This window comes from Sciurus carolinensis, chromosome 12 (genome assembly GCF_902686445.1).
Source record: "Sciurus carolinensis chromosome 12, mSciCar1.2, whole genome shotgun sequence".
In the NCBI taxonomy this organism is placed as follows: domain Eukaryota; kingdom Metazoa; phylum Chordata; class Mammalia; order Rodentia; family Sciuridae; genus Sciurus; species Sciurus carolinensis.
The window spans coordinates 114879400-114949898 of record NC_062224.1 but is presented as its reverse complement, the minus strand read 5'-3'; the positions used below and the strand labels follow the sequence as shown (position 1 = coordinate 114949898).

Below are 70499 nucleotides of genomic sequence, written 5' to 3'. Positions count from 1 at the left end.
AAAAAAAAAAAAATTTACAAATAGTGAGATTTTTTTTTCCTTTTTTTTTTTTTTTTTTTTTTTTTTTTTTGTAGTTCCTAACCTCCTTAGCACCATCTTGACTTTGTGTGAATTACCTATATGAAGTATGCTTTTAATATTTCTGCAGTGTTTTAAAAGAACTCTTCATCTTTGAGACTACTGCCAGTGTGTTACTTCTAAATTTAAAGGGATAGATAAGTTGACTTTCATTCTGAAGAAATTTTTAAGAGATTTTTGCTTCTTAAGAACTTGAGGATTATTATTTAGCAGCTTGTAATTAGGCATATGGTTTTGGTGAGTTTCTGTATCTGAAGAGGCTAAGGATCATAACATTTGACTCTGATTTTAAAATCACATGTGGAAGAAATGACCACCTAAAAGTATGCATATTTTAGAGGTCTCTCATTGCTGCCATTTGAAAAGCCCAGTCCATATTAGTTTAGGGTAGAACAGTGGTCCCAAAAGTAAGTGTGGTAAAAGTGCATAATTAATTAAACCTGCATCTTAATTCATATGAATAACTCCATAATGGAGCTCGTATTTTTTGTCCCAAATTTAATTTTTACTTCAATTTTATTTTTCCAAATTTAATTTTTAAAATGAAACTTAAAAGGCTTATAGATAAATCATTTTGGACATATATTTATTTAAAAATATCACAGCAGTTCCTTGCATAGCAGAGTAATGTGTTTTTTTTTTTTTTTAATTTGCATTCTTATAATTTGATTAATTAGAAGTGACCCAGGTTTTCACTTTTGGACTGAGATCAAGCATGAAAAGGATATGTCTTAGAAAAAAAGGCCTTAACAACTAACATAGGTATTTTTAAATGGAATGCTCTTCTCATTAACTATAGCAAGTCTATATGAATTTAACTGGGACTCTCTATAGCAGAGGTCAGCAGAGTTTTTCCTCAAAGATTAGATAATAAATATTTTAGGCTTTGCTGGCCTAGAGGCAAAGTGGAAACTATTATTAGTTACTTATATAACCATTTAAAATGTAACCATTTTAAGATGTAAAAATTGTTCTTAGTCTAAACATCATTACAAAAAACAGCTGGCTAACATTTAGCCTAAGAGCCACAGTTTGCTGATCTCTGCCCTGTATCATAAATCAGTCATATAAAGAGAAACCAAACTATAGTCTGTGGTAAAATCCCTTTACTGGCAGAATTTCAAAGTTTAAGACAACGGACTGTATAAATCACCACATATTTTGGTTCCTTTAACTTTGTCTAGGGCAGGAACATAGAACATTAAATGGAAAAGAAATCAAAAATGAAAAAAATACATATATGCTCTGTAATTCTGATGTTAGAAAGCAGTACATAAAAGTAGCATGTGTATCTCTTACTGCCTATGGGATGCATTCAGAAGGTTGAGTGTGTGCCCTCGGAATGGAATGAGAGATGGAGTTTTCATTGGAGTGATCTTCATATGCCAGATCCACTGTGGAACAGTAGTTGGAATGATGACCTGACTGGTAGCTTTTCTCTTGCTGAATTTAAAAGGAAAATGAAACTGATGTGAAAAATAAACAAATGAACAAAACTTCCTGATGAAGTCTTCACTTGGTGTTGAATGGTTTTAGTTGTAGCCTCAGTTAAGAAACTCTTAACAATTCTTCCCCTAAAAATTAAAAATATTTATCCCCTGTTGCCTGTTAATCACTTTTTTAAAGTATATATTATTTGCATAGAATTGTGGGTCCATCCACCCACTCTGGTCTCTCTGGAAGGTGGCTATTGTTTTGTTTTGTTTTGTTTTGTTTTGTTTTGTTTTGTGGCTATTGTTTTTAAAGCCAGAGTTCTTTGTACTGTGAATTTACCAAAGTGTATTCAGTCATTATTATAACCACTCATTCCATGGTTTTGGTGATTCCAGTTTACTCTTTGTTAAAGAAAATTGCAGAAGGAAAAAAGAATAGAAAAAGAAATGGGTTCCTAGGGAGTTAAAAGCTCTGTTACTCTTTGCTTGCTCTATATACTCTTGTGCTTAGGCCAAATGAGTCAGCTCCAGGCTTAATGATTTATTTCCCAAAGCGCAGCTCAGCCCTGAGGAGCAAAATGTAGATGTTCCAGGGAATGGTACTCATGAGTCAGCAGTACTGGTTCCCTACATTCTGTGACAGGATTCAGTTCTATTTATTTGAAAGACAAAAGGGATTGAGAGCAGTGTCTTCCTTCTAATCTTTCTTCAGTGTGTCTATTTGCTTAATATCATTGTACACATTTAGTTGAACGACATATTTTTCTTTAATGTCCTATGTAACAAAGGAAAGCAGTTCTTAGATTGAGCTGATTGATGATAAAAGTGGTAACCTTAATGCTTTACATATTTGGTTCTTCGGAGTCTTTGTAAGTGACTTCAGTTATTGTGTTCCCTTCACTAGATTTAATATCAGAGGAACAACAATAGGTGATAGAATAATGAGGTAATTCAGAATGTTCCTTCGTTATTTTTTCTTTATGATGGATTTGCCAGGTCCTCTCTTTCCACAGCTAACCACCTTTCCTATTAACAGTTAATACTCCTTTGAACTTACTGAACTCTGCTAAGCATTGTAAAACAGGTTGCTTTTCACAAATTTTATTGAGCTGCATGCACTGCATGGGAATAAAATGAAAAGAAATCTGTGTGCAGATATATCTGGTGTTCTCTTCAAGTGTGTCATGACAAAATAACTGCAATCCAAAATGGTATCCTGTGAATTTTGGGTACTCTTTGAGTATTTTGTTGAAGAATGCAACTTACATTTTTTAAAAATTTGGTATAGTAATTAGCAATTTTTTGTTACTCAAATATACTCTTTTCTTGAAATCAACTAAAAATAAACTGGCTTCTAATTATGTTGCATAGGTTTTAAGATTTGGATTTCTCAAAGAAAGCTGTTTTCTTGTAATTTAATACTTCAGAATGTCGCAAATCGAAGGGCTGGAGTTGTGGCTCAGTGGTAGAGCATCTACCTGGCCTGTGTGAGGCACTGGGTTTGATCCTCAGCACCACAGAAAAATAAATAAATAAAATAAAGGTATTGTGTGCATCTACAACTAAAAAAATTTTTTAATTAAAAAAAAAAAAAAAAAGTATCACAGATGGAGATGATGTATGACCCTCAAACGCACCTCTGATTTGAAGTCTGATGGAGGAGTATGTTTTGAGTAGAACTATAAAGTGAGTCTCAGTCCCATCAGTCATGTAGCCAAAACCTGGTTACTGACAAAATCAACTTTTTTCCTAATTCTTATTGGTATATATATGTTATTTACCACCAGTTTTAAAAACAAAGTAGAATATAAAATATGAAGCAACAATCAGAAATGTAAAATTAATAAAGTTGTCCATAGGTACTACATAAATAATAAAGTAAGCCAAAAATTATTATAGATAAATAGCAGTTCCTCGTTAAACCTGTCCACAGGATTCCCATGTAGAAGTCTCTATTTTTGCTCTTGTGCTGATGTTTCTAGGCTGTTTGAACATTAAGGTATATTTGAGATTACTTTTTGCAAATTAGCTTATTATTAGTTTACCTACTGGTTTTTAATTTAATAACAGTAAAGGAATTTGTTTCAAGACTGATTTTCTTGATTTATATTTTTTTAGCTTAAAAACTCAATTCTGTTTTCTTCTTTTACTATGAAAATTGTACTTTAAAAGTGCTATGTTCCTCTAAACAAATTTTTAGAAAAAATTGCAGTGGTGATTATTTTGAATTAATAGACAATGGTTAAACAGAAAATGTGACGACAACCTCCCTGTGGAGTTATTGATATTACACTTATTCTTCTCTACCTTGCTTAATTTTTACATAGAGATTATCTGTGGAAACTTATAATTAGAATTTTCCCACACAATACACACATTAATTCTGCTTCCCCTTTTAGCAATTAGGAATATTCAAAGAGTGTAAATTTCTGTTAAGATAAACTAATAAAAATAAAACGATCGCAGATTCTCTTTACAGCCCATGCAGCTCTTCTTCACTGGGGATCTTCTTGCAGTACCCTGTGAATGCGTCTCGCTGTAAGGTGCTGGCATTCTGAGTGATTGCTGCCCTTGCCAGTCATCCTCTACCTTCATCCTGCTGTTCCCTGGTCACCGCCAACGCTTGGTCTCTTAAAGTAGTCATCTCATCCCCTGCAGGCCTTCCCTGTGGCCCTGCCTCCAGAGACTACCCGTGGCCCTTGTCCGGGAGAGTGAGAATCTCTGCCTGGTGTGCAGCCTCCCCATTATCTGAGACGATATCACTTACTGCTTTCTTCCTCCACTTTCTAAAACTTTAAATCAATGAGAGGCTTATGAATTGTTGTTTTAGAGGCTCTGTGACCTCTCACACATTTAATGACGTGGTACAAGAATACAGAACTCAGAGGCCCTTGGAACACAGCAATTGTTTATTACGCCAAGGGCACAAGCTACCAGAGTGGAAGAATCCAGGTGCAGCCTTCCAACCGTCATTCAGGAGGCCTCATGCAGGATGTGTTCCTTCATACAGCAGTGACATGCAGTAACACTTGTGTCATGTTCTACCCAGGGAACCCTGCTGGACTCAAAGTCCAGCTGTTCCCTGGGGGCTGGTCTTCTAGATACCCTCTCTGCCTCTGTAACCAACCACAGCAGCTTAAATTCCAGACCCTGAAGAAAAGTAAGTGTTCACCATAAATCAAGTCGGTTACACACAATGTACGCATTGGTGCAGCGGGGCTCATTGTCCCAGGCAGGAAAGTAAAGTGGGGACCTTTCCAAAAGTCAGATGTCAGGACCAGCAAGAGACAGCTTGTAAGCAGACGTTGTGAAGTCCTGGGCCACAGGCTGCTCTTCCCTTGTCTACTAATAACACTGTAAGGCAAGATTCCAGCTCCCCACTCCCCACGCCTCCAAGAGGAGCAGGAACCGCAAGGTGCTCTAGCCACCCATCCACCTCATACACTTCAGGTACTGGTAAAGTTGCATGCCACAATGGCAGAAATCCCCATGTGGAAAAACCTTCCTTGGTAAAGTGAAATGGCAACACTAACATGACTTTTGCTATAAAACAAGTGCTTTAAAGCACTTAAAGATTGCTTTTTTTTTTTTTTTTTTTTTTTTGTGGTGCTGGGGATCGAACCCAGAGCCCTATGCTCGCAAGGCAAGGCACTTTACCAACTGAGCTATCTCCCCAGCCCAAGAATTGCTTTTGAAAAAGGAAATACCTCCTCTAAACTCATAAATTTATTTGTACTGTAAACACTTTTTAAATTTATAATTTCATGATAAATTTTAGCTAAACCCTGTCTGAATAGACAGATTCTAAATTAGGTTTTCTTCTCCAAAACCACTAAGTCAATAAAAGAAAAATGTATACACAATATAAACAAAAAGAACTTGTGGTTTTAAACCTGAATACTGAAAAAGTGTTATTCATAATTATAATAAGTGCTTACAATGAGACATAAATAAATGGAATTTATTCTTTGCTTTTAAAAATCTTTCTCTTTCTTACTCATACTCGGGGGTGCTTCTTTGACACATACCCCTAACAGCTTTGATTCTGATATCAAAGATTCATAGCTGTTATAAAACTAGAAGGGCACAGAAATGTGATAATGACTGCAGAGGCTCACCTGTGGAAGTATTTGGTGGTATGAGAATAGCTTAAGTTTATAAGAACCTAATTCTACATTCTTTGAGTTGAACAATTAGGCTCAAGTTTTGTAAAATAAACAACTCTAATTTTGGGTAGAAGAATTCGACTAAAAAATTAGGAAGATGGAGATTACTGTTGTCTAAAGGTTCTGATCACAAAATATGGGAATTATTACATTGTATATACTTCTTTTTGAGATTCACGGTGCTTGATAGCATAATAAAAACCTCTAAGACTGGGCAGGATGTCACACGCATGTAATCCCAGCAACTCTGTAGGCTGAGATAGGAGGATGGAGAGTTCAAAGCCAGCCTCAGCAAAAAGCGAGGCACTAAGCAACTCAGTGAGAACCTGTCTCTAAATAAAATAGGGCTAGGAATGTGGCTCAGTTGTTGAGTGCCCCTGAGTTCAATCCCTGGTTTAAAAAAAAAAAAAACTAAGAAAACTTTCAGCAAAGAAACCTGCTTTGTTTAATTCATCGCTGACTACACTTAATTGATCATAAATCTATTTTGTGGAACACCTTTGAAAATCCCACAATTTGAGAAATACTGTCCTTCCAGATCATTCTCACTGCATTCTAGGCATTAGAAACCTAGACAAGGAGGCTCTACCGCCTCACTCTAGAGTTTCACACCTGCATAGAAAAGAATGTCTACATATCAGTGCAGAATCCACCTGCTGTCATTCAAGTGTCCTCAACTGAATTACCCCCTTACAGCATTTTATTCCAGTTTGAACAAATCAGTCCTTTCCTAATCTTTAGTGTTTTTTTACCCCAAAGATAAGCTGTTTTAACAACACCTAAAATACCAACACTTTGTGCTTGTCTAGCTATCTGTAGAGTTCTATAAAATGGTTCACTATGTTGAAAACAGCAGGCAAAGTAATCAATGATTCATATTTTTAAAATGCTGCCTATTGGCTTTCTGCTTATAGTTAGCCTAGTTCTTTACTAAATGTGACAAGTATTTTTTAAAATGGAATTTATGTCTATTTCTGGTTCATGTGACTTCTTAATTTAACCTTGGAGTTGTAAAATTTTGCTGAAACTTTAGAAACAGGATTTTCTGGATTGTGCAGTTTTAAAAATAAATGTAAGTCAGGAATCTGAGTTTCATTTCCTTTTGTCGGTTGTATGTCCTTTAGGCTCACTCAGTCTTTCTCTAGAACATCTTTTAAATGTTTCTCCCAAATAGAATAACTGATACCTTGTGCTGTTTGTTGGCACTTTGAAATTCCTGAATGAATTAATTTTGATTTGTTGTTTTATCCACTCAAGAACCTATTATCACATGGTGGTGGGTACAGGTGATGGTGACGATATGTCTCCTGTCCTCTGTGAGCTCTCAGTTCAGCTGGATTTACAGACATAGCACAACCTGGGGGGAGGCAGTGACCGAGCTTTGCCTGGGCTTTGCAGTCTAATCTGAGGAGGGAGTGTTGCACTTCTTTAAGTCTTGGTTTGTGTCGCTGTTGTCCACGTGTGGCTCCTTCTCTCTACTTTCTAATGTAACTAGTGTCCATGCGTTCCCAGCCTAACAACTAGAGAGCTGTCACCTAAGTCTGCCTGCTCACCTTTCCAGTATCACCACTCCTTGAACGGCCTGCCTATCATGCCTTTGCCTTAAAAACCAAATCACTGTCTTATAAATATAAGTGTCAAAACATTGTTTTAACCACTTTTGAACTTTACAAAAGATTGCTGTCATATTGTATACAGGGCTGGGGCTGCTATCCCTCGTGCTATGACATGATCTTACCAAGATTCATCCATGTTGTTCTGTGTAGCTGTTGCTCATTTTCACATCTAATAATCCATGTGTGTCTATACCATAATTTATCTATTTTCCTTTTAACAGGCTTTTTAGTCTTCGTTTCCAGTTTTTGCTGTTATTCACAGTGCTGCTCTGGATTTTTTTTTTTTTGGTACCGGGGATTGAACCAGGGGCACTCTACCATTGAGCTACATTCCCAGCCCTTTTTTAAAAAATTGTATTGCTGCGTTGCTGAGGGTGGACTTGAATTTATAATTCTCTCCCCTCAGCCTTCCTAGTGCAAGGATTATGGGATTATAGTGCCACCGGCCCAAGTACTAGCAGTATTTTTTAAAAATACTTTTTTCCATGTCTTTCCCCTCCAGCACCAAAACAGTTTTTCTGTTTGTTGGTGCTTCAGAAGCACACATGCAGCCGGGTCCTTGTGACATTCATGAACGCAGGCAGCGCAGCAGAGCAGTTGGGTGGGTTTCGTTCCCAGCACCTCTTCCTCCACAGCTCTCAGACTTACCGTTGTCGATTTTCTCAGTTTCACTTAACCATTGGGCGAACAGCCGAATCTCATGGTCTTGATTCGCCTTTCCCTGGACACAAGTGAGATTTTGCAGTTCATGTTTTTTTTAGCAGTATGAGGTTTTCGATTAGGTTGTTTTTCTTTTAACGATTTATAGGAATTCTTAATATACTTTTATACTAGTCTACTATGATGTTCAACAAATGCACAGATTTTTTTCCCCAGTTTGTAACTTTCGTTTTTTATTTTTTCGTTTTCTTTGTTCTTGGGATCAGACCGAGGATCCCACCCGTGCTAGGCAGGCACCTTCGCTGAGCTGCGCTCTGGCCCTGTTAGTGCTTTCTTCTTGCTCTCTTTTGATGAACCATTCTTAGTCTTAATGTAATTAATCTTTTATGTGTATCACTTGAGTCTGAAAAAAACCTTACCTACCCTGGAATTTTAAAATTTCACCTATATTTTTCTTTCAAGTTTTACTTTGACGTTTAAGTTACTAATCTGCTTGGACTTGATTTTTATGATGTGTATCTGTACCCTCTCCCATCCTATTTATGTAGTCTTATCTTCCCCCTGTACATTTATTAACTGTTGAATTTCCCCAGTGATCTACCATCCCACCTGTGTCTTGTTAACAGAGTTTCATGTGAACAAGTATCTGTTTCCGGACTCTCTTTTATCCCATTGGATAATTTATCTATTGCTATATCAATACCATATTCCATACTCTTACAATTACTGTAGCTTTATAATAAGAGTTAATGTCTGCTAAGGTAAGAACTTTTTTCTTCTTCTTTAGACGGGTCTTGGCTAATATTTTTTTTAAAAAAACCAAGTCTCACTATGTTGCCAGGCTGGAATACAACAGCTGTCCACAGGCGCAGTACTACTGATGCAGCCTAGTTGTCTGTGATTCTTGGAGGGTCACCGTTGTTGATGCCAAACCTATTGCAGACACCTGATCAGCATAGTGTACTCAATAGGCTAGGAGCACATTCCCCAGATAATGAGACCACTTTATTTTCATGATCGGTTTTTGGGAAAATGTTGTAACAGTCTCAAAAAAGGAGTAGGAATTTTTTTTTTTTTTAATCTGGCAGAGTTCATGTATTTTCAGTTTCTACCGTGACTTCAGTGATAGCTATTGTTTCATTGAAAGTGTTGTTTATTTGAAACCTCTTTATTTTTTTCTTTATGACTCATGTCAATACTATATAAGATTACTCTTTTCAAAGAAACAACTTTTGGCTTTGTTGATCATCTCATGCATTAACCTCTTCATAGTCTATTTTTTTTTCTTTATTATCTACCTCCTTGTTTTCTTTAAGGTTATTTATTAGATTTGAGATCATATCCTAGATTGAGCACATTCAACTTTTTTTGTCATGATCATCCAACTTGTGGTCAGAGAACACAGTTGGTGTGAGACCTGTTTTCGGTTTTTGTTTTGTTTGTTAGTTAGTTTTTTGGGGGTTGTTTTGTTTGTTTAGTACCTGGGATTGAACCCAGAGGTGCTTAACCACTGACCCTCATCTTCAACCCTTTTTATTTATTAATTTTATTAGAGACAGAGTCTCAGTGAGTTGATTATTAGCATCTCACTTTTGCTGAGGCTGGCTTTGAACCCGAGATCCTCCTGCCTCAGCCTCCTGAGCCACTGGGATTATCACGCCTGGCCTGCCTTTCCTTTGATTGGTATTTGCACAGTATCTTTTGTATGAAGCCCTTTCTCATCCTTGTACTTTAGATGTGTTCTGAACTCTTTTTCTCCATAGGTCAGTTTAGTCTATTGGAGTTTATGATGATTATGGCTATTTTTAGTTTGGCTTCAAACTTCTTACTTCTCATTGTCCTTTCTTTTCTTTGTTTTTTGTTTGTTTGTTTGTTTGTTTGTTTTTGCTCCCAGGAAATAAACCCAGGAGCACTTACCACTGAGAGACATCCCCAGCCCTTTTTAGTTTTTATTTTGAGACAGGGTCTTGCTAAGTTGCTTAGGACCTTACTGAGTTGCTGATGCTGGTTTTGAACTTGTGATCCTCCTACCTCAGACTCCCAAGCCACTGGTATTACAAGTGTGAGCCACCACATCCAGCTGTTTTGTTATTCTTTTTCATTAATATTTTTTTCCTCCATTAGGTTGCAATGTATACTTTGTTACTTACTACTTTATTGTTCACTTCTGAACTTTACCTTTTTTATTTAGCCATGTAATGTCCTTTATGAATTTAAGTTGTATGCCCATTGAACATAACGTCATAAAAGTAATAACTAGGACTGGGGATATAGCTTGGTGTTAGAGCACTTGCCTAACATGTATGAGGCATGAACCCTAACCCTGGGTTCAATTGCTAGCATGTTTTTAGTACTTTTTAAATTTGTTCCAGTCAGTTATCCATGACAGCAGAATGCATTTAGACACAATGTGCACAAATGGAGCACAACTTCTTCTGTCTGAACACAGTGCAGTCACTCCAGCAGTGTAATCATACATGTATACAGGGTAATAATGTCCGTCTCATTCCACCGTCCTTCCCATCCCAATACCCTCTCTCCCTTCCTCTCACTCCTCTCTGCACAATCCAAAGTTCCTTCATTCTTCCCCACCCCACCCCCCATTATGGATTAGCACCTGCTTATCAAAGAAAATATTTGGCCTTTGGTTTTGGGGATTTGGTTTATTTTACTTAGCATGATATTCTCCAGCTCCATCCATTTACCAGCAAAAGCCATACTTTTATTCTATAAGGCTGAGTGATATTCCATTGTGTGTATGTACCACGTTTTCTCTATCCACTCATCTGTTGCAGGGTATCTAGATTGGTTCCATAGTTTAGCTATTGTGAAATGAGCTCCTTGCACCATTTAAAACAAAAAAAAAAAAAAAAAAAAAAAAAAAACAGGTTATAACTATTCTTTGAGCAATTTTGCAAATAATAGGTTTTAATAAATTTTTGCTAATTGGTGTTCTCCATATGTGTACATCATTTAATTTTTTTTTTCAATGAACTTTCAAATGTTTTCCAGTGTTTCTTATGAAGTATTCTTTAGGAAAGTTGTTTGAATGCATCTAACTGTATCATTTCTTTACAACTGTTAGCTGAGTGGATTATTTACATGACTGTGCGTAGTTATAATACCTGCTGTCACTTTTTATCTTCTGCTTCGAAATTTTTGCCCTCTAAGCTTTTTTCCCACTTTAATAATTTTCCTACATTGGGATCGTGGTAGGTGACCTAATTTTTAAAACTATATTACAAGCTGTATAATTTGCAGGTTTTAAAATAGTGTTTGATGGGACAGTTAAACCAAACAAATGTTAAGTAGCAACTTAGACCAATTTATACAGTAAAACTTTCAAATGAACATTTATGATTTGGTATAGTTCTCACTAATTCTAAATTATTATCACTTCATTAATAACATAACCTTAATTTTGTCTACATTTCTTGTTTAAAATTATGTGAGATGCCATTTATAAATTCTTAACCTGTCCCCACATAATTTCTTTTTCCATTTACAGCTTCTAAAACCTTTGGCTTATCAGCAAGGTTATTTCCTCTGCTGCCTACCCTACTTTCTTACTGAAAGGGGTTTTCCTTTATTAATTTCTTGCTAATTACCTTTGTTGTTTTGTGCTGGGAATTGAAACCAGGACTTGTGAACATGCTAAGCACATACTCTACCCTGAAGGTATATCCACTGCCCCCTCTAATCACTTATTTTTAACTAATTCATCTTGTTCTTTTCTAATTTCTTCCACTTCAGGAAAAAAGGGATAGATCCAGCCGTTTTAATTTTGTCTCTTTTGAGAACATTGTCCTCTCAACCCTTCCCACTCTTTCCTCCCAATCAGAAAGAGATAATCAAGAGTAAACTAAAACAAGTTAGCTTTCTGTCTGGGTGTTTCTAACTATATCTAATTTGAACCTTCTGCATACGCTTCCTTCTTTCTGGATATACTTAACAGAGGAAAAAGTTTGATTTGTGCCTTTTAAATTTTTTATTGTTTCTTCTTTATTCCCCATCTCCACCCCTGCCCCCGTGATGCTGGGGGTCAGACTCGGGGTTGCCTTCATGCCAGACGGTATTTACCACTGAGCTACACCCCAACCCAGAGAAAGTTTTAAACACTTTCCTAATTAGCCTGATTAGCTTATATTGTGCCATTTTATTTTATGTAAAAGAAAGTGTCTTACAAAAATGGGAGTACAGCCAGGTGTGATGGCCATGCCTGCAATCCCACCAACTCGGAATGCTGAAGCAGGAAGATGGCGAGTCCAAGGCCAGCTTCAGCAACTTAGTGAGACCCTGTCTCAAAATAAAAAATAAGCAAATTCTGGGCATGTAGCCCAGTAGTTAAAGTGCCCCTGACTTCAATCCCTAGTACAAAAAAAAATATATATATATATATATATATTTATATATATATATTTATATATATATATTTATATATTTATATATATATTTATAATATATATATATATATATGGATATGAGAGAATATATCTTGTATGGTTCCATTTAATTAAAGATCACCAACAAGCAAAATCAACACATGGTTTAAAGGATAGGAAAAAACCAAAGGTCAGTACATTGATTTTCTTAAAGGGAAGAGACATTTTTCCCCTCAAAGGAATGGGGTACTGAGGAGATGTGGACTCAAGCACGCTCTTTCTGCCAGTGCTGGTTCTGGTAGGTAGGGCTGTCCTGTTTGGGGACTTCTCGGCCTCTCTGATTTGGGGCCCTCCTGTGCATGTGTTGTGCTCCAGGGAAGTCCTTCTGGTAGGTCAGTGCCCGTTCTTCCTGATGGAGGGACACTTGAAACTCCGCGGTGCTGCATGGTTCCCACGCTCTTGACTGCCGGGAAACCTCAAAAACAGAAAAATTTGTTGCTAATTTTATCATCAGTGAAACTGAGCATCTTTTTTATGTCTCTTAACTGTGATGTTCTTTCTGATTTGTAGACTTTAAAAATAAATAGACTTTTGATCTGTTATGTCAGAATGAAACATTTTTAAGTAACGAATTCAAAACCACAAAATTATTATTAAGTAATATCATGAGTCAGGAGAAGTTTCTTCTACTAGTGAATCACTTTTAAAGAGTTGAATCCTCAATTCTGTCGTCACCTTATTTCCTATAAGGGTAAATGTGTGTTCGTAGCTTCACATTTCTTCTCCTGTGTGGAGTTCATGTAGAATGATACTATTTGAAAGTCTTGTTGTATTCCTTATGTACTGATATTTATTCTCTTTTTCTCTTGGAACATCTTTAAATAGTGTTTAAATCTCAAACCATTAGTTTATCCACTGCTATTATATCTGACTGTAGTTTCTTTTGGTTTCTCTGTATGCTTTTACTTTTCCTAATATGAAGAGGATAGAGAATTGTTGACTAGGAAATATTTTATTTGTAGTAAAATTGCCATGAATTTTGTGTGTATTCTGATTTTTTAAGATAGCTTAAAAAAAAAAAAAAAGTGTGCCGCATGCTATTTCCTTTACTTTTTCAGTGAGTACCAAATTTCTAAGTGGTCTCTTAACTAAAATATTTTGTTATAGTAACTCAACTAGTCTGATGTAGTCTCACTGTTGTGTCTGCCGTTTTATGCTTTTGGTTGGGGGGTGCATTCTTGAAATAATATATTTAAGTATGTCTTGGACTTACTGTATTACAAAGTTCCTCACTGTCATTCTGAAGTGCCCTGTGAATGTTTTTTTATTTATTTTTCTGTTTTGTTTTAATATGTAATAATACACAGGCGCTCTGCTGTTGCCCGCATTCAAGAGTTCTTCAGGCGGAGAAAAGAAAGGAAAGAAATGGAAGAATTGGATACTTTGAACATTAGAAGGCCTCTAGTAAAGATGGTTTACAAGGGTCATCGCAACTCCAGGACAATGGTACCAAATCCTCCTGGCAGTCTTGAGTGAAATTGCAGTTTCATTATATAAATGTTTTCCCCAAAATGAGGATCTTCCTAGCTTGCCAGCGTGATTTCAGTATAATACTGAACCTTCAGTTACCTCTTTTTTTCAAACATGGTTCCTTTAATCCTGTGATATATTATGAAAGAGCATTATTTTTTTTATAAGAAAACTCTACCCTACTGAATAAATGTATAGTTTTTTTTGTTTGTTTGTTTTTTTTAATGTATACAGGTTTCTGTGGCTTTCCTTTTCTGTTTGCTCTTTCAGTTCTACCTGGAAACCTGTTGCTGTAGTTTTGTTTTGTTTTGTTTTGTTTAGCTCATATTAGCACCTTTGGTAGATTTGGAAAGAAGAATTTAGATTTATGAAATCCAGGTTGATCATAGAATATAAACAAAACTACCTTAATCATGACCCTCCTAAGTTGACAGTTGAATAAAAAAAAGATTGACAAGTTTAAATTGGTTTTAGTTTCTCTTTCTAGACTTTAACTTTTTCATCTATGAAGTAAGAATAGATCAGATGATCTCTAAGATGTCTTTGTTTTGTTTTGTTTTGTTTTGGGGGGGGTACCCAGGATTGAACTCAGGGGCACTCCACCACTGAGCCACATCCCCAGCTCTATTTTATATTTTATTTAGAGGCAGGGTCTCACTAAGTTGCTTAGCACCCACTTTTGCTGAGGCTGACTTTGAACCCACAATCCACCTGCCTCAGCCTCCTGAGCCGCTGGGATGACAGATGTGGCCACTGTACTCAGATTGTTTTAGTTTCTGAAATCCACAGATCTGTGCACCTAATGCAAGGCTAATCACTTAGTAATGGAATCCTTCAGGATTTTGGATATATCACAAAATGTCTACAGAGTCTGTTTTAACCAGATTTCTTTAGGTTGTAGGTAGAAACTAACTTTGAGGTGAGAGAAGAATGAGCTGGTCGTCTCTGTGGTATCAGCTGTGCTAACAGTTGACTCACTTTGTGAAAGGGTACTCATTAATAGCAGTAACCAATTTATTTTTTGTTCATTTTTCTGGTTAAAATTTTAGATGAAAATAATTAGGGGAAGGGATTTAAAGAAGAAGACAAGTAAATGCAGCAGTGGCTCCAAGTACCAGCAAAGCTGGCTCCCCCTTCTGTGCAGGCACCAAAGTCGACACAGTAGCAGCTGCAGAAAGGATAGTTTTTAAAATCCCGATCTGAAGTTCAGAGATCTGAAGTTCAGAGATTGAGACGGTTCATTCATGTGTCATTAAAAGATGTCATCATATTCCTTCTAGTATTTGTTCATATTTGTTCTAGAATCTCATATCCCTTTTATCATGGCTTCATTAATGTAATTAGGTTTATATTTTCCAAGATCTTGATTGTATAAGCTTCTATTTGCTAATTGAAAAAGATTGATATTTTTTGTTCTTTTTGACAAAATACAATTTCTCTTGTCTGTTCTTTTGTACCAGGGATTAAACCCAGGGGCACATAACCACTGAGTCACATCCCTAGCCCTTTTCATATTTTATTTTGAAACAGAGTCCCAGTAAGTTGCTTAGGGCCTCAATAAACTGCTGAGGCTGGCTTCAAACTTTGATTTCTCCTGCCTCTGCCTCCCGAGCTGCTGGGATTGCAGGCATGTGCCACTGTGCCCAAATACAATTTCTTTTTTGTTTGAATTTTTGGATTGTCTTACAAAGCAAAATATGGGACAATTTTGAAAGCTCAACATACATGAATAAGTTTCTATTATACTGTCAAAACCATAAATCCCATACATTCATTTAGCAATTATTAAGAAAGTGTCTGCTCCATGCCAAATAAGTGTCCAGGTGCCGTCAATACAGCACCAGACAGCGGAACTGTGGTCGGGGCGCCTCAGTCCTCACCACTGCCTTGCCCCTGCTGATGCTGGAAGACAAAGGCACTCTTCGGGGTTTTGATTTTTTTATTTTTCCAAGCCAGTTTTTTTTTTTATTTTTAACATAAGAATAGAATAGAATGTAGTTTTATATATATATATATATCTTCGATTTGTATTTTCTTATGATTTACTTTTTTAAACCCTTAGATAAAAGAAGCCAACTTCTGGGGTGCTAACTTTGTGATGAGTGGTTCTGACTGTGGCCATATCTTCATCTGGGATCGGCACACAGCTGAGCACTTGATGCTTTTGGAAGCTGATAACCACGTGGTGAACTGCTTGCAGCCACATCCGTTTGACCCGAGTAAGGCACCGTTCCTCATCACTGTGCTTTCCTAGTTGTGGATGTCAGGAGCGTGACCAAAGTATTCCGCTGAGTGCTGCTAGAGTTGAGTGTGTTCTGCCTGAGTTGAAATCAGTCTGCTGTTAGCAGAATGTCTAAGCAAACAGGTTAAGAGTGTCTTCTAGTAGTTCTAAGTTTTATCAGCCGTAAGACTTTGGGAATGACTAAAATTGGCATTATCCAAACGAACCTGGAAGCTGGTTAAGTCTTCACGGATCTGAATTAATTTACCAGAACAAAAGAGCATTGACTTGCTCTTCTGTTTGAAATTGTCATGTGCCTCATAACACAACAGTGAATGAGCAAAAATTTAAGTGACTTCTAAATGATCTTAAAGTTTTATTCATGGGTTACTTTTTAGAAGTCTTCAAAAACATATTACTTTATATTCTTAATTAATAGGCAGAGGAATAGGTTTGATTTCTATTCAAGCTGGATTTTGCTATTTGTGTGTGTATATGCTTAATATGTTCATGTCTTGAATTAGTGCCATGTTTCTAAGCTTTATATTAATATGTACATTTTATTTCTAGTTCTAGCCTCATCTGGCATAGATTATGACATAAAAATCTGGTCACCACTAGAAGAGTCAAGGATTTTTAACCGAAAACTTGCTGATGAAGTAAGATTTTTATTATACTTATGGTAGTACCTATTTCAATTTTTCAGTTTCAATACTATTCTGAGGAAAAGCAGTTTTATTAGTCAGCAACACAAAACAAGTAAAGGCAGCTAATGAGGTCAACTCTTAAAAAGAAAAATTAAGATAAAACATGCTTATTAAGACTAGAGAGTTAAAACCAAATGGTATCTTGCTAATCATATTATTGAAATTTAGCGCTATCAGATTAAGTGTCTTGTGGTTTATGACAAATAGGTTTGGCTGTTATGCTGATCATGATAAAAATCATTAAGAAGTTCTGTCCTTTTAAAAAGAATTGTGCATTGTAAGCCACCTTCTCTAATCATAAGCATTTTCTACTTTGTTTTTCTTAAAAGCAAATGAACTCCTCCAGAATCAGTTGGTAGCAGAACAAATGACTGGAGAAACTTTTCCTTAATTACTGTATTTTAAATTTTCCTTAATCTTCTTGTTGAAGCAGGAGTTTCCAAACTAAGTTCTGTGAAGCTCTCAGTTTCTTTTGGAATTGAGAGAAAAGGCGGGTGATAGAAAGACTAAACCTCCTTCCTGACTTTAATGAGGGTTTTTATTTGTGGGTTTCTGTATAAGATTTCTTAGGAAAATAAGGGTCTGTTGTTCAGAGTGTAAGCTGGAAAGCCCTCCTCTACCCAGGTGGACAGCACAGCACAAGCCCCCACCTCTGCTGTTATTCTTTGTACAGAGATTTATAAAGTATATATTTGTCAAGCATAGTGCTGACTTTAAAAAGATAAAACTTATCATCTATTCGGAAAGGCATATAAACAAATGATTAGACTGTAGTGGGATCGGTAGCAGTCAGACACACACAGGTGTGCTTTGAGGCCAGAACCGTTATGCTGGTAAGTGTGGTGGACGGAGGGGGACGTCTCCCCAGAGGCGCTGGGAACGAGATTGAAGTTTGAGAAGTACGGCCCACCAGGCAGAGGAGCTTGGAGCACAAGGATCCGCATGTGCCGAGGGACTGTAGGTGGATGAGCCTCAGAGTATGTGAAGAGAAGCACCTCAGCTGGGCCAAAATGGTAGGCAGGGCAAGTCTGAAGGGTCTGGGGGGCCAGGCTGATGAGCTTGGGGATAGGGTTACATCATAGGGAACTTTCGAGATTAGCATTTTCTTTCCCTCTGACACGTTCTTCCTTTTCTTCTACTACCACATGCTCTGCTGCTCCTCCTCTTCCCTTTGCTCCTGATTACACAGTCAGTCGTAGCTATTCGTGAATATCATGCATTTGGCACTATTCTTGGTACTAAATTCATTGCCAAATCTTGTCTTGCCCAAAAGTCTGGGGTCTTTTTGTTTGTTTTTTTGTTTTTTTCAAGATTACTTTGGCTCAAAGTAGCATCTTCTCAAGGAATCCACATGACCAGGGATAATGGTTTAACTAGGTGGTGTTAAGGAAGAAACCAGCACAGAGCAGACTCTTGAAAGTCAACTGTTTCGCTGCTGTGACTCAAAGACCCAACCAGAACAACTTTAGAGGAGGAAAAGTTTATTTTGAAGGCCCAGGGTTTCAGAGGTCTTAGTCCATTGACAGTGACTTTATTCCTGAATTCTCCAGGTGAGGGAGAACATCATGGTGGAAGAATGTGGCAGAGGGAAGTGGCTCACATGGCAGTCAGGAAGCAGAGAACTCCACTTGCCAGATACAAATATATACCCAAAGCCACGCCCAGTGCCCACCTCCCCCAGCCACATGCTACCACTTCAGTGACCACTCATTAATCCCTATTGGGGATTAATTCACGAATTGGGTGAAGACTCTCACAACACAATCATTTCTCTTCTGAACCTTCTTGCACTGTCTCTGTCACACATGAGCTTTTGGGGGACACTTCACATCCAAACCATAACACAGACTGATCTGGAAACAAGCCAGTTACCATAGAGCTCATTTGAACTCTGTGAACATTTTAAGTGGTCAAAAAATTTCCTCTTTGTCTTTGCCAATTGAAAGAGTAATGGTGTTCTCTGATCTTCCTCCTTGAAATGCAAGGTAAAACTAATTATTTGCCATTGAGTAGCTGAGAGACAAATGAAGTCATTCCTGCTGGGATCTTCTCATTTCTTCAGAGTGTCCATCTCCTGGGAGCAGACAGCTACTATCTCTGACATGGTGTTTGCCTTGTCTGTAGGTCATAACTCGAAACGAGCTGATGCTGGAGGAGACTAGGAACACCATCACGGTCCCAGCCTCCTTCATGCTGAGGATGTTGGCCTCACTGAATCACATCCGAGCTGGTAAGAATGTCCAGTGTTCCATTATCATCGTCATATTTGCACAACATCTTACTAAAAAGTCTACTTTAAAGGGATTCGTATGATTTCTTTAATATCACAAAATGAAAGCAACTTAAGTAGGATTTCTGTGAACTCTTGACCTTTTAGCAGTGACATTAAAAAAAATGGTCAAAATAAAACTTTTATCAGCCCTTCTTCCCCCCACCTCGAGAGTACAGACCATATCAGTACCATAAACCCTAAAATGTTATAGTACATACTTCTTTTCTTTTTTTTTTTTTTTTTTTTTTTTTTTTTTTTTTTTTTTTGTACCAGGGATTGAACCCAGGGGCACTTACCACTGAGCTACATCCCCAGCCCTTTTTATTTTTTATCTTGAGACAGGTTCTTGCTAAGTTGATTAGGGCCTGAATTGCTAAGTCTGGCTTTGAACTTGAAATCCTCTTGCCTCAGCCTCCTGAGCTGTTGGGATTATAGGCATGTGCCACTGCCCAGCAGTATGTATACTTTAATAGGTATATTCAAAATCAGTAACAGTCCAGATAAAAACATACGTAATATGCTAAGATTTAAAACAGATACCTTAGTGGGTTTTTGTTTTGTTTTGTTTTGTTTTTTGCAGTGCTGGGGATTGAACCCAGGGCCTTGTGCTTGCGAGGCAAACACTCTACCAACTGAGCTATGTCCCCAGCTCGCCTTAGTGGTTTTTTTCCATTATTTTTTGTTTTAGATTCGAAAACTGGGGTTCAGTGCCACAGATAGACAAAAATCCATATATTATGACTAATATTTAAGAGGAAATTGAATAATCTGTATTCACAACAACAGAAAAAGTTCAGTATTCATTATAAACAAAATGTTTATCAAAGGAGAGTGCTTATCACTTTTCACTGGTTTCATGATTTCATGTTAGATACTAATTACCATTTAATAATAATAGCTACCATTTATAGAGTACATATGTTAAATATTATGTAATCATTTCACAGATTTCTTTCTTTCAGCTCCAGCCCTTTACAAAGTAGGTTATTTTTAATAACTTGCCCCAGTTCATACATTTGATAAATGTCAAAGCCTGAATTTGAAACTAGCTCCAAGCCCTTACTTCCCTTCCACCCATTCGTTTGATCCATGTAACATATTCAGTCACTAATAGGGCATGCAGGCCTCTGGGGTGATCGATCCCAGACCAGATTTCTTGCTTTGCTTATTTAATTCTTCTTTTACTTCAGAAGGCTTCCTGAGAGGTCCAAGGAATTAAACAATGGCTTCGTCCTGCTAGAACTGTGATGTTCACTTACTAATTTTCCACGTTTTTTATTGGTGCATTCTAGCTGTGCGTACAATGGGATTTGCTGTTACACACTCGTACGTGTACACAATATGGTAGTGTGAGTTGGTCAGCATTCATTCATTCCCCAGCACTCCTCTGCAGCTGTGATCCTTAATGAAGGACCCTCATCAGATCACCTCTGCAGCTTTTTAGAACTCCAAATAATGTGATTCTATCCCCTAAAGATTCTGATTCATGTTACCTGAGTAGGGTTTGATTTGGTTTGGTTTGGTTTGGTTTTTGGTGCTGGGAATTGAACAACCCTTTTCATTTTTAATTTTGAGACATGGTCCTGCTAAGTTGCTTGGGGCTGACCTTAAACTTGAGATACTTCTGTCTCAGCCTCCCAAGTTGCTGGGATTATACATGTGCACCACCAAATCTGACTTTTAGGCAGTTCCAGCATCCCTAAGAGCTTTGAGAAGCTTTGGAAAGATGAAATGGTGTCTATGGATCATTCTAGACTCTTAAAATATTTAAGAATCCAGATGAATTCTCCCCTGCTTAAAATTCTTCTTTGCCGCCCCGTGTTCTTAAGATCGAGTCCGAATATGTTAACATGTTTTGTCCAGTTTTACATTAGCTCTTGATATTTCTCCTTTATACCTGTGGGCCTTGGAGATCTAGATAGTCAGAGTTCCTGTGGTAGGTTTTCAGCGCCTGTCATCAGATGCAGCTCCTAGTTAGTGAACTGACAGATCACACACAGTTCACTGCATCAGCAAATGATGTCAGCTCTCTTCCAGGAGACACCCGCCTTTGCAGTCATTGACCTACCTGTGGTCTTGCTTCTACTGTTACCCTCAGACCATAAGATTTTCACACAGCTGCCAAATAGGTCGTTAAACTCTCTTTTTTTCTTTTTTGGTACTGGCAACATCAGAGGCAATCACATGCTATCAAGCAGTATCAGCCCATCTCAAAGTCTGTGGGCTGCTTCATCAAGTGTCTTCTGGTTGCCACACTACAAATAAAGATGGGGAAACAGGGTAAAGAGGAAATGCCACAGCCTTCAAGTTAGGGAGTCCACGTAGAGGTTAGAAGCTACCCTAAGGAGACAGGCAAGGGCTGAGAGCCTTACACAACTGTGGTGGTTTTCAATAATGTCAAAATCTGTACAAGCTTTTTTTTTTTTTACATTTATGTTTTATATATGTAAAACGTAGCCTTTATTATGCATATTCAAGCCATGGCACATGCCTGTAATCCCAGCGACTTAGGAGGCTGAAGCAGGAGGATCCCAAGTTTGAGGCCAGCCTCAGCAACTTAAGGAGACCCTGTCTCAGTATAAAAAGTAAAAAGGACTGGGGATGTAGTTCAGGGTTAGAGTACCCCTGGGTTTAATCTCCAGTACCAAAAAAAAAAAAAAAAAAGGAGGAGGGAGGGAGGGAGACAGAGAAGCAGAGAAGAGTATATGCATATCCTAGCCTAACAGTGCCATGTCTTACTCTGTTTACCTCCAGAGGCAAAATAAAAAACTTACCTACCTACAGTTTTTCATGTTTTCTCAAGCATGTAGAAAAATATTTGTAATTTTAATATTAAAAGCATTTCTTTATGTGATTATCTTGTCCATTTTTTCCCAGACCGGTCAGAGGGTGACAGATCAGAAGGCTCTGGTCAGGAGAATGAAAACGAAGACGAGGAGTGATCACCTCTGTTTGGCAAGCACTTGGATGCTCTGGAATTTGTATAAGACATTCATTATATTTTTTTTCTTTACAGAACTTTAGTGCAGTTTTAAGGTTATGGTTTTTGGAGTTGTTTCCCTTTTGGGGAGACAGCCTAACATTGGTTTGGAATGAGTGTGCATGGATCTGGGAGAGTGCATAAGCAAGACACAGATGTCTGCACAGCTTCCGCCGCGTGTGAGGAGTGCTGGAAACGTGGAGTGCAATACGCCCTGGCCTGCAGACGCGGGAGCGTGGGCCGGGCTGAAGGGCCCTTTTCCTCGTAGGGAGGGTGCGGTCAAATAAATTTCTACACTTGCCCTTTGCATGTTGTCGCTTTGTAATTAAAGAAGTTGGTTGTTTTAAGACATCCTAAAATGGAGTTTTTATTGAATGCCTTGGTATTACCTGCATTTCCAATCTTTTTTGTGATGAAAAAGGACTTTCTCTACTTTTTTGTAAATTTATCAACCTTTTCCATTTTTTCTTCTGTGAGATGATAGAATCACATTGAAAGACTTCTCTCATCTCTCTTTTCAGAGCCCTTGATCTTTACCTTTAGACACCCTCTCGCGGTTAGTTGCACCTCAGTCACTGAACATCACGGATGGCCCCTGTTAGTGCAAGCTACTTCCGAAGGTGCTGGTTTCTGGTCTACCACTCTCTCCAAATTCTAGATTTCACTATGACTTGTGGACCACCCAGGGTTCTTTGTTTTGTTTTTTTAGAGTGGGACGGTGGTGCTGGGGGTAAAACCCAGGAGAACTTTACCACTGAGCTGTATCCCTAGCACTTTTTATTTTTTAAGATAGGGTTTTGCTAATAAGGCTGGCCTCAAACTTGCAATACTCCTGCCTCAGCCTCCAAGTCACTGGGATTACGGGTGTGCACCACTGCACCCAGCTGACCATCCAGTATTCTTAACTCTAGTGTCCACTTCCCCTCTAGCAGGGCCAACGTAGTTCATGCCCAGGCCTTTGTACGTCATCGGTTATACCCTGAAACTTCCCTGTAGGCTTGACCCTTCAGACGCCCTCCCTCCCCATTTCTAAATTTTCAATCTGCTGGTCTTTCCCTCAGTCTAGTGTATGCTCACATCTCTTCAATCCATTTACAAAATAAGTAAAATCTTTTCTCAATACCAAATTATTCTCTATTTATATACTTTCTAATTTCTCTCCTCCTGTTATTATCTAAATAAGCAGAGTATATATATATCCATGACTTCTTTGTGCTGCTTTCTTGATGTCTAAAGCTTCTCAGAAGCCAGACTTGCTGGGTGGGGAGAGGGGCAGTTAATCTGTTATCTCCTTGGGGGCAGAAAATCAAATATGATAAAGTAGTGTGTCCACTATTTAGTGGTTTAACAAGTCAGTTTCAGAATTAGTCTCTCTCTCTCTCTCTCTCTCTCTCTCTCTCTCTCTCTCTCACACACACACACACACACACACACACGCGCGCGCGCGCGCACACACACACAGCATTTGCTGTTACAGATTTCTGGGAAAGCATGTTGATTCTTCCTTTTCAAGAGGTCGCTTTGAGGCTCCAGGCAGTGAGCTCTTGGGAACTGTCCCCCTTGTAAAGGAGAGCCGCTAACCTTCGCAGCCTCTCTGTGACTGCTATCTTTACCATACCTCCTTGCCATCCAGCAGTTGGAGAAGAAATAAAATTATATTCTTGGACTGATTATTGCTCATTGGGAAACGGACATCCAATGCTGCCAAATTATAGCACTGACGTAGGAAGAAAATATGGAGTTGTAGATTCATGGACCTCATCATCACTGTCGGCAGCAGCCTTGACCTCTAGCTCCTGCCTGTGCTCTGGAGGTGGCTGCATGGTGGCCAGCAGGCCAGTGGGAACATGGATCTGATGGACTAACGTGGTCATTTCAAATACAGGCCCTTCCTAGTTGGTGCTGTTAGTGTATTTGCTATAATGGTTGATCTTTTTTGTTGAAAGTAATACATCTCTTTCAGTTTAATTAGTGGTAGTTTAAATATTCCTTATATTTTCAGAAATCTAAAGATTCTAGAAAAGATACTGTAAGACATAATCTGTGTTCAGCTGGGCCACGAATGGCCGCATGGGTGTGGCCAAGGAGAACATCTCTCCTGCATGGAAAGCCAGGAACCTCTCCTTCCCATAAAGTGACCCAAGCCCAGGGCCATCTGCTGCCAACAGGAGATGGTTAGCTTTGTGGAGAGAGGGAAGTGGCTCTTCATCTGGCCCTTAGTGGAAAAAGCCACATAGGTATCTCTGTTAATTCAGCTGGTGAAGGGTCTAAGCTTTAGCAAACGAGTTAATAACTGCACAATTCTTGGGGAGTACAGTGGTCTTGGTTTTTGGTTCTCAGCTACTAGTGTGCCCTACTCAAGCGTTTTGATTTCTCTGGGTTTCTGTTTCCTGTTCTCTGAAGCAGGGGTGGTCGTACACCCCTGCACTGCTCCATGTCACAGGGATGTGTTAGGACCACAGCACACAGTAGGATGTTATTTCTTCCACTAAGAAAGCAGTAACATGGATATGCTGCACAGGGTGTAGGGAAACCAAGAGGACGGAGGCTACTGGAGGACCCCATAGGGTCAAGGAGGACCTGCAGGAAAAGTAACATAAGGACATCCACATGGTGTTTTTGCACCCAGCACAGGGTGTTGGTGGGCAGGATGTGCCCTGGGGGAAGGCAGGAGGTAGGGGGCTCTGTGCATTCTGCACAGTCTCCTGTGAACTTAAAACTGCTCTGAAAAAAAATTTTTTTTTAATTTGTCAAAGGAATTAGGACCTCTGTCCATAGAGAAATGGCAGAGACTTTGGGTGACTCAGGATTGGGGCAAGACATTCAGGGAAGCAGCAGTGAGAGGAAGCATTCTACAGAGGCAGAGGTAACCACTGCTGGCCACATCGAGATCCAGGGCCAGGGGAGTGAGGCCGGACCCTGGGGCTCACTCAGGAATAGGATGTTGGCTTCAACGGTGACAGGTAGGGTCAGATAAAGGTGGTGGGTTTTGTGCTCCACTTCTTAATGATGTGATCTGCCACTTGACCTCTTTTGACTTTGCTTATGGAATGGAGAAGGCATATCTGTTGATTGATGGATAGATGATAAACCACTAATGTTTATTAAACCTCCTTTTAAAACTTTGGGCTTAAAGTGTTTTTCATGACATGGTGAGAATTAGTCATTTAATGATATTCCATGAATGTCTTTGCCTTGGGGAGTTAGGGAAAATGCATTACTGGCTATACCCAGGTGACTTTGATAAGAGCACCCGCCGAGTAATAATTTGCCCCCGAATCCTCCCTCAGGAGAGGCCAGAGGTTGGAACATGACTGCAGAAAACAGGGAGAGAGAGGCCCTCGAATCACCCACAGACCAAAGTCCCTGTACAGATTCACAGTTTCCACAGCTGTACACGTACCAGAAACACATTTAATCAGACAAATCTATTCTAAATAACACATTCTTATTTATAAATATTGATTATGATCCTAAATATTTTTATCCTCAAAAAAAATTCCAAAAATTCAAGTTAAATATATTTCAGGAGTAGCTTGAGTTTTTGTAGTGAAGTTTTTAACACCTGGTGCATCCAGGTGTCCATTGTCAGAACGTGGCGCAGGACTGCCCCTTGAGCACGTGCATGACGCTGACAAACCTGCTTTCAGGTACACGCCCTCTGCTGCACTTGGTGGGTCTTGTCTGCCAGGACTTGGGGGATAGTTGCCTGTGGTTTGTTGTATCTCAGAATGGCAGTGTCTGTCAAGAGGGAAAATGGGAGTGCCTACCCATTCCTAAGTCATGGATACTGCTCAGAGGAAAGAGGACAGCTGTGTGCATCATGTTCCTGGCAAAGGAACACTGACCAAAACTGCATCCTTGGTAATCTTGTACAGATCTGGGTTTGTGCTTTGAATTCTTCCCAACAAACCTAATTGCTTTCCTTGGGTCTTCAGTTTTTCTTAGACCAGGCTGCAGATACTAACATCTCCCAAGCCCTTTGGTTGATGGTAGTTCTTTCTCCTTACCTTATAAAGCCTCTGGCCTGTTCTGATGACAGCGAGTTTTTTTTTTTTTTTTTTTTTTTTGTTACCAGGGATTGAACCCACGAGCCACATTCCCATCCCTTTTTACATTTTACTTAGAGGCAGGGTCTTGCTGAGTTGCTGAGGCTGGCTTTTAACTGGTGATCCTCCTGCCTTAGCCTCCCAAGCGACTAGGATTACAGGCGTGTGCACTGCACCTGGCATTAACGGAGACAATCCCTCATCCTCTGGGGCTACAAATCTGGCTCCTTCCTTTCCTTAGGCTCACAGGTAAGACCTGGAGTTTGGCCCTGCTTCTGGCTTAACTCACTTTGAGGCCTCAGGCAATTTCCTTGGGTCTTCCTGGATTGTTTGTCCCCTCTGTGCCCCACAAGGATGGCACTGGTCTGCCCCTCCCTGTAGTCATTTATGGCTGGTGATGGCCATTTTTCCCATGCATCAGGCTGAAGACTGACATCCTCTCTTTTCTCTGCAGCTTCCTCTGGGGTTCTGTGTTCGCTAGCCCTGCCCTTTCCCTCAGAGGCTTGGAAGGCTCAGGGGTTCTGTGACCAAGAGACACAGCCCATCCAGCTGTCACTGCTGGGTAGAGCAGCCTCACCACCTAAGAAGCACTTCTCAGGGAAAATGTCCCTGCTGGGCATAAGGAAAGTCACACCAAATTAAGATCACGATTTGGGACTCCACATCATCTTTCATAGTCATTCAGGGCAACAAACGTTTCATCTTTGCAAACTGCCCTTAGCACGGAGGAGACATTCCTAGCAGGAAACCACCTCGCTCCCTCAGGCCTGCTGCTTCCTGATGCTCGTAGCCCCCACTCCTCCTCCCTGCTGCTGTCCCCTTTCCACAATCCTTTAGTGCTGCACAGCAAATGACAACTGTCAGCACCTCCAATCTAGAATAAAGTTCTCTCTTCAACTCCTTCTCACTTTTTGTCAGAGACCCCTATAAAAGGAATACTTCAACCCCCTCAGGACTCCCAAGAACCACTGGCCTGGCTCTTACCACAGCCCCAGGTTCTGTGCTGGATGCTTCCTGTCATCCCTGTGAGGGACACCCCCCTAAATTCTGTGTCCCATATAGAAAGAGATTCCAGAACTTAATTTTACAGATGAGGAAACTGAGCAGCTTGCTCAACACCCAGCTAAGAGGCGGCAGCCATGTTACCACGCCACACTGCCTGTGGTATCCCACATCTCAAGGCGCGCTGTCAGAAGGGGATGGTTTCTACACTTAAGCAGACTAACAAGGTCTCTCACTCTTGTCAAAGCACGTCAAAGCACGTTTCCTCCTGCTGTTGGGACCCAGACTACCCTGGCCCATTGCAGATATCGAGTTAGTGTCCTTGGTTGTTCAGTTCTTTGCAGGAAGACTACCAGCAGCTTTGCAAATGAGAATCAAGGAACATGAGCATCAGATGGCCCTCATCACTCTCCTCCGCCCCTGCTCCAGGAGCCGATTAGCTGGATCGTGCAGCCAAGCAGAGGTGGTAACTGAAGTAGAAGAGCGGGCAGGCAGGGTCCAAGCTGGCCTGCTGGGTGGCCCTCAGCCCCCAGTCCCCTGCCATTACCATGCTGCTGCCACCTCGTCTCAGGACCTGAGCTCATCTTCATGTGGCAGGGAAGGGGCTAGGTGCTGAGTTGGGGCCCTGTGCCTGCTGGGTCGCAGAAGTCCCCACCACTGGTACCCAGAGCACAGTGCAGGGACCAAGCCAGGAGATCTCAGGGAAAGAGGCAGAGATGGTGGAAGTCCACAGGTTCCCTCCGTCACAGCCAGATGCAGGCCTGGGTTTCTACTGTTTTCTCGTGGTCCTGAAGATTGAACCCAGGGCCTGGTGCATGGTAGACAAGGACCCTCCCACCGAGCTACGCCCCTGCCCAGGACTGAGGCTTTTAAGCAAACGAGCGGCCAAATGTCCCACCTGCCACTGTCCATGGGTTCCCTCAGGAAGGCCTCAGGCCTTCCGCTGCATGGAGTTTACCATGCAGCATATGAGCTTGGGTTTAGTTGGGGGTTCTGAGCTGCAAAAGCAGGTGTCTTCCAAATTCTTGGAAACCCCAGAAAGTTCTTACCCACCCGCCTCCAACACACACACCCACTTCTCCCTATAGCTCAGCTGGGCGAATGGGAATTCCTGGGTATGCAAAATGTGGCTCTAGCCACCAGATGCCCCCAGGACAGCCCCCACTGCCACCACTTCCAGGGTGCTCCATGACACCGGGTTGGAAATGCCGCTTTCTGGAGCCAGTTTTTCCTATAATCGGAACTTGACTCGTGTTAGAATCAACACGGACGTGAGGATACTTGTTCTCACCCGGGCACTCGGCATGCGCTTCGCACACAGCAGTGTGCAGGGCCCAGCAGAGCACGCGGTTGAACCTCACTCAGTAAAGAGTGAATCCTCGTGAAACGCAGTTGTTCTGGTTAGTTTAGACTAACGCCTCCGGTATCCCAGCTAGGCTGCTGTCAGCCATGGGGACCTGGAGTCCGGATCCTTTCCCTGGAGTAATTGGGAGCACTCTCCAGCCCTTGGGTCCCACGACAGTTTACTGCACTCAAAAATACTGAACAGCAACCCCTCCTGGAGATAAGATTCTGCCCTCTCCCACCTCTGCTCATGCTGATCAGGAATATGGTCCCTGTGAACAGGACAAGTGCACGGAAGAGATACATACATACAGAACACGTGAAGAAACAAGCCACCCAGCTGTGGGAGCATGGTCTGCCTGTGGGCCAGCGGCGGAAGCCCAGCGCACCTGCCCTTGTTGAGGTCAGGCACTGTGAGGGTGGCCACCCTGGGCCTCCTGGAAGATCATCTGTAAGTTGCAGGACAGGGGCCAGACAGCCACTGGTATTTGCCACACGGCCAAGACTGCCTCTCCAGGGGCCGGTGAGATGAGACCCCAAGGGACACACTTCAGAAGTAATCCACAGCAAGTTCTGAAGTACCCCCTGCTGCCCAGGCAGAGTCCTGAACTTGGCTTATGTAATCGGCCAGGCTGAAGGACAGCAAGGAGAGCCGCCACAGCAACTGCTCCAAGCCCACGCTCCAGCGGCTGCACCAACTCCACAGGGAGAGCGGCCTGGCCTCTGCGGCCACTCCCTCCCTCCCCCATCTCTCTTGATGCTGGGCACTCCATCAAGACTGTGCTCCAAACAGCAGCCACAAGGCCACGTCCAGGGCCGACTGGCAGCACCCCACACGCCCGTCAGGAAGTACACCCAAGTATACCAGAGCTGTCTGTTGCTCCAAAGAGCAGAAGCGAGAAATGATCTTGGAGACCACCGGGCCAACCCTTCACTCCCCTTTCCCATTTTACAAATGATGTCAAGAGGGAACATGGTGTCCCAAATGCCCTGTGGGGACAAAGGCAGAGCTGGGCCCAGGACCCACGATGCAACCTTAGTCCAGGTCCAGTGCTTTCTATCCTGGGGTGGCCAGGACTGCAGTAACAATAACTTGCTCCAGGAGGGTCCCCTGTGGTCTCGAGGCCGGCCCTCTTCACAGGGCACAGGTCAGGCAGAGTCCGTCCACTGAGTGTTTCCCAGCTGCTTGTTCACCTCCCTCGTCAGCCTCGGTGGGATGCAGACCTGCCCTCACCAGATGTGTTGTTTGCTTGTTTCTGAATTCTGGAGGTGAAACACCTGGTACCTGCCCTTTCTGGCTTATTTATAGTGGTTTTGCCCTTCTTTTGAAATACCAAAGAATCTGCCAGTGAGGAGGTGGCAGGAGTCCTGGCAGCCGGTGGGCCAGGTCCTGCCCAGGACTCTGCTCCCAGGCACTCCCTGTGGGCTATCTGGTACAAGTGGCCGGCCCATGCTGCCTGCCTAGAGCCCACAGAGCCCAGGATGGGCTCGCAGGTCAAGCGCTTGCTGCCCTCAGCCGCACCGGGCCACGCGCCCCAGCATCTGGGACAGTGGCTGGACTCCTGGTACAGGTTGTGAAGAGGAGAGGGCCCGGGTGGTGGTCTTCCGAGGCCTGCTCCTCCTGCATGCCACACTCCACCTGCCCTTGTGTACGTGGATGCCTCTGGTTCATCGCTGAGACCCAGGAGCACCTGCACACGGTCTCCCACAGCCACCATCCTCAGCCCTGCAGACGCACACCAGCTGCTTCCTTCCCGGTGTCTGGTGACCTGTCCCAGGCTCTGCACAGATGGCGTGGGGCTGCTTCCGAGGCCAGCATCCCTGGCTCCATCCAGCCCAGGCCGCCTGAGGCCCTCATCTCTCTTCTGCAGCTAAAACGTTCCCCTCTTCAATGCTCTGCAGCTGCAGCCTCTGACTCGCAAGGGCTCTGCTGCCTCGGCGGCCCCCAGGGCCAGCCCCTGGAGTAGTCCGTGCTGGGAACAAAACGCCCGGCAAAGCCTCCTCCCCAAATAAGTTGATTTTGGCCTCGGCCTCAATGGCTCTGGCCAAGCTGGCTGCGTAGCTGTCCAAGGACTTGTGTACTTCAGCTTTCACATGGAGAATGGAGTTCTTGGCAGCTTCTGGGGAGAAGGCAGAGAGGTTAGCAGAGGAGCCAGGACCAATGACTACCCTGCAGAGACTGTGGCTGCTGCCCTGCCCTGGGCAGGGGAGGCATGCTGGGGTGGCTGGTGGGCCTGAAGCCAGAGTCCCTGGCTTAGATCCTGGATTCCCCAACTTACTGCCCAGAAACTCTTAGAAGTTACTGAGTCTAGCTTTGGTTCCTCATCTGTAAAGAGTAGTGCTCTTTGTAGGGTCTCTGGGGTAACTGAGTGAATTCCTTTTAAGATGCTGAGCCATCTTTGAAGAGTTCTCTGCTCTTCCAAATCTCTGGATCAGAATACCATTGGTGGCTGTGACTGCCAGAGACCCAAATGCCAGCTCTCCTCTCACACTGCTCAGAGCTTCCTCAAGTCATGGGGACCCCAGGGCAGGGAGAGACATTCAGGCACTCCACCCAGGACTAGGACCACTGGCAAATGAAATCAACAGGACAGGGAGGGAGGTGGCTCTTCGATTTCGCACCCCTTGCCTTATTATCACAGATGCACTGCCTATTTTCTCTGGTTATTTTGGGGAACAGTTTGTCCTCACATTTCCTAAAGAGCAAGCAACCTACATATCCCCCTCTTTTTATTAGGACTAGGAATCAAACTCAGTGGGCCCACCACTGAGCTACATCCATTTAATCTTCTTTTTGAGACAAGGTCTCACATGAGTTCTCATTAAATTGCTGAGCTGGCCTCAAGCTTTCCATTCTCCTGCCTCAGCCTCCTCAGTTGCTGGGATCCAGGAGTGGGTCGTGGTACCAGTGTGCATCCTGCTCTCTGGAGGAAGAGACGAGAGGCACGGGTCGCCCTCCCTGCCTGTCATGGTGTCCCCCGCCAGCACCTCGCGCTCTCAGGCCTGCAGAGCTGCTCTCCCAGGGTGCAGCTGTGCAGGGCAGGCAAGGCCCTGGGTGGGCAGGGGCAGAGTGGGGTCCACTGATCATTTCTGTGAAAGTAATCACTCTAAAGCCCAAGAGCCGCTCTCGAAGCCGCCTTGTCAGGGAAGTGGGTGGTTAGGAACCCTCCTCTCTGCCCTGCACGGTCACCTCTGGCTCACTCTGAAGTCAGGGTGGGAATTAATCATGTAGAGAGAAAGCAGAAGGCATCATGTCCGACAGCTCTGCTGGGCCCGCCTTCCTGGAGCCTCACCTTCAGACCCCGCTCTCCACACAGCCAGCCGGCCTGGGGGCTGTCCTCGCCGCTCAGGCAGGGATGCTGACATGTGTGGCCAGCCGGGTGGCTCCTTTGTCATTCTTGTACTCAGCACGTCTGTAGGGAAGCTCATGCCAAGTTCCAGAGCCACAGGGGTACAGGTGGAGGAAAGTGGAGGGATGGGTACGGCAGGCGCACTTCCTGCGGGACCCCAGCGTCGCGGGCAACAATCAGGTGGCACTTTGGCTTCTACGCTTGGGGCCAACTGGAAGCAGCTGTCCTAGCGGCTAGGTCACAGGGACAACAGCACACACCCACAGGGAAAGAGGAACCCTGTTCACCCAGCCGCCATCCTGCGGGCGAGGGTGCCAGGATCTGGGCTGCGTGCCTGGAGGGGGACGGCGGCTCTCCCAGCCCTAGAGGCTGCTTGCTGAGCTGGGAGCCTCCAGACTCCAGTGAGTCCAGCAGGGCTGGGAGTCACGGCGCGGGCACAGGTGAGGGGGCCCTGGCGTGTGGGGGGCTCCCTTCCGACACGAAACCCACCTTTGATCTGCTCCACCTCGTCCTCGAACGTCACCGAGCTCCTCCTCTTGGGCGGGCAGGTGCAGTGCGCAGGCGGGGCGTCCTCCGAGGCGCAGTCCTCCAGCAGCATCACATCCGTTCCTGCACGAAGGGTGCCCGCACGGGGAGCAGCACGCCAGGGCCCCACCCCTGCTCCTCGCCCTCCCAAACCTGCCCTGCAGCACCCCCGCTGCCCCAGCGTCACTCCTTCCTGCACCTGCACAGCCCGCGGGCGCTTCCTTCCCACAGAAGCCGTGGCATCTCCTCCCGGCAGTCACCACCACCACCCACGGGCCCACATCTGCCAGCCTGGGAGGCGCGGCAGGCAGGGTGGGTGGACAGGGCCTTCTGAGTGACCTGCTTCCGTGTGAACGTCTGTCACCAGAGTTGAGACATGTGCTACATAAACACGGAGACCCGCAAGCATAAAGTTGGTTGGGAATCGAAATTCTGAAAAGGATGTTTTTGGAGCTGCGAGTGGAACACCGCTGCCCAGGCCGCTGCTCCGGGCGTGGCACTGCTGCCTTCGCGCCCCATCGGGATGGATGCCAGGTGTGGCCAGGCCTGGCCTCTTCAATGGCCCCTTGGAGACACTGGCAGCCCGTGTGAGGTGGTGCTCACCAGGCCCAGAGTTCCAGAGCAGGCTGGCGGCACACACCCAGTGTGGGCAGGGGCGCGGGTGCAGGAGCTCCTCCCTGGCGGGAGCTCAGTGAAACACGGCCCAGGGTGGGGAGCATGGAGCACGGGCTTCTCCCAGGCTGCGGGCATGGCAGACCACGGGTGACGAGGCTGCAGAGCTCGCTGGGGGGCTGCCTCCAGGCCAGGGACAGACGCCCTTTGATGCAGGGGCTGCTGCCCCCATTTGCTAAGTGGGGGACCTTGGGTTCACGAGATCCAGCAGCTGCCTAAGAGAGCGCAGCTCGCACTGGCCAGCGGGAGACCAGGGACGGAGGTGACTCCAGGCCCTCGGCCAGTGCTTATTAGAATTCAGGTAACAAATTACCTTTTGAATCAACTTCTCAGACACTTTGGGCCCAGATGACACCTCGGCAGGAGAGTGGGACCAGAGCTGCCTCCTCACAGAGGAGCAGCCGGGGCACAGAAGCAGGAGGCTGTGCTTACCTGAGTCCCGGGAGCAGCTGAAGCCAGTGTCTCCTGTGCTGCTGCTGTGGCCCAGCGGCTGTCCACCCGCCATGAGTGCCGTGAGGTGTGGGGACAGGCCCAGGTCTGAAAAGCAACATGGGCGAGTGACAGCAGCAGCTCCGAACAGTGACCGGTGGCCAACCCACACGGCCCTGCCCAGCCTCGCTGGCAAACCTCACTCCCCATCCCGAGAGGACTCGGCTGCTCCCCGTCCCGTGCTGCCCTGTCCCACCCCACCGTGGCTGGCCTCAGAGGTCTCCAGGGGAGACCGACAGTGAGGCAGGTGGGCACCTGAGGTGAGCGGTCAGCCTGCAGGACTTTGCAGGCTGCCGACCCCTGTTCCCCTCCTGAAATCCTGCTTGAATACAAAAGGGGATTTTTAGAGGCTTGAAGCCCAGAGAGGGAGAGAATGTTGAGAAGCTGGGGACATGCGGATAAGGATAAGGACACTGACCCAGGGACAGGAACTGAGGCTGGCAGGGCAGGGCAGGCAGAGGCGCCTGCTCCCTTGGCTGGGCTTGGGCACCCGAGGCTGGGCTGGTTTCCCCCAAGTCGCTCAGTCCTCACCCTCACTTTCAGTGCCCAAACCCCAGAGCGGGCAGGAGATGGCGGACCGTGAACCAGGGGCCTCAGATGCCTTGGAGACAGCTGAGGGCAGGGCCGACACAGGACACCAAGCAGCCTGGAAAGCAGGGGAGGAGTCTGCTCCACCGCCTACACCCGGGAAGGACTAGGCTGAAGCTAAAGAACTGTGCCCTGGGGGTGGCCTGCTGGGCCGCCCTGCACTCACGCCACCTGAAGGGCCAGGCGAGGACCACGGAGCTGAGGAAAGGCAAAGGCACCAGCACAGAAGACACAGTGGGCTGGGGAGTGGACCTGAGGAGGCAGTTCAAGGAGCTTAAGGAAAAGACCAGGCCTGGGACCCCCACGGCGAGAAAACGAAGGATCCATAGGAAAGAGCTGGAGCTATCAGAAAGGAACACGGACAGAAGAGCTCTAAGAGAGTGAAACGGAAGACAAAGGTCAGACTCCTGAGATCCCCCAGGAAGCCCTCTTGTCCAGCAGACGAGTCACTGCTGGTCTGCATGTGTCCCCAAAGCCCATGGTGGAGACTTCATCCCGGGCAGCAGTGCTGGGAGGCGGGCCTGAGGAACGGATGAGCCTCGCACTGCACAAGCGGGCAAGTACCTCAGGATGGGCTCCGTGGAAAAGTGAGCGTGGCCACCTTCCACATGACACAGCACGGTAGGACACAGCACAGGGGGCCTTCCCAGATGAGGACACCATGCCCCTGGGTCTCCCAGACTCCAGAATCATCTTTGTCCATTATAAATTACCTGATCTCAGGTGTTTTGTTACTGCAGCAGAAAATGGACTAAGACAACAATCTACCATAAAAGACGCTCCTGTATTCTACCATGCACTCCCAGGGGAAGCCCTCTCTAATTTCGTCCTAGTGCTTCTGAGGGTTCAAGGTCATAAAATGTACTCTTTCCTTTCTTCCCTGGAGCCGGGGAGAAAATGGTGATGGCCAAGGAATGGCAGTTCCAGCAAGCTTCCCTCAGGACTTCCTTTTTGTTGTCTTTGGGAGCCCCACAAGAAAGCCCCTTTGCTTTCCCCTTCTCTGGGCATTGGTTACAGGGCTGGGGCCAGAGGACAGCCCGAGCACCTCCCCTGCGCCTGGCCACTCCTCCAGGGTCTTGGTGCAGAACATGGCTGTGTTCAGTGGGAGGCCTGGGGTGCAGAGTGGCCTGCAGGGCCCCGCCAACTGGGATGGTGGAAGCCACAGTGGGTTTTGGACACCATCTCTGAGGCCATGGCAAACACCAGGAACACGCCATGGCGTCCAGCAGTGGGAGGAATCATCTGTGCCAGACTGTGGCACAGACTGTGGTTGGGTTGAAAGATCTGGAATCAGGGCAGCCAGGTGGTACTCCGGTCTGTTTATAAAGTTCAGTTACCCTGCAACTTTTTACATGAAACAACGCCACATCTTCTGGGCCCAATCCAACCCCTTTAAAAAAAAAAGCACAGTGGGACAGGCCTTGGGGTTTGTGGCCCCCCAGGAGCACGTGGTGAGTACAAGCTACTGATCCTTCTAGAAGCTGATACAACGGCAGGATTCCAGGGTGAAGCAGGAACCAAAAGACCTGGAGGTGCCACCGGAAAGCTACTCAGAAAAGCAGGGATGCGAGTCAAAGGCTCCAGGTCGTCCTCCTCTCCCTCCAGCCCAGGCTCCTCGAGGACCTGGTGTGGGGCATCTCCCTCTGTGTGAATGAGGCAGCCAATGGGCGCTTTGCAGCCACAGGCCCGGAGCACAGCCCCAGGTGAGAGCACTCTGTCCAGGTGTAACGGGTTGGGGGAAATCCCGGCTTAGACACGGACGGATAAGCACACCTCGGCTATGCCCGACCTACAGGCAGCCTCAGGCTCCCGGCAGAGGAGGAGCCCCAACAGCTCCTCGCTGGGACGCGTGGTGGGGAGCGCGCTCTGGGTTCAGCACTAGGAGAAGGGGGTTGGGAGCGGTTTGAAGTGACATGCGATGCCTGTGCGAAGCGTAATAAAATGAGTTCACTTGCCAACCGGCTCCGAGTCAGCAAGATGCTCGAGACAACAGGTCACACTCTCAGGACGGGTCTGGCTGGCGCAGGTCTAGTGCGAGGGAAGGGCCCCCTCGTCCCTCTGCCTGCCAGTGGCCATCTGCCAGCTTCAGACGTGTGGCTTAGCAGCCTAAGGCCACAGGCCAGCGTGGAGCACACCTTTCACCACCAGAAGCCAAGGTCCACCCAGGCTGACCACCCATTGTGAGGCAGACAGCCTCTGGGAGGGAGGCCCAGACACCCGACTCCAAGGTGAGGCCTCTTGGAACATGCTGCTGACCCCACGAGCAGAAGGTCTGGTGACCTGGCAGCAGGTGGCACTCCACAGAAAGCTTCTGCTTGAGGCAAACAGAAATGGGAGATTCAGAAGCCACTGACGGCTGAGACCTGCCGTGCCTGAGGGGCACGCTCTCGTGGGGCATCCCAGCGGGCGGGAGCTCCGGGCCTGCGGAATGTGCCTCTGCCTGTGTGCTGCTTGAAGGGACCTGTCCCCCCACTGGAGAAAGCTTTCCAGGTACCCTGCAGAGGAAGACCTACAAAACCAAGACGGAGCCCCAGGCCTTTCTTGCTGACTCTGGAATGAATCTCCCCATCCTTTCCTACGGGAATGAGGGGCCCAGAGGCAGGGTCACTGCAGAAGTTCAGGGATGGCTGTGGGCCGAAGCCTGCCCCGGACAGGACCAGCCTCCTGCATGGCCAGCGCAGGGGTGAGGCCGGGTCGGGCTGCACCCTGCCTCGTTCCCCGACTCCTCCTGCCACCAGACCCTTCCGGGAGGAACCCAGGGGACTCCCAGGGTCCTGCATCTGAAGAAGGCCAAGGCCTCAGAACCCTCATCCACAAGCTCTTCAACCCAAGCTCCCAGAAGACAGCCTTCCAGGAGGGAAGACGCGCCGGCCGCCCCGGCCTGCCAACCGGCCACCTGGCTGCTCTCCGCCTGCTCCCTTCGGAGGCTCGGGACCCTTCCAGGACGGTCGCCAGTGTCGCCCCTGAAATCTGGCCAAAGAGCAGAGGCTCCTTTTTGCCGTCTGCCCTCCCTCCTGGTTCTCCGTCTCCACTGCCTCCCTGCTCATTCTCAAGTTTGCTGGAGTAGAAAACCCATTCGTCTCGCCTAGGAGACCAGTGATTGTGCAAAATCTGAACAAATGTTGCAATCAGTGAAAGGAAGTCACGGGTGTCCTCTGGCTCACAAGTCCCCCTGGACAGATGGACGTGAGGGACAGGGTGGGCGCTTGCTGAGGGAAACACTAGGACACAGGGAGGTGTTCTTCTCCCATGACTAAAATAAAAAGTCTCGAACTTCCTTCCTCTTTCCAGGAACAACCCTCGAAAAAGGCCACGAAATGCATCTGTGTGCTGGGGTGTGGCACTGCCACGTGGGAAGCTCCCTGTCACCTCTGCCACTGAGTGTCCATGGCAATCAGGAGACATTATTTCTTTCTCCCTCTTGAGGGGAAGTGGTGACCCCTCTATTTCATGAGGGGAAATTAACTAGCTGATTGACGAGGTACCCAATGTCGCCTGGCAGGAGGTTAGACCCACAGTCTGAACTGTACCCTTGGGATCCTCCAGTGGCCGGGCCAGGTGGTGGCCTCCCTCAGACATGGTCCTGAACCTCCTCCAGTTGCCTCCTCAGAACAAGATCCACCAGTGGGTGCTAAGAACCGCTGGAGGAGAAAGGGTGATTAACAGAACCACCAGAGAAGAGAGTGCCCTACCCCGGGGTCCAGGCGGCGCGGCCAGAGCAGGACAGGCTGACCGCTTGCCCCGGCCAGGAGGAGCCACCACCCGCACGCCGTGCACCAGCCTCTCCCTGACAGTGAGGACGCGCTCCGCAGGTGGGAGAGCGCCTGCCCCCCACGCACCCGCCCTGGGTTGATCTGGGCTGCGGAAGCTCTGTACTGTTTTTCCAACCCTCCTGTAAATCTAAAATTATTTCAAGATTAAAAGGAAAAGCGGACCCCTGGCGATGGTGCTTCCTCTGGGTCTCATGGAGTGTGGTGAGACCCATTCCCAGTCGGCTGGCAGAGGGAGGGGTAGCCTGGGTCACCATGGCCATGTCCAAGTGAAGGGCTGAGGCCCGGCATGAGACCTCCCAGAGTGTCGGGGACCATGTGAAGAGACCCCTGGCCTGGGAGGGGGCTCTGGGTGTGCTCGAGGAGGGACAGCGGATGAGCCGCCAGCTGGGGGAGCCAGGAAGGGAGGAGGGGGAGGGCGGCCTGTGCGGGTGGAGCCCTGCTCTCCAGAGACGGCCCAGCCGGCCCTCAGAAAACAGACTGCTGCCTCGGGTGTCCCCAGCCTGACACTTTTGAACCGACGCTGGCGGCCTAGGTGGCAAGGCCTTGAGCTGCTGCGTCCTGAGAAGGTGCGGGCAATCCCAGGGATGCTCGTGTGCTCCTTCCCCACAGGGCATTCGTGCTTTGAGCCCGGGGGCGAGGCCACAGTCCTCAGAACACCCACCCACCAGGGCCAGAGCTGCTGAGGAGATCCCCCCCACACACACCCTGCCCGCTGGGGGGTCCCGTTACCTGTGATTCTGTTGGAGATGCTGAAGATCCTGGAGGTCCTCTGCCGCTGCACGAACGGCTCGCGGTAGTACCGGTCCCCAAAGCACATGCCCAGGAGCTCCCTGCGGACAGTCTTGTTCCAGAGTCCATAGATCAGCGGGTGGCAGACGGCACTGGTAAAGGACAGCCACGTGGCCCAGGTCTCCAGGGTTGGGGAGACATAGTTCTTCCCCCAGAGGGCCTCGGAGGTGATGACCACCATGTAGGGACCCCAGGTGACCATGAAGGCGCCGATGACCACCAGGATGGTGATGAGGGCCTTGCACTGGTTGGCTGAGTAGACCACGCCCTGGAAGGCGTTCCTCCTGCTGCCCGAGGACGAGGTGGAGGTGCTGGAGTTCTTCCTCCCGCCCCTGCGGGCGTCCTCCTCCGCGATGACCACCGTGCCGCAGTGCACCTTGCGCGCCTTGACCCTGGCCACGCGGAAGATGAAGCCGTAGCACACCAGCATGACCAGGAACGGGAATAGGGCACACCAGATCTGCCAGAAGGCCGTGTATCCGGGCTCCCGGTGCCAGGCGGCCACACACATCCACTTGAACTCGTCAAACTCCACCGACGACCACCCGAACAGGGGAGGCAGGCAGCCGACCAGCGAGTGCAGCCAGATGTAGAGGAGGGCCAGCACCGCGCGGTTCCCCGTGATCTTCATGGGGTACACCATCGGGTACAGGACGGCGTAATAGCTAGAAGGAGGAGCAGAGGCAGGACAGAGCGTCAGGGCCCCGTGCTCGCCCGGCCCTCCCGCCCTCCCGGAGCCGCAGGCCAGGCAAGGACCGCAGGACCTTCAGCAAGGGCAGGCGGGTGCTGCTTCCGGGTGGGCACAGCAGATCCCACTCAGTCACCCTGAGCCTCTGCAGGGGCCCCGAGGGTCGTGCATCTGCTGCTGCTGCTGCTTGTGATCCATTTAGATCCGTTTGCAGAGGGATCTTAAAGAACCCGAGGGAGGTCTCAGGACATGGCTCAGTGGACATTCCCTGAAAGCCTCCGTGTGTGTCCTGGACATACAGGTGACGCGTGGGGCAGGCAGACACGCAGCAGGTGGGGCCGGGGGTGGGAAAGGCCAGGCCGAACCCTCCCAGCTGTGAGTCGGGGGTCTGTGGCCCTCCTGCCACAGGCAAGGACAGTGAAGAGAAAGGAAACAGCCCCTGACATGCAGAAGAAACCCATGCCCCTGACTGTGGTCCCCAACACACGTGAGCTGCGCCTGGCAAGCCACCTTGTTCCAGAGCCAGGTCCAGGGGCAGGGGCCGACCGTGGCACGGCTCCCCAGCGGAGGGGATAGGAATGCGCTGACTCCAATCAGCAGACCCCAAGCCAGACAGCCTGCAGGCTTCACTCAAGACCCGGCCTTGAAGGGTGGGGACGCTGACCCCCAGCTGGGCTGGTGCAGAGGTGGAAGGGCAAGCCGAGCCGCTTGGTAAGGAAGGGCAGACCGTCCAGAGGCGGGCGCAAGACCCAGCCAGCAGGCAGGGGTCGGGGCCAGACGGCCTCCCGGACCTCGCCCAGGACTGGCCTTTAACCCAGGATGGGAGGGAACTTAGACCTGGGGGTTGGAAGTACCCCTTCCAGACATTCCCTCTGAGGCAACGATGCTTCCATGAGTGGACAGGGGACAGCAGTGGCCATGCCGATGCTGCCCATAGAGGCAGGATGCTGAAGTGACCGGGTACCAGATTACCCATGAGGCACCTCCTCCAGCATCGCCTTCCTGTCACCCTTGGGCACCAGAGCTGAAGTGCCACATGCCTCCCGGAGAGGCTGCCTCCGTGTCTGAACGGTATGCCTGGGGCTGCTCTGATCTCAAGCCGTGATCCAGGCCAACACCTGCCTGGGAGAGGACCCTGCTGTGGCTGCCCGGCGATGGCTCTGCTTCTGCCAGCTGTGCCCCGGCGGGCTGGCTCAGCCCCTCAGGGCCACGGTGCCTCCTCCATGCCCACCTCCTGGCCAGGCCTGCCCCCAAGTGGATGGCGCAGGGCCATGAGAGGCCAAAGGCAGTGAGGCCGAGGACTGCTCTCGCCTGTCCCCGCCCCCCGTGACCCTCAGGGACGGTGGACCTCTGAGCCCTGGGGTGACTCAAGCAGCTATTCGTCCTCTCCGCTGCCGAGTGCCCAGCTGAGACACCGACCTGCGTGCCGACACCCAGTGGAAGGGGGGTCTGCTAGGGTGGGACGGGGCACCTCCAGGACGCTCTCCTTCACTTCTCGGGAGACACAGCCCGAGACTTCCCCTCCGCACACAGTGGGGCCTCAGGACCCAGGGGTGTCCCCTGGGTGTGGGGGACCAGGCTGCTGCAGGCTAACTGTCCTGGCTCCTGCGACCAAGCCCGCTCTGCAGTCATGAAAATAATCACGGTCAACAAGCAGTCCTCTCCACGCTCTCCCGGCGGGCCTCGCACGGCTGCGATCACCACTGTACAGCCGGGCTCCGAGGGCACTCGCCGGTGAGGTCCAGCCACGGGCAGCTCCCACAGAGCAGCACGAGTTTCTTGCCTCTCAGGCAGAAAAGCCCCACGGGTCACAGCCCGGCCCCTGAGGAGCCACACGCCTGGGGCCACTTTGCTTTCAGTTCTGATTTGGAGAGGGGTTCACATGCACTGGAATGCAAGAATCTACGACTCGGTCAAGGTAAGGGACATTGCCCATCTTCCCTCCAAAAACTGGGTTCCTGTGTTCTGAACCACAGACTGGAAACTCCATTTTAAACTGAAGCTCCTGTAAACTCAAAGAAAAACGGAAGGAAAGCAAGTCCTGACGCCCCTGGGCCGACCCAGGCCCAGGAGAGGGCTGTCTGCGCTTCCCAAGCTCGGAACTCCTCCCGAGACTCTCAGTCTTTCTCGGACTACGCGCGGTTAGACACAAGCCTGCACGTGGCCCTTCAACCCAAAAGGATGTCACGGAAAAGCTATGAGGAGGCAAGTGCTCCAGCTGTGTGGCCCACACAGCCACACGGCCACAGCCACCTGTCCCACCATCGAGCTCACGCACAGCTAGAAGAGCACGGAGGCCAGCTCCAGGGGCAGCCCTCGACCTCCCTGAACGAGGTCCCCACAGCAGTGCCCTTCACCCTGCCTAGGCGGCTGTCCTCGTTACCTACTGTTTTGAGAACAGGAGTTTCATGGACCATGGTGTCGGGTGGAAGGCCTTGGCACCCCGGCAGCCCTGGCGCACCTCGGCTCAGCTCCAGGTGACCACCCGCCACACACTGGCAGCAAGGACTTGCTCACAGCGACCCTGCGGTTGGGGCTGGCTCCGGCTGCCGCTGCCACTGGTTGGCCTGGAACAGTGACACTTAAGTGGTGCCTCCCACTGCAGCCGCGGCCTCTGCTCTCTGTGGCCCATCTGTCCAGCTACCCGGATGGATTTCTTTCTTCTTCTTACTGCCTTCCTCCCGCCCTTCCTTCCTCAGTGCTGAGATGGCACCCAGGTCCTCAGGTCCGCAGACAAGCACGTCACCCTGAGCTGCACCCTGGTTCTGGGGGATTCCATTCACTAGGATTCTCAGCTGGGAATGGTTCAGCGGGACAGGATGGCATGTTTGGCAATGTCCAGGAGGTTCTGCAGTCACACCTGGGAGCAGAGGTCAGGAAGCTGTGACGTCCTGCAATGACCAGAGAGCACCTCACGCGAAGACAGACCTGGCTCAAAATCAGCAGGCCCAATCCCCAGAACTGCACAACTGAGAACAACGGCAACAACAGTAAGTCAACAGCACTGAGATTGAGAAGCCTGGGCTTGGCTGGTTGTGTGATTGGCAGCACTGGCCTGGTGGCTTTGAGGACTGACTGACCGCACAGGTTAGGCATCTCAGGACCAGGGAAGCCACCCAACAGCTCTGTGATCCTGGGCAGACCCTGACTCTGCTCATCAGTAAAATGTGGGCTAAAGGGGTCGCCATGGAGAACAGCTGAGCAAACGTCCACACAGCAGAGCGTCAGCCCGGGAGCCCGCGGCGACGGTAGGCGCAGCCCCCTCCTCCTCCACGCCCTGCCTCCACCCAGTCCCCTGGCCTGCTGTCCCCCACTGCGCCCAGCTCCTTCCCTCCGCCTCCTCCCTGGCCTTCTCCTGCCCACTCCCTCTTTCCCACACACAGCACAGGACAACCGCAGCTTGTCCAGTCGACTTGTGACCGACAGTCACAGTCGAATTGCATCTGCTGTAAAATGTCCAAGACCCCCTGTGCGTGTCAGTCACTAAGACCTGGCCGAAGCCAGTGTGCCCATGTTGTGCTTGCAGGAAGCGGCAATCTCCAGAGGACAGGCAGGCTGACCAGAGAGAGGGGGTCTTCCAGGTGCAGCACTGACTGGTGGCCGGCCAGGCTGGAGGCTGAGGCGCCTGAAGACAGCGCGGTGGGCTGACTGCCGTGTCCAGCGCCACCCGGCCTCTGCCACCCCACCCACCACACTGCCGTCCCCTGCGTCTCAGAGCCGGACCCGCCCTGTGTGAGTCCACGTCACACACTGTTCCAAGGTCACTTGTTCACCCATCTGCCTCCCCGACGCGCGTCCCTGGACGCTAGTCCATCTGTGTAGTCCCACATGCTGTTCAGGGCCAGCTCCAGGGCCACCGTCCAGGGCTCACAGCCCGCCCGCCAGCAGCACAATTGTTCTGCAGGGTCACTGTGCCTCACGAGCCCAGGCACACGCAGATCTGCCTCTGCCACAGAACTGCCCCCGGTGGGCCAGGCCCGAGGGCCACGTGTGCCTCATCCTACCCCTCCAGACTGGGCGCCGGGCCGGAGTAGACACCTGGCAAAAACTCCCAGCGCGGGAGACTAGGCCCTGCCGAGGCGAACTGGCCAGGCTGCGCTACGGTGGCCGGATGGGAGGACTGGGCGCTGGCCGGGAGAAGCCGTATCTCACCTGGGCTGACGCAGAGCCACGGAGCGGTGTGCCGCCCGGAGCTGCCCGGCAGACAGCGGCACCTTCGCTGAGCGGCCACCACCGGCCGGCTCTGCCAGAGGACCCGAGGCCCATCCCACCGCTGCCCCTGAGCCGCTGGGCCTGGGAGCGGGTGTTCAAAACTTAGTGATATTTTAAAAACAGAAAGTAAAACCGTGAGACCGTATTCCTCCCACTGCCGACGGGCCTCCACCGTCTCCTTGCAACGCCACGTGGCAACGGCCGCTGACAGCATGCAGGCAGCCTTCTGGAGGCCACTGACCTTCCTGCACCGAGTCTGGAAAGCATGGTCTGTATTCCTGACAACGTGGCCATCCAAGGGACACACCCCTTGGAAGGGCAAGCCATGACACCTCGGAGCCAGTCACAGGATCTCAAAGTCACAGCCAAGCACGGGATGGAGAGTCACAGCCCAGGGAGCATCCCAGCCCCCAAGGAAGCTGCAGACCACAGCAGGTGACAAGCAGGCCACCAAACCGTGTGCGGAGCCTATTCCACATTCACCAGGTACATCCAAAACCTGCTGGGGTGAATACACAGGAAAGAGAGGGTGACGGCTCCCGGCAGTTAGACGGTGGGTGTTCTTCTTTCATTCTTCACATTTTCTGAATTAGTTTTATCACTGGGAAAAGCCGACACAGAAAGAAGCCGACGCAGTCCTCTGGATGGAGTCCTCTCCATCCTGCACCCTCTGCACGCAGAGGGCCCACAGGATGCCAGCCCGGGCCCAGGGGAGGCCTGTGCTCCAGACGGGCTGTCCCACCACCTCGCACCACTCAGCACCGAGGGTCCAGGGCGAGCCCGGGCACTTGGCACCCATGACACTCGGCCTGGCCTACCACTGACCAAACTGCACAGCCCTTGAGTTGCCTTCAGTCTCCATGAAGGCCCAGCCTCGCCTGCTGGGAGTGCAGGGACCACCGGAAAATCCTAAGGAGCGGCCGGAGACTCATGCCACGGCCAGAGACCTGCACGGCACCTCTGCCAGCACCTGCAGGCCCAGCAGAGCCCAGCACAGAGCAGCCGGGCCCAAAGGCCACTGTCTGCATGGCTGGCTCCGTCCCTTGCTGCCCCTCCTGTCCTGCACTGTGAAGGAGTGGGGGCCTCCGCCTGGGCTCCTGGGCCAAGACGAAGCGAGACCCAGCAGCCTGTGGGGGGAGGAAAGGGCAGCGAGCCAGGAGTCCCAGAGCCCGCCCTGCTGACACCTCCCTCCCTCGGCTCTGTCCTCACGTGGAAGAGGAGTCAGAGGCTGCTAGGCCTGGCTTAGCTTTTTTTTTGAAGCAACGGAACCTTTAGAGAAAAACTGCAGTCATGCATCACTTAAAAACAGGGCGACATCCTGAGGACCAGTCCCAGCAATTTCATTGCTGTGCAGACATCACAGAACACACTGCACAAACTGGACGGTCCCCTGCTGCAGCCCTGGACGACATGGGGCACACAGCACATACGTGGCTGTCGTCAATCCAAACGACGACGATTTAGGAAACCCAGGCAAGTGGACCGGAGGGGCTCTGGGTCAGGAGCCCAAAGAGGGGCAGAGCTCGGCTTGCTCGCCCTCCGCCCCGGGACCAGGTAGTCTGAGTCACAGGACCAGAGACCCGCCCCTCCGTAAGCCGGGACTCGAGCTTACCGGTCGATGGCAATGACCCCCAGGGTGAGCATGCTGGCCGAGCTGATGAGCAGGTAGAGCAGGGCGGAGAAGTTGCACCAGACCACGCCGAAGATCCATCGCCTGCGCACGGCGCTCGTCACCACGAAGGGCAGCACCAAGACGGACAGCAGGAAGTTGGACAGGGTGAGGCTGAAGACGAACTTGTTGCTGAGGGTGAGGAGGTAGGACTTCTTGTACAAGGTGACCACGACCACCAGGTTGCCCAGGCAGACGAACACGGAGATGACGACAATGGCCACGAACTCAGGGACGCCGCTGCCCCCCGCCCCGCCCTGCTCCACCGTGAGGTTACTCAGCTCCTTCCTGTGGCCGAGGGAGGAGTTGAGGCTCATGGTCAGTGCACCTCAGCCTGCGGCGGACAGCGCATGCTGGACAACTGCAGAAACAAGACAGGACGGGGACAGGAAGAGCCTCGTCAGATCACATCTCTGCAGCTTGCACCAGGCAGCCTCCCCAGCCAGCCTCCCCAGCCAGCCTCCCCGAGCACCGTCTGTCCCCTGTGTGCAGCTCACTCTGGGCTTTGAATGACTTCTCCTCTAGCCCAGAATTTGGGTCTGCAGTGTCCCAAAGGCCCACGTGCTAAAGGCTTGGCCTCCACTTGGTGCTACTGGGAGGAGAGCAGTCTTCAGGAGGCGGGGCCCAACGGCAGGTTCCAGGTCATTGGGATGTACCCTGGAAGGGGACTGTGGGACCCCAGTGTCTTTATCTTTCACTTCCCCGACTGCCATGAGGTGAGCATCTCTGCTCCACCATGGTATGCCTGGCCACAGGTCCAAAAGTAGTGGGCAGAGTGACCATGGACCGGAACCTCCAAAACTGAGAGCCAAGATAAACTTTGATAAACTTCCCCGCTCTTTTCTTTTTTCTTTTTTTTTTGGTACTGGGTGTCTAACCCAGGGGTGCTTTACTGAGCTACATCCGCAGCCCTTTCACTTTTTATTCTGAGACAGGGTCTCACTGTCCTCCTGTTTCAGCCTCCCAAGTTGCTGGAAGCTTGACACCACAAAGGGCAGCACAACATGGACAGCAGGGAGTTGGACAGGGCATGTGCCAGTGTGCCCGGCTCTTTTTTGCAGTGCTGGGGATCATACCCAGGGACTCAGTGTGCACTAGGCAAGGGTTTCACCGCAGAACTACAGCCCCAGTCCCAAACCATTTTTCCTTGTAAGTTGATTATCTCAAGTATTTCATTAAAGTAATAGAAAGATGACGAACACAGCTGCCCTATCCATTTTCCAGTCAGTGATTCAAGACCTTCAGTGTGCTTGAGAATCCCCTGAAGTGCCAGTTCAAAGGAAGCGCCTGTTCAGAAAGCCAATTCTTAGGTGCCACCCTGCAGATTCTGGTCCTGGAGGTGAGGTACAGCCTGGGAGTCTGCACGTTAGCCCCACCCCCAGCCGATTCCTGCAGACACTAGAGTTTGACAGCAAGGTTACAACAGGAAGGATGCCGAGGTCCCCGGCCAGGGCTCAATCAAGTACCGTCCGTATGGGACGCTGGCTGCTCTCGTCGGCCACGGGGCGGGAGGGCAAGGATCAGCACTAACTGCAGGCAGGTAGGGAGAGGCCCCGCCCGAGGTGTCAGCCACAAACCACGGCAAGGTGCAGTCCCTGCTCTCAGACTGGCTCAGGGTCCTGGGGAAAACTCAAGGCTCACGCGTCCCGGGGTGACATCCTGCAGACTCAAGCTTCTCCACCACTTTTCATTGACTTTATTCGGCCAAAAAATCCCCCTTTCCCCACCTGCTCTCCTTCTCCACGAACAGAAGACATCAGACAGAAGCAAAGACCGTTCTGGGAGTCAGACGACAGAACCCAGGCCCAAACCGCCTCCACACAGCCGAAGGACAGCCCCCTTCCTGGTGGCCTGTGGCCCTGTCCCAGATCCACGGCCACAGGAGCCCACAGGGGAAGAAGCCAGGCCGCCCCTGCAGGGGTCACAGGCCTGCTGGAACCTCCCTTTGCAGACAGCCCACCTGCTGTGGCCATAGCCCGACTGGGCTGCTCCAGGCTGACCACACAGTGGCCTCCCTGCTCAGATGGGCCACCCAGTTCCCAGGGGACCCTCTGTCAGCACCTGCCTCCCACCTCACCACTCAGCCCGCTGGTGCCTGCTTACAGAGATCCTGGTCTTCCTGATGTGAGGTCCTGATCTGAAACAGATGACCAGTCCTTTACCTGTGATGTAAGTTGCAAATATTTTTTGTGGCCTGGTCAGCATAGGTCCAAAGGGGCCATTTTCTCCATGATCAGGACGATCTTCTTCCAAATGTCACCCTAAGAAAGTGTTTCTTGTAGCTACGGTACCACCCTGTTGGGTTTATGTAAGTGTGTGGTCTACTAAAACCCAAAATTAATGCATGCATGAATTTCTGTGAAGGCAGATGTCCCCCATCTTGAACATATGGAATTAATGTTTTTAAGCCTAAGTACAAAACATTATTTCTACTAAATTTTATTGCCAGGCTGTTAAAATATTCTGAATGTTGATTTCGGTTATACAACTTCTTAGTTACTCCAGCTTTGTGCCATGAATAGACTCCATAAGTGCACTGCTTACCCATGTCTTTGAAAGTTGTTCCTGGTTTTTATCTTTAATTGGCAAGTTTTGAATTTTGTGGGCTCTTAGAAGTAAATTATTAATTGGTGCTCAAAATAAAGCTTTCACATAAGCATATTACTCCTGAGTTAGCTTGCACAGGTGGTAACAGGGTGGTTAGAAAAACAGACAAATGAAAAAAATGACAGAAAACATTTGCAACTTACGTCACAGATAAAGGACTAATCATTCTAATTTGTAAAGAATTCCTTCAAAAATCGAGAGTACAGAAGCATAAAGTATATTCAAGGCACAAAGGAGGGAAACTAAGATGCTGTAGAACTGAAATCAAAATTCAGAAGACAGTGTTCTGCTGATGTAACAAATTCTTGGGAAAACACACTTAATAAGGGGAAAGGTTTCTTTTGGCTGACAGTCAGGAGTTCCAGTCCATGGTCCCTGGGCCCTGTGGCTCCAGGCCTGAGGCAGCACAGGACACCATGGCAAGAGCTCATGGTGGAGGTGACCTATTCATTCACCGTGGCCAGGAAGCCAAGGAGAGACAGGAAGGGGCTGGAGCAGAGAGGCTCCCTTTGAAGGGCACGCCCCCAATGACCTCACTTCCTCCCGAGGCCCCACCTCCTACAGGGCTCCCACCTGCCAATGGCACCCCAAGCTGGGCCTTTAGAAGCGGCTTCCAAAGCACAGCAGCAGTGAGGACTCTTCCCTGCCCCTTGTGGGGCAGCACACACGGAGGAAGAGGGCCGCAGGGGCCCTGGGGAAGGAGGGCGTCACCTCCTGGGCTCTCGGTCCCGCTGGTTTTAGTCCCCCTGTGGATCACCCTGCACGTCCTCTAAGCAGAAGTTCCCAGATGGCGGGCGGTGGTTGCTGTGAGAGGCTCTCCCCACCGAGGGGCGAGCACCGTCCAAAGACATGACCCACGTGCCGGCTGCACACAGATGCTCCTTGGAAGCTTCGTTTCTTACACTGTCCTTGATTCACAGCCTCTCTCTGTGATTAAGGGTCTTCTCCAGTTCAGAAGACCAAAAAGGCAAGAGAGGATCTGCGGGCCTAGGAAAGCTTGGTCGCCAACATAGGCCATTCCTGGTCCTGGGCCACCCACCTCCTTGTCACCTATTCCAATAACATCAGCCCAAAGTTACGTGAAGACTTTCTGGAAGAAGACTTTCTGGAACATTCTGCCCTACTACGACCCTTACTACCCCTGCTGGCTACACTGTCTCTTTCACGTTTTACTCATTCCTTCAGAGAAGCTTGTCTTCTCACAGTGCAAGTTTTTATTTTGGGTGAGGATGCTTGTTTTCCCTTCCAGATGTCCACAAATGCTTCCTCGGTTACCCTTCTGAATTCCCAACAGCACTTTGTGCGCTGAGAAAATGAAGATTTCCTGTTGCCCCTACACACTTCCGTGCACTTCGACCTGACCATCCGACAGTAGAAGAACGCTGGCTCTGGAATCTTCACCAAAGCCAGACCTGAATTCCACGTGACCCTGTGAGTGTCTCTTAACCTCTCTGAGCCTCGGAAGACAGAATCAGCGCGCTTGCAGGACTGCCAGGAGGCGCCTGAGCTAATGTAGATAAAAGCAGTTAGAGAGCAGCTGTCAGGAGAGAAACCGCAACGTGTTTCAGCAAGTTGCTGAAGGCATGGAAAGAAAACTCAATTGTTTTTTGTTTCCACTTCAAATTTTAATTAAAGCCAAAGAAGCTTCTCTTGGTCACTTAACTGGATGGAACGGGAGGAGATGGCAAATGGAAGCTCCTGGGCCTCCAGCAGGGCTCAGGGCCCCAAGACTGAGGCTGATGGAGAGAAGCGCTTCCTCCCCGAGTTGAGGCAGGTCACAGGCACCAGGGGCCAGCTTCCCAAGAAGCCTGCACCTGTGCCCGTGGGGCTGGTGTCCCCTGCTGGCTTTGTCCCACAACCCCTTCCCGAGACAGCAAATATCCTCTTTATTCAGCAGAAAAAGTCAAATGACATCCATGAAGATCAGGGTGGCCGGGGAGCGTCCCAACAGAACATTCCAGATAACCATCCAGCCCATCCCCGGGGGCATTAGGAAATGACCGGAAATGCTCTTGCTTGTCACACAGCTCAGGGGCAGGCCAGCTGAGGGTCACTGGTGCGGAGACTGAAAAACCCTGTTCTACAGGAGCAACACTTTACTGTGAACCCTCAGCGAACACATCAAGGAAAATAAAACAGTCCCTTCCATAAACAAGGGCACACACAGGCTCCACGGAGGCAGGCGGAGGTGGAGGCTGGCCAAAAGCCGGGCTGAGACCGCCCACACAGGGAGGCTGACCACCCTGCCACTGGCTTTTGCCGGTGGTAATCGCCCTGTTCATCCTCCTCACACAGTCAAGCACGTGGGCCCAAGCCCAGACTCCTGTAAGTTATAGTATCACTTTTAAATGGCTTAGAGGAGAATTTCTTCTGAGTGTGTGCTCTGATGGCCATCCTGAGAGAGAAGCAGGAGGAACACAGGGGGTTCCTCCCTCCCTCCTCATGACAGCCACACTGCCACTGGTTTCTGGACCCTCCCACACTCTTATCATCCAGTTATCTTTCCCATTCTCAGTCCTCACTGAACGACCCCAAAACTCTGCTCAGCTCCACTCTACAACTGGGGCTCGGCATGGAGCAAGACATGCCTAAAGCTTATGTTTAGTGAGAGAGGACACAGGCAGGAAGTAAACGATAAAAATGCAAAATAACTCCAGGTTAGTAGGTAATATGAAGGAAAATAAGACAGGGTGTATTAGTCTGTTTTCTGTTGCTATAATGAAATACCGAGGTTGGGTACTTTACAAAGAAAAGGGGGTTTTAGCTCACAGTTTTGGAGGCTGGAAATTCCAAACAACAAGGCATTTGGCTTTGATTTGGGGCCCCCTGACTGTGTCACATCACGGTGGATGGCATCATGGTGGAAACACATGTGAGAGGAAGAGGTGACATGATGAGACAAGAAGTAGAAGCACTGGGAGGGGTCAGGCTTGCTCTTTGGTAACAACTCACTCTCAAGGGAACAGCCTGGGGTCCCACAAGAACTACCTCGATACCTCCCAGGGGCACACCCTGAGGGTCCTCACCACCTCTGAACATCAACCCACCAGGGACCAGGCTCTTCACACGTGAACCCGGGGACAAACCCCATCCGACCTACAGCACAGGGTAAGGAGAGGGGGCCTGGGTGGGTGGGTTGGGAGTAGACAGTCAGGGGAGGCTCTCAGGAGGCAGCCTCTGAATGGAGACCAGAGAATGTTGCAAGGGACCTTCAGGCTGAGAAAGGGCCCTTGCAAAGGCCCTGAGGCCAGAATGCTCTGCCTTAAAGACAGCAGGAAAGCGGGAGAGTTAGACACCGCGGCCGGTGGATGGGAAGCCACTTTTCTGCTCTAACTGCACACACTGCTGCTGGGTGAGAAGCACACAGGCCAGCCTGGAGGTGGGGACACGCCAGCGCCAGAGGCCCCTGCATAGCCCCGCCAGTGGGAAGAAGTGACTAAGGCACAGGAACCTCCTCAGAGACGCCCGCGTCCCAGAGCTGAGGGAGGCCTCCAGGTAACTCTTTCCACTGGAGTCATTCCACGGGCGAGACGGAAGCCAAGGAGGGACGTGAGCTACCCAGAGCGAAGACGCACCTCTGCCCTTACCCAGCCAGGAAGCTCTAGAAGGTGGTCCTGGCCAGGTTCAGAATAAAAGACCAAACCCGCGGCCGCCCTCGGCTCTCGGCAGCGGCTGACACCTGGGCTGCGCTGGCTCTCTGGGTCTCCCCTGGGGCCCCAGCCTGCTCTCCCTCCTGCGCTCCTCCGCTTACTGACCTGCCAAGCATCCTGCCGCCATTGCTGTCTTCCCTGCTGACCCTCAGAGGACTCCGCCGCGGCTCAGCAGCTTCCCCACCCTCTGGTATGGCCCCTGCATCTCCTCTGGAGGCCCACCTGTCCACCACCGCCTTGGTTGACATGGACACGCGACCCCTGCCTCCCATCGGCCTCATCCGACTCCCTCTCACTGGGGCAGAGCTGAGGGGCCTAATGGACCACGCGCCCCTCTTCCAGTGGACTGTGACCTGCCGTTTCCCTTGCCTCCCTAGGGGAGGGCCTGAGCTGCCAGGGGCCACCACATGGCGCATCAGGAAGGCTGACCCAGAGGAGGCAGGAACCTGAGTCTAAGGAAAGCACTTGAACCCTGCACCCACACCAAAAGCCAAGGTACTGGAGCCTGTGCGACATGGCCAGTAACGTTCCTGTTTGCTTAAGTCCATTTAAGTCGAGTCCTTTCCCATGAAATTCCCTCATCTCTCCATAGCTCCCTCGCTCAGCCCATGAAACCCCAATGGCTCCAAACTCTTCATCAACAGCCTGGGCAACACTTCAGTGCCCCAGAGTCAAGTCCACCCACCTGGCACCTGGACGAAACTTAGACAAAGTGGGATCTGGCGTCTCTGCTTCTACCTTCCCGACATGCTATTCTTCACGCTCTTCTCTACCCTAAAAAGGCATCACCAACCACCGGTCTCTCCAGACAGACAATAGGATGTCCTGGACTCTCTCGCCAGGTGACCCTGGTAGGGCTAAGGCCCTGACTGACACTTTCTGTGTGACCTTGGGTGAATTAACCAACCCTGCAGTGTCATGAATTTGCATGCAGACTCGATAGTGTTGAATGAAAAAAAGGGTATGACTGAATAAACGTTGGTCTGGTCCATCCCCTGTCGCAGATATCCAGGCCGTCACCAAAGTCTAACAGAACCTTGTGCCCACCGCCACTGCCCAGCTCAGAGCGCCCTCTTCCCGCACGTCCCTAGGCCTTTCCATCTCATCTCATTATTTCCGCCCCCACTCAATCTGCCCTCCCCACTCCTGCCAGACTGATGGTTCCCCGGCCTGACCCGCAGCCACACCCCACACCTGCAGGATGTGTCTGCTGGCCATGCCCTGCGCCCCACGCCCGCACCCCACGTTCCGGGCCTCCAGTACCCCTCCTGCTCTCCACCTCCGACCTGCACGTGGCGGGCTGGCCAGCCCCAGCTTGGCTTCCGCTCTGCTTGCTGGGGAGACGCATCTTAAGACTTGCTAAAAGCATCCCTGGGAAGTCAGTAAAGAGGCCACGGGCAGAGCAGAGCCGATCTCCCTGCTCTCGCAGAGAAGGGGAAACTGACAAAAGGGAAAGGGAAGCAGCAGCAGTTCAGGATATTTTTAAATGGAGAAAAGCAAGGGCAGCACAGAGCAATCGCAAATTAAGTAAGTTTTAATATAGGAAAACTGGAAACAGGAGGCTTCCCCAAACAAGCAGAAAACCTGAAGCCACAAAGAAAAATGACATAGATTTAACATCATAAAAATTCAATAGTCCTGGGGCTGGGGTTGTGGCTCGGTGGTAGAGACTTGCCTAGCATGTATGAGGCACTGGGCTCGATCCTCAGCACCGCGCATAAATGAATGAATAAAATAAAGGTCCATCAACATCTAAAAAAATGCTTTAAAAAATTCAGTTCAATAGTTTTGCACCATCAAGGGTTGCAACAGGCAAACTGAAGACATAGAAAACAAGATTTACTAACAAAAGGAGGGCTAAAAGTCAAAATTCAGAAAAAAAACCTCACAAATTGATGAAATTACAAACAATTCAACAGAAAAAGAGAAAAATTATTTGAATGAGCAATTAGAGCAAGTAAAAATGATTTAAGATTTTTTTAAAAGAGTAAACCCAGAAGAATCTATCAGTCTTTAAAATGCACATAACTGATACAGAATGGTCTCTAAGACCATGAAGCTTCTAAAAGTCTATTATTGAAAAATGAAAAAAACAAAATATACTTTTTTTTCCCCTGTAGGTGCATGGATTCCCTCTGAAAGAACAGACAAAAACTGGCAAAATTAATTGTATCCCAAAAGGAAAACAGAGGGCTGGTGACCAGGAATGGGAGGGAGATGTTACCTTTCATAAGCTCTGAAGGTTTACCTTTAAAATATACTATCTCCAAATAAGATAACTAAAATAAATACACTAATTGATTAAATTTCTTTTTCTGCACAATCTCTAAGGCATTGATAAATAAAGATAATTCTGCTTAAATGTTCATTCTCTTCAACAGACCAATTCAACTTCTAAAAACATTTTCTACCCAGAAAGAGTCCTCAGGTATGCACACAAATAATGATACAAAGACAGATGAAGCTGTAAACAATCTAAGAGCTATAAATAAATTATAGTGAATCCATACTATGAAATACAATGTAGCCATTAAAAGAATGAAATATATCTGTTATTGATACTGAAAGACTCCCAAGTTATATTGCTAAATTGAAAAAGCAAACCACAGGGCATTATTATATATGTCCCCCATTTATATATCTTTAAAAGTCTATTCAATATATTCAGGTTGGTCCCACAGTTAGAAATGAAGATAATATTATTTTATTATGTCCTATCTCACCAGGCATGGTGCTGCACACCTGTAATCCCATTAACTCAGGAGCGAGAAGCAAGAGGATTGCAAGTCCAAAGCCAGCCTGGGAAATTTAGTGAGAACCTGTCTCAAACCAAAATTTAGAGCTGGGGGTGTAGCTCAGTGGTAGAGCATCCCCAGGTTACAAAATAAAATAAAATAAAGAATTGAGCCGCGAGGTCAGCCCTTCCTCCACACCGCAGCAGAGCTGATGGCTACCTCTGAGTCTTAAAGAAGAAGAGCATGAAGACACCATTCCTTCCCTCCAGTCAGGCTTCACTGCAGTTCAGAAAGAAAGTGCTTCCAAAGGTGGCACAGAGTTGCAGACTGGCAATCTGTGGGCCACCAGCCGCACATAAGAGTTCAGTCACCCTGTACCTTCTTAAGAATGTTTTGAGTCAGTTGATATTTTTCAAAATACGGAACTTTTTTGCAGTTTTTCCAAAACTCAGAGCAGGCAACAATGTGGCCAGAGCCTAGGGGCACCTGAGCTGCTTGGGTGGAGGGCCTGTGGAGAGCTTGCACCCACCCAGCCTCCTGTCCACCCCACACTACCTACTGGTGGAGGGGTACACCACAGAACTCTACCTCCTTCAGCACCCTTAGATCAGTTCCAGTTCAGCCCACTCTGTGTTCCACAACCCAGACAGGACGCTGGCCCCTCTGACCCCTGGGCGTCCTGCCTGGCGCAGAGCACTCCCAGAGCAGGAGATGGATTTTGGGTACTTTAAGGCCTTGGATTTAGTTTCAAAAGAGGGCAAGGAGAACCTCTGAATTCTGGGTCCCCGCCCCCGCAATGTGCCACCAGAAGGCTAGTAAAGCATTGCCCAGTCAAAGGTCCTGATCTCAAGGACAAGCTGGCAGACTCCTTCTGAGTCTCAGCTTCCTCACCCACCAAAGAGCTAATGACACGTCAGAGGTCACAGGACTGTCCTGTGATTGAATCAAAAAGTTGGAGATGAAAGTGCTTTTCAGCACCTTCCAGGTATGGAACAAGATGGACGGATTAGCACAGGAAGAGGGGCCTCCTGGAAGAAGTGACGGGGGCCATGGCCAGAGTCCCAGATGCAGCTGGCTGAAGAGCCCTGTGGTGTGGCCCGTGGGCCTCCACCTGCTCCCAGTGGCTGCGGTGAAATGCGTTACAGGGGAAACACCTATCTGGAGGGGCGGTAGCTCCCCAGAGCTCCTGTGGAGGCCCAGCTCAATGGGAGAGGAGGCCAGGCTGCATGGGCTACCGGCTCTACCAGGAAGAGGCGCAGGGATGCCGGTCCTCCAGCAGCCTCCTGCCGTTGAGATTGGCTGGCCCGATCAGTGTCCTCACTGGACAGAGCCCTCCAAACTCACACCACCTCCCTACCTCGCAGCGGAGAGAATCAAATGACCGGCTGTTGAAAGCACTTTGCAAAAGGGATGAAAGGTACAATAACAAAAAATACAGCCTTAAAACTGAGCTATGGAGCGGTGCCAACGCCCGACTGCGTGGTCACTGGTGCGCTGACCGATCCGAAGCGCAAGCGATCATCCCAGCTCCCCAGCACTGGTTCGCACCCCACATGGCTTAGCCCAAAGGTTGTGCGGGAGATAAGGGCTCCCCGAACCCCCAAACCAACCGAATCTCGCGCTGGCTGATCTGAGGGGCAGAGGCGTCCACCCTGGCTCTGGGCGACTTCTGGGCGCGCCTCCCCGCCCAGGCTCGGGGACACAGCGCCCCCGAATCCCGAGCCGGGAAAGGTGCTCACCTGTCCTCGCGGGTCCCACCGAGGGCCGTGGCCGCCTCGCCCCACACCCGGTCCCGGAGCGTGGAGCCCCTGGGCCCCGGGGGGCGCGGCCCTCCTCCGCCGAGTCCCAGGCGCGCACCGACGCTCGCCCTTCCCGGAGGGCTCGCGAGGGGCCCGGGAGGCGCCTGAGAAACGGCGGGCTGCACCCGGCAGAGTGGGGTGCGCTTGGGAAGCGCCTGGCCCGGGAGGGGCGCGCCCCCGGGACCTCCCCACAAAGAGCTCCAGCCCGACGCCGCTGGGGGACAGCCTCCCGCCGCCGAGGGGGCGCGGAGGAGCCGCGGGGGCAGTGGCGAGCGAGGGGCGCGGGACCCTCGCCCGGCGGCGCGCTCGGCCCGCGGCGTCCCGGCGGCCTGGGGCCCGGCCCGCGCTCACCGAGCAGCCGCCGCGGCCGCCCGGGCCCGCCGCCTGCCGCCTCGCCGCCGCCGCTTCCTGCTCGGGCCGCGCTCCGACTGCAGGTTTCGGGTTTCAGCCCGCCAGCCGCCTCGCTCCGCCCGCCCGCCGCGCCGCGGCCCGGCCCCGCGCAGGCCGGCAACTTTGCGGGCGCCGCCCCGCGCGCCGCTCTTTGTCTCCCCGCCCGCCCGCCCGCCCGGTCCCGCCCGGTCCCGCCAGCCCCGGCGGCCCCCTCGGCCCGCCCCGCTCGGCCCGCGCCCCGCGCCGCCGCCCGGACGGCGCCCTGCACTCCCGCGGCGCGCACTCCGTCCTCCGGGCTCTGCCTGCACGCGGGCATCGCCGCCGCTCACCTCTCGGTCATCCCGCCGGCCGGTGGAGCGTCGCGGGGCACCGACCCGGGGGCACAGCGCAGGGGCCAGCCGGCGGGCGGCCGGGCCGGAGGCGGCAGTGCGCGGGGGCTGCCTCCCCACCGGAGGGCCTGCGCAGAGGTGCGCGGGGCGCCTTCCCGGGTTCTCCCCTTCCTCACCCGCTTCCCTGCGTTTCCCCTGCATCAGCCTTAGGGGGATGAGAAGCCGAAGCCAGCAGCACGGCCGCTATGGAAAAAAAAAAAAAAAAAAAAATCAAAAACAAACAGACAGCAAAACAGTTCAGTTACGAAGTTATAAAGCCCAGTCCGCTGAGCTCCAGCAAAAGCCGGATGCCTGCTTAGAGCAGGGTTGACATTCCCCTGGAATCCGCCTGCTTTAATAAACGCTTAATTATTCTCTTATCTCCAGATTGATACCATCCATGGGAGCTACTTCCTTATTATTATTGGACCACTGAGGCACTATTTAGAAAAATAATTTACTATCTGGCACCTGCCAAACACTCCGAGTGCTTCAGGGACAAATGAGATGATCAGGAGGAAAAAAAGTAAACGGATGCCTTACTGTTCCTGTGGGATAGATGCTTTATTTGGTCAGAAGCCGGAGCAGAACTCCTTTTAAAGTCTAGGTCGCCCAGCAAGCCAGATGCTTGAAGCTGCTCAAAGCAGGCTGTTCTCAAGAGGGCCTCAGACATTTATTCTGAACTCCCTAGTGATTGATTTAATTTACACTGACTCAGACACCAGCTAAGCTCTGTGACCCTGGGGGAGTTCATTAGTCTTTCTGAGTCTCAGCTTAATCATTTATAAAGTGGGGACACTCATACCTGACTATCTGTGGAGTTGAAGAGGTTAAATGAGATAGCACAAGGAAATCTCCGCGTGTCATAGGATCTGAGGACTAAGCCCTTTAGAAAGTTGGTATCCAAAGGGATCAGAAAACTATGCCACAGACCACACGGAGGATATGAGACTCCAAAGTAAAGGAGTATGGTCTTCTGAGATGTCCTCCTCACTCGGCAGCCTTTTCCCGGACTTACTCTAATTGATTTTGAACTCTTCAATGAAAACATTTTTTTCCCTCCTGCTCATTATCAAATATATTATTTATCACAAAAATTTTCCCCCCACAGCTCATAGCCTCAGAACTTACTGTGCATTCAGGGACAGAAACTTCTGCCAATGAATGCATTTTTCAAGTACTCTCTTAAGATTGTTTCTTTTTTCCTTTCTAGAACTATTGACCTATGGAGCAGCATTTGGTAAGATTCAAATAGAAAAATCGTTATTAAAGTGTTTCACTATATGTTTAGATGACAATATATATGTGAACTTTGTGTGAAAAACAATACTGATTTTGTGCAAGAGTATTATTATTATTATTATTATTATTATTTTGCAAAATAAGGAATGCTCCTCCCCCAAATGTTTGTTTGTTTTTTGGTTTTGGGGCTTTTTTTTTTTTTTTTTTTTTTGGTACCAGGGATTGAACCCAGGGGCACTTAATCCCTGAGCGCATCCCCAGCCGTTTTTAATATTTTATTTAGAGACAGGTCTTGCTAAGTTGCTTTAGGGCCTTGCTAAGTTGCTGAGGCTGCCTTTGAACTTCTGATCCTCCTGCCTCAGCCTCCCAAGCTGCTGGGGCATGTGCCACCACACCCAGCTCCCAAATTGGCTTTATAAGCCAGTCTTTTTAAGGATCCTCCGAAGACTTCTGCATCAATAACAGGCCTCGTTCAACGGAATCCCAGATGTGTGCTGAAGAAGCTACATTCGACGAGACTTCTTTTATATAAAATGTCACTTCAGCCCAGCAGGCCACAAAAGCTAGTTGAAGCCCCCGGTGAAGGCTGGGGTCTGCTCCTGCTGGACCAGCGCGGCCCCACTCGCCTCCCCAGGCTAAGTCATCCTTCCCCACCACAGTCCCCCTCCATGGAGCTCAAATGTCTCCTCCTCAGAGAAGTCTTCCCTGGGCAATCGGAAAGAGGTGCTTTAACCCCGCCTCGGCTCCCTGTGCTTTTTCGATGTAAAATGCATCCAATTTATAATCTGGTCCTCTTTGTTTCCTGCATTTGTCTGCAGGCTGCCTCCACTGGTGAGCCGCAGCAGGGCAGGGCCTCCGTGGAGGACACACGCAGCTTTATTCTCGCCAGGGGAGAACCAGGGCCAGTGTCACAAAACTTTTCAAGTAAATGATGACAAAAATAAACGATACCTCCAGGAACCTCTGGTGCTCAAGCTTTGGGACGATGTAAGAATCTCCTGAAGATTTCTCCGGTCCGACACCACAGGCATACGTGACAGAGACGTCTAATAAGTTGGACCCCATCAGAACTGAAAGCCTAGTGATCCCAGGGACACCGTCAAGAAAGTGAAGAGAGCTCCGTCCCGGGCAGCGGTTTGCTGAAGTGGGTCTCAGGCCCCTTCACAGATCCCGCTCCCGAGTTGCTATCAGCATGGGTTCCCTCAGCCGCAGGGAGCACGCCCTCGGATTTCCTTTGGAATCCTGGGGTCAGCCACGGGTTCACAGAACATGGACCGTCCCGACTCCAGGGCTGGATTCTGCGGGTCCCCTCTCCCATCTGTTTTCGGCCACAGTGGTTGGCTCAGGTAAGCTGACAGCCTCAGACCTCTGCGCAAAGCCTCCGGACATTATGCTGAGAACCCTGGTCAGCTGGACACCTCGTCTCCATGGCCGTAAATGAGGCTGTGTGGCCCTAGCTCTGGGCACATTTGGGACTAAAGGAGAAGCCTGCCTGAGCGAAGCCAAACTTAAGGAGCAAGGACAAGGGGGCAAGAAGCAGAGATTAGGTCCTGGTCCACCCATTTTGCCCGGGATGTGGGGCAGGGCCCAGAACACTGCCTCGCATCCCAGGTGCCCGTGGCTGGTGCAGATGACTGGGACCCCTCAGCTGGAAATCAAGCCTTTAATCTTCCAGCGTTCCTCTCTCTTCTTTCATCATATCCTGTATGTAAGCAGTTTTCTGTTCTGCCTTGCTTCCAGAAAATGCCGGAGGAGTCCTACAAAAGAAGACACCGACCCAACATGGCTGAGGAAATAGCTCTATCACACTTGCGACCCAGGCGTGAGGAAGAGCAAGCCAATGGACCTCTCGGGCAGCTTTTCTCTGCTTTAGGATTTGTATATGTGAAGGGGGATCAGAGCTGTACCTGACTCACTGGAGGTCAGCGAGATGGACCAACACAATGCAGGGAAGCACCACACACAGCAGGCGTCCAATAAGTGCTGGTGCACGTGTGGGCACACGTGAACAGACGTATGGGATGTAGACTGTACAACAGGTCCTACGGGGAACCAGTGATTTAATAACTATGAGGCATTTAGAATAGTGTTAAATAACAAAGTGAGGGAGGCAGGGCAGGGAGACAGGGTCCTGCTTAACTACTGAGAGGCAGAAACCTGGCTAGGAGTAGACGTGAATACCTCCAAGTCCAGTACAGAAATGAGTAAGGCTGCTCAGAAACACCAGCAACACTCCAACACAGATCACTGTTGGGAGCAAGGCGGCTTCCTGCCCTGCTGCCTTTCAGCTGCGCCTTAAGTCAGGCCTGTGTGTGCAGCGCACCTTGCCGGGAGCCCGCCGGAGGGCAGAGGGCACGCTGCCAGTCGGGCTGGTTCAGCCAATAGGAAAGGATGGCCTCTAGGTACTGACACAGTTCCCAAGTAAGGGGGGCTTCTCTCACACATCTTTGTTAGCTAGTGACATGGAGTACTCGTTTTCCTAAGTGGCACGTTCATTAGTGATGTTATCTACAAACAGGGCTGGCCTTGGAGCTCAGCGGAAGAGCGCTTGCTTAGTAGGTATGAGACCCTGGATTTGACCCCAGAGCCCCCACCCACACAATTTACAAATAACTTGTTTCACAATTCCTTTCTTTATAAGCAAAGACAAACGGGGTCAGTTCCTTTCCCAAATATCTCAAATTACAAATTGAGAGATTTTGCTAGAATAAAACAAAAATATCTCTAGGTAGTTAACACCTGTACAAACCAATGAAATAAGATCTATGTTGACATGAAAAGTTGTCCATCAGGTAGTATGAAAAAGCTCCCCCAAAATATCAGAGCGGTCGCCTCCATTCTTACAAACGTGTGTGCACCTGAGCACGTGCTGTGTTGCTTCGTTGCTTGTGGGACTGGGGATAGAACCCTGACCCCGCACATCCACTCGCAGAAAATATGGAGACTGAGATCAATGACGGGGTGAGATCTGGTTGGTCACGCTACTTGCAACGTGTGTCCGTCATCAGGAGGGGACGTTGGAGGGAGGTAAGAGACAGACGTAAAGGTGGGATCTAGACGTAAAGGCGTATAGATCGCCTTTAGGGTTGAGACTGGTTACTGGACTTTACAGGTAGAGGTTATTCATGACCTTGAGAAGAGCGTTTTGCAGAGTGTGTGAGCCAAAGACCAACTGGAGTGAGCTTAATAGTGACGGAAGGAGAGAAATCGGGTGAGCCCAGAAAATGCGTTTGAGGAGTTTCGCAGCAAAGGGAGTGAAGATACAGGGTATTGCCTGGCGTGGACAGTGACGTCAAAGGACGGTTTCCTCTCTTCCTATTCCTGGCGATTGACCCCGGGGCCTCATGCATGCCAGGAAGGCACTCCACCACCGAGCCACAACCTAGCCCTTGTTTTCTTCTTAAAAAGAAGCAAAAACAGCATGTTTTTATACAAATACCAATAATCAGGTAGAAAGAAAGAAGCTGTTGATGTAGGAGAGGGGTGGGGATTGCTGGCAGGAGGTGCCTCCAGCCTGGGTGCAGGGGTGGCTGAGGCAGGGCAGGGACGGTCACCCGGGTGTTGGTGGGGGGCCTGGCCCTGTGGGGCTGCCCCTGCTGGGGATGTTCTCTTTGGAGGGCTTCCATCCTCCTGAGAAAGTGGGAAGTCTAAAGCCAACACTGAAAATGAGAGCGGGGAGTGAGAAAAGAAGCCGTGAAGATGCCATCCAGGAGGTGTGTGAACAGTGGAGCCGGGAGAGGGGCCACAGCCACGCCCCACCGGTCAGGCTCTTAGAGCTGGGGCTGGGGTTGCTCGTGGCAGAGCACGTGCCCACACGGGAGAGGCCCTGGTTCCGTCCCCAGCACCAAAAATATAAATAAGTAAGTAGGAAAAGGATTTAAAGTGGGCCTGTCAGGGTGGCTGTTTTTATCTGGAGAGACAGAGATAGTGTTTCATCAGACAATCGAATGCAAGATTCCACTGTTGTAAGAGGCAGTGAGGCGCAGCATGAGTTAGAGGTGATAAACGTGGAGACGTTTCCAACACTGTGTCTTAGCATTGGAACGTGTCCACGATTCCATCTCAAGTGTCGTCTGTCTGCATGTAAAGACACCAATGGACGGAGACACTTACCTATGCACGCGTACATCCCAGCTGTACCCAGGACAGATTCCTGGGCCCCTTCACTAAGGATGTCTGTGCCCCATCCATGCCCCGATTTAAAGCCTGACAGGGTTTTTCCAGTTCATTTACACGTTTTCACCATATTGCTAAGTGAATGTGGGTTTTTTAGAATTTTAATTGGTGAACCATAATTATACACAATTGTGGGATTCATTATGCCACATTCGTACCTGCACAGAACTTACCAGTCTCATTCCCCAGTACCTCCCCTGTTCCTCCCGCCTCCCCAGAAGGGTTGTTTGTGCCACATGTCTGTGTGTGTCTCTCAGTGTGTGGCTGCATCTGTGTGTCTATGCATGTGGCTGCATCCGTGTGTCTGTGTGTCTGTGTGTGTCTCAGTGTGTGTCTACATCCATGTGTCTGTGTGTGTCCCTCAGTGTGTGTGCATTTGTGTGTCTGTGTGGTGGTGCTATGGAGCAGCCTCAAGGCTATGCACACACTTGGCAGAGCTCTGTTTCTGAGCTACGCACCTCCTTGGCCCCTGCCACGTGTCCCATTCGCTTTCCCAGGGAAGTAACTACCATTGTTCAGGGCCTCCCCCTCGGTGCAACCTGAGCAGAGTCCCGCTCTCCTGGGGCAGTGAGTGGCCATTGACCCCAGCTCCTGAGACTTTGGTAGCTGCTCAACCAGGTTAAATTTGACTGTTCTCCTCATTTCCTCTCCTTCTGGGCCCCGTACATCTGATGGGTTCTGCTGACCAACTCTGATGGTCCAGGAAGGTGCGGGAGGCAGAGGGGGGAGAGTCACAAACCCTGATCTCCCAGTTTCAGAATCTGGGTTCCAGCCAGACCCAGATCCCTGCTTACAAAATCATGAGTTGGAGCACCTTGGTGAAGTTCCCTCACCTCAGTTTTCTCATGTGTGCTGAACATGGAGGTTATAAAACTGCTTCAGGAATCTCCCTGAGAGTTAAATGTGGCAACAGATACTGTGGCTAAAGGCCGAGAGCTCTGGATTAAACGGTCTGGGTTCAAATCCTACCACCAGTGCTCAGTGGCTGTGCATCTGGGGGCGAGTTACTCCCTTGGCTCTCCAGGTCTTACTTACCCCTCCCACCTGGAGAATGGGCGATAGTAAGATCTACTGCAGAGAGCAGATACCATGAGGAAACAGCGTGCTCACAGGCCGCCTTACTGAAAATGAGCTAGGCCATTATTATTATCATTATTATTGATCTGAGTTAAAATGCAATGTGCCGAATAAGACTATGAGATTAGAACATTTTTCACCACCATGTGACTCTTATTCCCCAGACAGTAGCTCATATCAAACCAAGAAAGTTGGTGACAAGAGATGCTGGAAAAATTCAGGCACAAGGCAAATCCCAAGTGGATCAGTGAGCTGTGTGTCAAAAACGAAGCCCAGATAAATTCTAAAGAAAACTGAGCCCTTATTCCTTTATAACCTGGGTGTGGGAAGAACTTTCTTAACTATCATTCCATATAATATAAAAAATCAACTCTGTAAGCTCGGGCGGGCTGGGCGGGCTCGGCGGGCTCAGCGGCGGGACCAAATGTAAACTCGGTGGGTCTCGGCGGGCACAGTTAGCAGCCAAATAAAATGGGACAGAAAAGTGGGTGAAGTAAGCTTTATTGGAATTTGGCTCTTGGGCGAAATTCCCAGACCCCCGGGGTATAGGAACCCGGAGAAAATCGCACATGGCCCTGGCTGCCCAGGGTTTTTATAGACTGGGATGGGAGGGGGTCTTGTTGAGTGACAGGTGGGTGTGAAGGGTCAGTGGAACTTTCCATCCACCTTGCTACGAACTTTCTGGTCACCTTTGGCGGGCTGGTCTTTGTTCTAGCTGCTCAGCTTTGCCCCCTACAGTCGCCTAATTTCCGACCTAACAAACTCGAGGACACAAGTTTTTTTTTTAATTTATGAAAAGTCATAAATGAAGTCAAAGGAAAAATGATACGTAGGTTAAAGGAATTTTGCAAAGTGTATCACAAACAAAGGAGTATGTGACACTTAGGACCGAGGTAGGAATTAAATTCACTCCAAACACATAAAGAGATTTAAGGAAGGAATCATGTGACAGCTCTGCAGGGCCGAGGAACCCAGAGCAGAGCAGCATCGGGTTGTCCTCACATCCCCTGGGGCAGGAGGGAGAAAAGCTGTCAGGGCCCGTGGGATGGAGCTATGGAGAAGGCGTCATGGCAGCTCCAAAAGGACACCTGGTCACTCCCAGGCAGGGAGGGACAGGCAGGGCACAGTGGGACCAGGACCTCTCTCTTCTGGTTCCTACTCCTGCCAGTGGACCCCAGGCCACACCCAAGGGACGGCCAGTCTGCAGGGCGTGGGGCGATGAAGTGTGCAGGGCTCGGCTCCAGGCAGAGCAGAACAGTTGGATCAGGTGGGAGGGGGCGAATAGATGATGACCAACAATTATCCTTGTATGTTAAAAATTGAGGATCAGACCACCAGAAACTGAATTAAAGATGGGCAAAGGATGAGGTTAGTTCATAAAAGAAAAGTAAATACCTTAAAAACATGTGAAAAGATCCTGTTTCACACCTACTAAGTAAAATGCAAATTAAAACTTCTCTAGGAGCAAGTGTCACCGTGATATGGCAAACGAGGACGCTGGGGCAGCTGGGCGTGCAGGTGGGCCCCACCACTCTGCCAAACCGCGAGCCCACCTCTACTGAGCCCGGGTACCCTTCCCCAGGGCCTGGCCCTTCAGTCCTGGTGACTGTCGCTCCCGGCAGAGTGCTGACTGTCCTGGCAGCACTCGGGTACCTAAGCCTGGACCTGGATGCCCTCTGCCAGCCCTTCCATGGCAGAGGCGCAAGTGAAGGCGAGATCTGCAGAGAGAACCCGCGACCTCATGGCCTCACTACCCCAGGGGCGAATCTCCAGAGCATGGTGGTCAGTTTTAAGAAAAGACCCAGGGACGTATGTGTCTGGTTCCATTTCTGTGAAGTGCAGAAAGCAGTGACACTCAGCTCTAGCAGGAGCTTGGGTAGGGGCGCGGTGGGGAGGGCCTGGAGGACCTGAGGAGCCGTCCACGGGTGTGTGTTAGGTCCCTCCGCCAGCTGCTTTGAAAGCTCCTCTGACCGACCTACTTCACCAATTCCAAGCGAACAGTCCAGAAGTCTGGGCCCACACTCCGGGGGAAGGCCCTCCAGAAGGCCGCTGGGGAGCCCTGCGCCCGGCCGGCCCCTTCCCTTCCCCTCTGCCGGCTCACATCCTCTGTAAAACCAACAACAGACGCAAAGGTAACTGCTCCAGAGTGCCCCCCACCCCGTGAGCCTCCCAGCGGTCGGTTGAGTCTTGAGGAGGGGTCCTGGGCACCCCCAATTTGAAGTCCAGTTGGCCAGGGGACCAGAAGCCTGGGACTTGGAACTGACATCTGAAGTGGGGCAGTCTGTCTACATCAGCTCCAGGAGTTGGCGTCAGAAGCGAATCGAGTTGTGGGACACCCAGTTGGTGTCGGAGAATGGGGGAAAGGGTTAGGGCTGGAAAAGACCCCACGTATCTGGTGTCAAGAGGGGGAAAAAAAATCCAAATAAATGTACATTCACCCTTTGATCTAGAATGGTAGTGCTTCCAGGACTATATCCCAAACTGAAGTTGTCACTGATAAAACCGGAATTGTTTGTGATCACAGGACTCTGAAAGGCCCAAGTGTGGGTCAGACGGGGTTGGTTGAGTAAGCCGTGACCAAGTAGCACAAAGGAACAGAGACCGTCTCTCCAACCCTGTTCAGGGGCCTCCAGGATGCGCGGTCCAGTCAGAAAAGCAAGGTGCAGAGTGTCAGATCGCCCTCCATGCCAGGAGGCGAAGATAGGAACGAGTAGGTGTTCGTGTACACCCAGGGCCGGACAAACCCCAAGCCAAGAAAAGGATGATTTCCAAAAGGGAAAGGCACAAGTGGGTGGAAGGAACCCAAAAGGAAGTCCCTGCTATGAGATTTTGACTTTCAAACTAAGTGCATATTTTACAAAATTGAAAAAAAGTTAACTCAAAAAAGAAAAAAAAAAAAACCCTAAAAATGGGAGAAAAACTGGAATAAATAAGGTAGCATAAGAACCTTATTAGTTTTCTGCCACTGCATAAAAATGACCACAAGTGCACCAGCTTAGGGCTCTCACGTGTTGCCTCACGGTTCGGAGCCAGTGCCCAGCTCCAGGCGCACAGTGCCAAAGCCACCTCGGGCGAAGGGCACCTACACCCAGGGTCTGTGGGGACTCTGCTTCCAGGTGCCTTCAGGCTGCTAGTGGAATTCAGCTCCCTGCGTGGCGAGACTGCCTCCATTTCCCTGTGGCTGTGGGTCCCTCTGCTGCTAGAGGCTGTATACATCCCTCTCCATGTGGCCTCCCCAGCCACACAGCAGCACAGGCAGCCCCTCACGCTTGCACTCTGACCTCTGGATCCCCGAACTCCCTTGTAAGCCAGGAAGAGCTCCCTGCTTTTAAGTGTTTCTGCGATCAGCTGAGACCTAGCTGAGTAATATTCCCGTTTAAAGGCCAACTGTGTCACATAGCACATTACAGTCACCAGAGTGATAGCTCGTCATTATCATGGTTTGGGAGATTAGAAAGGACATCTCTGTGAAGCTATCTTCAAATTCTGCCACAACAACATAAAGAAAAATTCTAAGCGCGTTTATTTTTTTATTTTTTTTATTATTGTAAACAAATGGGACACATGTTGTTTCTCTGTTTGTACATGGAGTCAAGGCATACCATTTGTGTAATCATAAATTTACATAGGGTAATGTTGTTTGATTCATTCTGTTATTTTTTCCCTTCCCCCCACCCCTCCCACCCCTCTTTTTCCTCTATACAGTCCTTCCTTCCTCCATCCTTACCACCCTCCTTATCCCTAACCCTAAACCTAACCCTAACCCTAACACCTCCCACCCCCCATTATATGTCCTCATCCGCTTATCAGCGAGATCATTCGTCCTTTAGTTTTTTGAGATTGGCTTATCTCACTTAGCATGATATTCTCCAATTTCATCCATTTGCCTGCAAATGCCATAATTTTATCATTCTTCATGGCTGAGTAATATTCCATTGTATATATATGCCACAGTTTCTTTATCCATTCATCAACTGAAGGACATCTAGGTTGATTCTACAATCTGGCTATTGTGAATTGAGCAGCTATGAACATTGTTGTGGCTGTATCCCTGTAGTATGCTGATTTTAAGTCCTTTGGGTAAAGGCCAAGGAGTGGGATAGCTGGGTCAAATGGTGGTTCCATTCCAATTTTCTGAGGAATCTCCATATTGCTTTCCAGAGTGGCTGCACTAATTTGCAACCCCACCAGCAATGTATGAGTGTACCTTTTTCCCCACATCCTCGCCAACACCTATTGTTGCTTGTGTTCTTGATAATCACCATTCTAATTGGGGTGAGATGAAATCTTAGGGTAGTTTTGATTTGCATTTCTCTTATTACTAGAGATGTTGAACATTTTTTCATATATCTGTTGATTGCTTGTAGATCTTCTTCTGTGAAGTGTCTGTTCATTTCCTTAGCCCATTTGTTGATTGGATTATTTGTATTCTTGGTGTAGAGTTTTTTGAGTTCTTCATAGATTCTGGAAATTAGCGCTCTATCTGAAGTATGAGTGGCAAAGATATTCTCCCACTCTGTAGGCTCTCTCTTCACATTACTGATAGCTGAGAGAAAGCTTTTTAGTTTGAATCTATCCCAGTTGTTGATTCTTGCTTTTATTTCTTGTGCTATGGGAGTCCTGTTGAGGAAGTCTGGTCCTAAGCCAACATGTTGAAGATTTGGACCTACTTTTTCTTCTATAATATGCAGGATCTCTGGTGTGATTCTGAGGTCCTTGATCCATTTTGAGTTGAGTTTTGTGCAGGGTGAGAGGTAGGGGTTTAATTTCATTCTGTTGCATATGGTTTTCCAGTTTTCCCAGCACCATTTGTTGAAGAGGTTATCTTTTCTCCATTGCATATTTTTGGCCCCTTTGTCTAGTATGAGAAAATTGTATTTATTTGGGTTTGTGTCCATGTCCTCTATTCTGTACCATTGATCTACCTTGTCTGTTTTGGTACCGATACCATGCCGTTTTTGTTACTATTACTTTGTAATAGAGTTGAAGATCTGGTATTGCGATACCCGCTGCTTCACTCTTTCTACTGAGGATTGCTTTAGCTATTCTGGGTTTTTTATTCTTCCAGATGAATTTCATAATTGCTTGCTCTATTTCTGTAAGGTACATCATTGGGATTTTAATTGGAATTGCATTGAATCTGTATAGCACTTTAGGTAGTATGGCCATTTTGACAATATTAATTCTGCCTATCCAAGAACATGGGAGATCTTTCCATCTTCTAAGGTTTTCTTTAATTTCTTTCTTTAGTATTCTATAGTTCTCATTGTAGAGGTCTTTCACCTCTTTTGTGAGATTGATTCCCAAGTATTTTATTTTTTTCGATGCTATTGTGAATGGGGTAGTTTTCCTAATTTCTCTTTCTGAAGATTCATCACTTATGTATAAAAATGCATTGGATTTATGAGCATTGATCTTGTAACCTGCTACTTTACTGAATTCACTTATGAGTTCTAAAAATTCCAGGTTCCTCTAAATATATAATCATGTCATCGGCGAACAGGGATAGTTTGAGTTCTTCTTTTCCAATTCGTATCCCTTTAATTTCTTTGGTTTGTCTAATTGCTCTGGCTAGAGTCTCAAGGATGATGTTGAATAGAAGTTGTGAAAGAGGGCATCCCTGCCTTGTTCCAGTTTTTAGGGGGAATGCTTTCAGTTTTTCACCATTTAGAATGATATTGGCTATGGGCTTAGCATAGATGGCCTTTACAATGTTAAGGAATGTTCCCACTACCCCAATTTTTTCTAGTGTTTTGAGCATGAAGGGATGCTGTATTTTATCAAATGCTTTTTCTGCATCTATTGAAATAATCATGTGATTCTTAACTTTAAGTCTGTTGATATGGTGAATGACATTTATTGATTTCCGGATGTTGAACCAACCTTGCATCCTTGGGATAAAACCCACTTGATCGTGGTGCACTATCTTTTAATATATTTTGTATGCAATTTGCTAAAATTTTCTTGAGAATTTTTGCGTCAATGTTCATTAAGGATATTGGTCTGAAATTTTCTTTCCTCGATGTGTCTCTGTCTGGTTTAGGTATCAGGGTGATATTGGCTTCATAGAATGAGTTTGGGAGGGTTCTCTCCTCTTCTATTTCATGGAATACTTTGAGGAGTATTGGAATGAGCTCTTCTTTAAAGGTTTTGTAGAACTCGGCTGAGAACCCATCTGGTCCCGGACTTTTCTTTGTTGGTAGGCTTTTGATGACCTCTTCTATTTCATTGCTTGAAATTGATTTATTTAAGTTGTGTATGTCCTCCTCGTTCAGTTTAGGTAATTCATATGTCTCTAGAAACTTGTTGATGTCTTCGAGGTTTTCTGTTTTGTTGGAGTATAGATTTTCAAAATAGCTTCTAATTATGTATTGTATTTCACTCGTGTCTGTTGTGATATTTCCTTGTTCATTCAGAATTTTAGTAATTTGAGTTTTCTCCCTCTTTCTCTTTGTTAGTGTGGTTAAGAGTTTATCAATTTTGTTTATTTTTTCAAAGAACCAACTATTTATTTTGTTAATTTTTCCAATTGTTTCTTTTGTTTCAATTTCGTTGATTTCGGCTCTGATTTTAACTATTTCCTGTCTTCTACTACTTTTGGTGTTGGTCTGCTATTCTTTTTCTAGGGCTTTGAGCTGTAGTGTTAATTCGTTGATTTGTTGATTTCTACTTCTTTTGTTGAATGTGCCCCATGAAGTAAATCTTCCTCTAAGTACTGCTTTCATAGTGTCCCAGAGATTTTGATATGATGTGTCTTTGTTCTCGTTTACTTCTAAGAATTTTTTTATTTCCCTCCTGATGTCTTCTGTTATCCATTCATCATATAATAGTGTATTATTTAATCTCCAGGTATTGGAGAAGTTTCTGTGTTTTATTCTGTCATTTATTTCTAATTTCAATCCATTATGATCTGATAGAGTACAAGGTAGTATCTCTATTTTCTTGTATTTGCTAACAGTAGCTTTGTGGCATAAAATACGGTCTATTTTAGAGAAGGATCCATGTGCTGCTGAGAAGAAAGTGTATTCGCTCTTGGTTGGATGGTATATTCTATATATGTCGGTTAAGTCTAAATTGTTGATTATGTTATTGAGATCTATGGTTTCTTTATTCAATTTTTGTTTGGAAGATCTATCCAGTGGTGAGAGAGGTGTGTTAAAATCGCCTAGTATTATTGTGTTGTGGTCTATTTGATTTCTGGAATTGAGAAGGATTTGTTTGACATACATGGATGAGCCAATGTTCAGGGCATAGATATTT

At 48.6% G+C, this 70499-nt stretch overlaps 2 protein-coding genes across 17 annotated transcripts in view; one reads left to right on the top strand and one right to left on the bottom strand.

Moving 5' to 3' along the window:
- Dcaf6 (DDB1 and CUL4 associated factor 6) overlaps window positions 1-22394 on the top strand; it is a 108987-nt gene extending 86593 nt beyond the window's left edge. For 6 of the 9 annotated variants that reach the window (XM_047521492.1, XM_047521491.1, XM_047521488.1 and 3 more), the window contains 6 exons: window positions 2416-2457; window positions 13703-13841; window positions 15928-16084; window positions 16657-16745; window positions 18918-19023; window positions 21943-22394. In XM_047521492.1, coding sequence (XP_047377448.1) covers window positions 2416-2457; window positions 13703-13841; window positions 15928-16084; window positions 16657-16745; window positions 18918-19023; window positions 21943-22007 — 598 coding nt within the window. In that variant the 3' untranslated portion in view covers window positions 22008-22394. The remainder of the gene's footprint in view (window positions 1-2415; window positions 2458-13702; window positions 13842-15927; window positions 16085-16656; window positions 16746-18917; window positions 19024-21942) is intronic. The other 3 variants (XM_047521496.1, XM_047521493.1, XM_047521489.1) reach the window with 1 other exon arrangement.
- Window positions 22395-26139: 3745 nt separating this feature from the next.
- On the bottom strand, window positions 26140-56934 carry Gpr161 (G protein-coupled receptor 161). 8 transcript variants are annotated; one of them, XM_047520858.1, is made up of 6 exons: window positions 56882-56934; window positions 45139-45556; window positions 38567-39291; window positions 33420-33524; window positions 32280-32399; window positions 26140-30560 (listed from the first exon to the last, which is right to left on the bottom strand). In XM_047520858.1, the coding sequence occupies exons 2-6, from the start codon at window positions 45510-45512 to the stop codon at window positions 30295-30297; spliced, it is 1590 nt and encodes a 529-aa protein (XP_047376814.1). In that variant the 5' UTR covers window positions 45513-45556; window positions 56882-56934; the 3' UTR covers window positions 26140-30294. The 8 variants fall into 8 exon arrangements, with proteins under 8 accessions (XP_047376814.1, XP_047376813.1, XP_047376811.1 ...); XM_047520857.1 differs by lacking the exon at window positions 56882-56934 and adding an exon at window positions 56706-56870; XM_047520855.1 differs by lacking the exon at window positions 56882-56934 and adding an exon at window positions 56338-56491.
- Between the last annotated feature and the right edge of the window lie 13565 nt (window positions 56935-70499).

What these genes read in the sequence shown, in the direction of transcription:
- Gpr161 (XM_047520858.1), bottom strand. Translation starts at nt 45,512, where the DNA reads ATGAGCCTCAACTCCTCCCTCGGCCACAGGAAGGAGCTGAGTAACCTC. An exon ending in GGGGTCATTGCCATCGACCG is followed by an intron (nt 39,292 to 45,138) that starts GTAAGCTCGAGT and finishes TCCTCCTTCTAG; the next exon opens with CTATTACGCCGTCCTGTACC. An exon ending in CAGCTGCTCCCGGGACTCAG is followed by an intron (nt 32,400 to 33,419) that starts GTAAGCACAGCC and finishes CCCTTCGTGCAG; the next exon opens with GAACGGATGTGATGCTGCTG.